The sequence below is a fragment of the Cygnus atratus genome, chromosome 5, assembly GCF_013377495.2.
Source record: "Cygnus atratus isolate AKBS03 ecotype Queensland, Australia chromosome 5, CAtr_DNAZoo_HiC_assembly, whole genome shotgun sequence".
Lineage (NCBI taxonomy): Eukaryota > Metazoa > Chordata > Aves > Anseriformes > Anatidae > Cygnus > Cygnus atratus.
In genome coordinates this window covers 50151668-50223756 of record NC_066366.1, presented here as the reverse complement: position 1 = coordinate 50223756, position 72089 = coordinate 50151668, and the positions used below count along the sequence as shown (strand labels likewise).

The following is a 72089-nucleotide window of genomic DNA, read 5'->3' as shown; positions in this document are numbered from 1 at the left end:
CATATTGAATAGTCAGGAAAAAGAAAGCATAGGGAAATACAAGGCTGAGAAGATGTAAAAAAGCATCTCCCTCTAGTCCAGTCCAAGACAGTATGTGCAACATATTTCTTTAGACCTACATTTGTAGGTACTTACTAGCTTCCTCCCAGTCTTCTGGTGCTATCCTGTGTATTGAACAACTTCCTTCTGGTGAAGGCAGAGCTGATAAACTCTAGATGCCCATATTGTTCAAATCAGCTGAGAAGCGGCTTGTGCCCAGTGTAGAACTCACAGTTTTATAGTTGAGCAAAATTCTGCCATGTCATTTTGTGAAGAGATGGACTGTAAAGTACTACACTTAAGTTTTAAACCTTCATCTCTGGGAAGAAAAAAATATTTGCTGTGCTGCCACCTAGCGTTTGAAACGTGCTGCTTCAATTTTGAGTGCATAAAGCGATATTTTTTTCTTTCTTTCTGCTTTTCAAAGTTTCCTGTGCCGTGAAAAACACTGGACATATAAAAAAGCCTTTCTATTAGTTTGAAAAATGTAAGTGAAAATTGATCTCATTATCCACTACAGGCATAATAGGAGAAATACAATCGGAAGATGATCGTGGAGGAAGATGATCAAAGACTCTTCTGCAAATGACTGTGTAGTTAATGGGGGACAATCTGTACAATCCCAAAGGAGACCTCTTGTTCTGAAGTGATGGTTTTGGTCTGTGGCTTTCTTTTCACAATTCTTCAGTCTGCTGTCTACATCTATTTAGTGAGTGAAGATACATTCTGGATATCTAAAGAAGCAAGCACAGATGTGCTCCATGACTCTTTCTTTCTTTCTTTCCTTCTTTATTTTTTTTATTTTTTATTTTATTTTAATAGCAGATACCATACAAAACAGAGCTCAAACTATTTCCCGAGGTTAAACAGAGTTGCACAGAAGAAATTATAGAAGGGATGTATAGCATATAACATACAGCAGAGTGCAGTGTTAATACAGTTTCCATTATGGTCTATTCAGTTTCCAGGCTCTTACTTTCTAGGGCTCAGGATAGGCAAACGGCATCAGAAAATGAAAAGACAGCCTGATCTGTTCCCCATCTCTTGAGTCAAATCTGCTGGGATGCCTATAAAGGGTGTATGCAGGCATCTGTGAGACCCAGAAAATCCTTCTGAACTATCTTTTTAAAATTTAACAGTGCACTAAGTCTAACTGCAGTTTACACTCCCTGGTCCCCTTCAGATCCATAAAATCTCAAGTTGTGCAAGACTGCTTCTGCCTCCCTCCTGAGAGGTCAGTAGTTGTTGCAGAAAAGAAAGGTGGGATCCTTATGTGTTGCAGGGTTTTATAATCCCTTTGCACCTGATGGGGTTGGCCCAGGTTTGGACCATGCCCTTAAGTATTGCTAAACTTTCAATGAAAATTCTTTGGAGCTGATGGGAGAACTGGTGGCTACTGCCTTTTTTTTTTTTTTTTTTTTTTTTTTCTTTTTTAAATGGGGGAATGGGCCAGTCAAACGCTGCTGCTTTGTTGGAAGGGAGCAGAGACCTGGAAGTGTACTAAAAAAAAAATAAAGTTGAAGTGTTTTATTTCTAGTGAAATCTTCAGCAATATTCTTGCTATGTCCAAAGGTTCAATAAAGATTTGAATGCATTGTCTACTCTGTTGGCAGTACACTCCTTCATTCTTTACCTGTACTTTTTTTGTATGTATTCCTTATTCATGTATTTCTGTCTGGAATTCTGATCCCATTATTTTTTTATTTTTATTTTTTTAACGTCAGTTGGAGATACATGAGAAGACCCAAGCACAGAAGACATAAGGGATAAGTTGGTACCTATACAATATTTTATTTGTATTTTTCTGTTTTCAGACAAAATTATTCAGAGAGCAAACGTCTTTGATACTTAAAAATAAAGTGTAATTTTTTATCTCCCTGTTTTGTTGTTGGTGATGGTGGTGGTTTTCTGGTCAGAAGAATGGCTTTATATAAGTGATATAATCCTGCTTGTAATGCATCCTATAGTTAGATGTTCTTATCCTATTACACTTTAAAAATTTAATAAAATTTATTTTAAATTAGGAAGGGTGGGGAGAAAGTGAAAGGCAAAACCATAAGCAAGACTTTCTCTACAGTCTCTCTGAGCAGTTTGTGCATTCTGATAATGATATGGACAGGAAAAAAATAACACAAGCAGATAATGAATTATATGACTTTAACAGTTTATTAATTGTCAATATTTTCACATTTAACTTTAAAGAGTTAAACTCCACCCTTACCCTCAGGACCTGACTTCTGCTTTATGTGAACTTTTCAAATCTAAAGGAAAGGAAACATCTGGTGTATCATCTGGCCAAAAAGGCCATACACATTGCACTGCAATAAGTCATGACAATACAACTGATGTTTTTATTGCATATATGAATAATGTATATTGCTTTGTCTATATATTTGTCATTATAATTTTCCAGCAATAATTAACCCACAAATCATGCTGCAGAAATATTTATGGATGACTGAATTAGTCAAATGTCCTGCTAATAGTTTGTCATCTGAATAAGAGAGTTGAAGAAGGTTATGTTGGGAATGTATTGTACCTTAATAGTTGTTCATATATCTCAGATGATAAATATGAATGTATCCCGTAATGTTTTTTTGCATATCACCAGTATTGTTTCTTAGGGAACTTTTACGTCTTCTTTAACATTAAAACTACCTCATCCAGTGTTACCTGTCTGGAATGTATTCTTCATAGCACAAAGGCAGATTTGCCCTTCATACAGTCTCGTGGATGAAAAATGGTACTGAAGCTTGGGAAATTGTTCGTTTCTCTTTCTAGCTTCATGGATATCCACAATAAGGCCCAACAAATTAAGTCCTCTGAGTAAAGGCTGTTCTGTGTATGCTTAATGAAATGTAGTTTCAGCTTTGAGGCACTTATGAGTGCAAAATACTGCTGTGTATGTATTTCTGTTGATGTAGCTTTGTTCTTTATGGAGACTGGAAGTCAGTTTGAATACAATGAAGCACAACTTACTAGAGTGTGGAATTCATGCACATTATGGAATAGGCCATAGTAAGCACTTCTGTTCAAATACTACTGCTACTAATAATAATAAAAGAGACAAACCTACTGAAAATATTTATGGGAATACAAAAATGTCATGAGGTCCAGCCCTTTGGGCACCTGCCCTCTATCTGAACTGGCTGGGCACTTGCATAAATACACAGCTCTTTGTTAAAGCAGTCTGCTCTAGATGGCTAGTAAAACACATTCTTTGTGGCCAGAAGGCCCACAAAGATAATTTTATAATTACTGAAAATGTAGGTGCTAGAACACTGAAGTGACAGCAAAACCTTGAAGCCATTATTACTGACACAGACAGATGCAGCCAAGTCTTTCATATCCCAAAGTCATAATTAATCATTAAAGCAGCACTGTTTAATTATATTTAATAACTTTTATTTATTTAGGATTTCCCTTGAAAGTGAAATGATACATTTTCTTTTTTTGCATTTTTGCACTATTTGACAGCCCTCTCAGAAAACAGCTACATTCAAACCCTATTTATAAGTCTTGCAGTGGTTTGTCAGATCAAGACAGCTAAAGTAAACATGACAAATGACATTTTGTAGTGCTTAATACTGTTAATCCTTAAAGCATGGGACCAAGAAACCCTTATTCGTACTGGTATTTGAAACCTGTAAGCAATATCAAGTTTCTAATTCTGATTTTCTTTTTATTCCACAAAGAAAACAGTATAAAGGCCTTTTTCCTGGAATATTACTTGAGGCTATTCAGAAAAAAAAAAGAAAAAACACACACAACAGGAAATTTGGCTCTTTAGCCCTAATAATGGTCTCTTTATTGAATGGAGGCTTGCTTTTTTTGTTAAACAGATTTTCTTATGAAAGGGTTAGAAGTGAATAAACGACAAGTTCAAGCTCATCTGATTTCTTTTGATTTATGTTGACCTTGAAAGAGAGAGAGGTCATGCTGTTGGCAGGCAATAAGAACTAATCTGTTACTAAGTGAGTAATTAAAAGTGAGGTCTTATATATTTTTGTAATGAGTTGACAGCAATTCCATCCCCCTGTCATACAGTTTCTCTAATCAACATGGTCGTTGCATTTAGTGCCAATTGAAAAGTTTACAAGAAGTCAGATGACAAACTCTGAAAAGTGCGATACTTTCAAATGTGCAGATGAATAGACTGACTATATCGTAAATGAGGAAAAAAACTCCAATAAAAATTAATGTCAAGCTGATGTGTGCAATTAGGAATATTAATTTTTTTTTCTGATGAATTGGAGTGGATGCTTATTAGCATGCTCAGATGAAAGATGTAGAGTTGTGTTTAATAAAAAAAAAATCAGAGTTTTGACAGCTGAGACACTGTAGGTTTCTCCTATTTAACTGGAATGACTTAAGACTATTCTGACATCAGACATGACAGTATTGACTTCTATGTCACCAAATAACCTATAGAACAGTCCATTTTTCAAGACATATTAGGGAGTCTGGATTTTGAGTTCAGGGTAATTTTCAAAGTTGATTCAAGGTCTGGGTACTCCTGCAAAGTACTGAATGCCTTGGCCCCAGTCCAGCAAAACATAGTGGCTATGTCTTCACTGTCTTTTAAGACTGACCTGGAGGCTGGGCTTGAGGCCAAATTCACTGTTCATCCATACTGTTTACTGATAGGAACTCACTGAAGTCAGGTTTGGAGACAACTGGGAAGAGAACAAGTTTGTTCGCTGTGTTTCCCACCTGGTCCTGAAATGATATTGCACCACTGATGTTGGGCAGGAAGGGTGTCCCAGAGACTGGATAGGACAAAGTCACAGATGAAATCTACAGTAGCAAGATTCCACCGTTTCCTGTTTAGAAATTAGGTAGGTTTTATAAGCAGCTGAAATTGTTGTAAGAACAAAACAGACTGGTGGAGCTGGGCCTTAGGATTACGTTGGGTCTCTGATCCCTGTCAGAATCAGCTATCTGAGTATGGCTGCTACCTCCTTACCTATTTTTTATAATTTACTTTTCATTTTTAAGGTAATAGAACTTCCATGCAAAATGTGCACTGAGATTTCAGATACATGCCCATATACTTTACTAAATTTGGGCAATCCTGACAAGAGTGAGTCTCCAGAATTATAGGTTTTTGTAAAAAATAATAGTTGATGGTTATCAGCATGTGCTACAGGCAGATCCTGAAAGTACCCAGCAATGGGGCTGAAAATTCATTCCTTTTTTTTGTTGTTGTTGTTTTTACAGCTATACTGTTTGGTCTAATTAAGGTATTAACTTGCTCTGCAAGTTTTACCTCACCAAAAATAGGGAAGAATGCTCTATCCCAGAGAAATGATAAAAAATATTTCACTTACTATCCCATGGATCTGTTCTAAGTTTATAAGATACCTGTCCGCTCTTGTTTGAGAAATTTCTTACAGAGAAAACTGCTGAAGACATAAATGCTAATAGTGATTAGTTATTTAGCATCACTGTTAAATCTGGAGTTGCATCTACCTGTTTCAAAGAAATAGAAACAGCAGTCTTGTAGACAGATTTCCTGTTGAGTTGGACTAAAATATGACTGTGGGTCTCATTAGGTCATTTAGCTTTGATGTATATTTCCAATGCCTCCATTAACAAGGTTCCATCCTATATGTGTATGTAATATATTTTCAGGCCCTGTGTCAATGCTTGCACAGCTCATGGTTTGTTTTCATGCTGCCTGTAACCACGTGAGATTGGAATATTCAAACTTAAAGTCTGATGTTGCTGAAGGTAAGATTAGCTGGGTATCATTGTTCATTGATCAGCAAAAGCTGAGGCCACTTTACCTAATTTCCCTACATTACTAGACAGATTATACTATAAAACACTGAAGCTGCAAGTGCCTATAAAACACTTTTCCCATTATCCACTCATTGTTCATTTTGGCTGTAAGTTCTGCTATGTGTGATAAAATCTACAGAAATATGTGGGATCAGTGTGATTGGCATTACAGTCAGGCAAAAGATATTTCCTGCAAGTGACAACAGCACAATTCTGTATCTCAGCCAGCTTTTGCCTGGGTCCGAAACTATTGTGAAACAGGTTGAAATGGTTTGCGAATGGGTGATTCTGCCTAACAGATGGTTATATGTAAAGGCAGCCAAGAGACCATGCATGAGCATCGTGTGTTTGTGGGGGCATGAATTGTAGCCAGAAATGTCTATAAAGAATCTGCTCTAAGCTTTCTGGTCCAAGATTAAGCAGATATGTCATTTCTAATCTAGTTTTGGGATAAACTTCTGAAGTAATAAAAAAAAAAGGTTTCTGCAGCTGCTTCTGCACCAAATAAATAAATAAATAAATAAATAAAAGATGTCCAAAAGAGGAATTCAGCAATTTTCTGAACTCAGCAAAATTCAGGGAGCTTGAAAGGGTTGTATTTTCAGAACTGCATTTTTGTATTTCCTAGTTAGACCCTTGGACCGAAGCCAGTTTTCTGCTGAGTAGGTTGGCAGGGTACAGGAGTTGGATACACAACAGTCTGCTGCCTTCCATGGCCTCCCCCATGTATAGTGTTCCTGCTGCATAAAGCCATTAGTGACCAAATTACAGAAAACATAGGGTTTTGTTTCATAGCTTTTATTTGTTGTTCCATTTCCTGTTTCATTCCTAGTTAACCTCTGCTCTTTCTAGTTCAGACATAGTATCGAAGTGAATTTGGAAATGAACTTCATATGGATGAGAATGAATTGTAAACTATACATGCTATATCCAATATCTTTTTTTTTTTAAGAAAAAATCCTTTTTTAAAGAATCTTATTATTTTTTAATAAACAGAATGTTTTTATTAATCGACTAAGTTTTAATAACAGTACATTTCCCCTCACTCTACTTTTTTTTTTTTTTTCCAATCAAAACCATCCTCAGAATTAATTAAGAACCACATGTTTAGTTGCAAAGTCTTTTGGGGTCCAGATGCCTTTTAATTGCTTATTTAGAAATTCTATGGATTGGGGAACTCATTTTTTGATCCTCACTTAACGTGCTTTCCTATTATAAATATATCTCAGTGTTTGGATAACTATCTGCAGCATCAGAAAGTCATCTAGGGTTAGACAGAAGGGAGCCTTTTGAGAACTGCAGTGTTGGAGAGAAATAGGCAAGAGAACACTGAACATAAGCAGAAGGAAACGCAGCTACCACTCGAGTAAAATTTTCTTTATGTGTTCCTTTTTTGCAAAGCTGAATTAAATGTCATTGTAAATTGGCATTATGGTTTTATGAATCTGTCTGTTCATGATTTTCAGAGATACCATACTGGCTCAGACATTTGCTCCAAGGGGATAGATCTGAGAGCAGTGAGTTCCAGATGTTTCAAAGAACAAGGGGAACACCCCACAGTAGGTAGAAATGGTACTGTCTGCCACATCATTGGATTTTATTTTACCTACTGGCATTTAAGAGATTGTTTAAGGCCTAAAGTGTGATATGCTCTTCATACATTTTTTAGCATCATCCTACGGAATTGTTGTTTCTGACATAAATACCTAGATAGATTTTCATATAATTTCTCAGTTTCGTTATCCTTCTGTAGGACAAAAATCCCAATGTCATTTTCTTGTTGTTTTTCTTTTTCTTTTTTTCTTTTTTCCCCTAATACTTGTTTAATTTACTGAAATGTTTATTCTTGTTACAAGACGTGACACAAAGTCCACGGGTATCTGCTACTTTACTATGTTTTTTTTTTTTTCACCTCCTTTTGAAAATAATTATAGTCTTCTCTAACTCTTTTCATGGATTTTCCAGGTCTGTGCTTATTGCTGATATTCTTTGCTGCCTTCTTTTAAATTTCCCAGCCTGTGTCTCTTTGTTCTCTTCCTTCTCACCTGTTTGTTTTGCAGGATCCTTTGAGATGAATGTTCAGTGTATATCAGATGTGACCTTGATCCTATAACGATTGTTTGCTCTGTTCCATCCCTCATGCAAAACAGCATCTGTGTTCTTGTCTGCAATTTAGCTGAATTGTATGCAGCGTGTCAAAGCGCTTTTCTCAAAAAGTCACTTTAAATTCAGAACAAAGTATAAAAAAATCACATATAAAGAATCTTTATTTTTCTTTTAGAGCATATTATTACATGTGCATATTAAAACTGAAATCTGTTATTTTACATTGCCAGAAAGCTGAGTAATTTCAAGGTAAAAGATGAATATTTTGATTTTTTTTTGCAGAAAACTGATGTAGCCAGTGAAGAGAGGGGAGGATGCATGTGATGTTTTTATGGTAGCTTGTACTGTTCATAGGATGCCTATTAGTATATTGTGCAGCTGAAGCTTCTAAAAAAAAACCCACATAGTTTCTTACCAAGTATAGAGGACTGGAAATAGAGTGAACTCATGCAACTTTGGAAGTGGTAGCTCTAATGATGAACAAACGCTTACCGATATTTGTTGTTATGCGTCTCCTGACTTGAGAAGTCCAATAATTCTGAGAGAATTACCTGGGCTGCTAGTCTTTCTCATATCTGTCTGTAATATTTCACACTGAGTTATGTATTTATTGAATCCTGAGTACCTTTACAGGAAGAGATAAAACCTCATTGTCACTAAAATGACATTTTCAGTTCCTGGTCTTGAATCCAGATTGTGTGCTATGTAGGACATAATCTGTTCAGTGATTCTGAAGATGGTCTAGGGTTAGTTCTCCTAAGAACTTGCTCAGGAATGAAAGGTTTGGACTGTCATATCAAAAAGTGTTTTCTTATTTCTTTGTCCATTAAACATTTGAAAGATCACAGAATCACAGAATCACAGAATCGTCTAGGTTGGAAGAGACCTCCAAGATCATCTAGTCCAACCTCTGTCCTAACACTAACAAGACCTCCACTAAACCATATCACTAAGGGCTACATCTAAACGTCTTTTAAAGACCTCCAGGGATGGCGACTCAACCATTTCCCTGGGCAGCCCATTCCAATGCCTAACAACCCTTTCAGTAAAGAAGTTCTTCCTAATATCCAACCTAAACCTCCCCTGGCGCAACTTGAGCCCATTCCCCCTCGTCCTGTCACCAGGCACGTGGGAGAATAGACCAACCCCCACCTCTCTACAGCCTCCTTTAAGGTACCTATAGAGAGCGATGAGGTCTCCCCTGAGCCTCCTCTTCTCCAGGCTAAACAACCCCAGCTCCCTCAGCCGCTCCTCGTAAGACTTGTTCTCCAGACCCCACACCAGCTTCATTGCCCTTCTCTGGACTCTCTCGAGCACCTCCATGTCCTTTTTGGGCCCAAAACTGAACACAGTACTCGAGGTGCGGCCTCACCAGAGCTGAGTACAGGGGGCAATCACCTCCCTAGACCTGCTGGCCACGCTGCTTCTTATACAAGCCAGGATGCTGTTGGCCTTCTTGGCCACCTGAGCACACTGCTGGCTCATATTCAGCTGCCTATCAACCAGTATTCCCAGGTCCTTCTCTGCCAGGCAGCTTTCCAACCACTCATCTCCCAGCCTGTAGCGCTGCTTGGGGTTGTTGCGCCCCAGATGCAGGACCCGGCACTTGGCCTTGTTGAACTTCATACAGTTGACCTCAGCCCATCGTTCCAGCCTATCCAGATCCTCCTGCAGAGCCTTCCTTCCCTCAAGCAGATCGACACACGCACCTAACTTGGTGTCATCTGCAAACTTACTGAGGGTGCACTCGATCCCCTCATCCAGGTCATCGATAAAGATATTAAAGAGGACTGGCCCCAGCACTGAGCCCTGGGGGACACCACTAGTAACTGGCCTCCAACTGGATTTGGCTCCATTCACCACAACTTCTTTCAAAGATGAAGGAAGGTTTTTTCTGACAGACTTGGTGACTGCTTCAAGACCTGACACACACTAGATTCCTTGCTTTGTTTTATAGGTGAGGAGAGACATGGATTTCCAGTGCTTGCTTCATGACTTCTTCATACTGCTATATTCCAATGCATAAATTGTTGTGATCCATTAGATACGTATCTTCTTGTGGGTGCCATGGGCAGACAGTTTAACTGCTACATTGGAGGCTGATGGGACGTTTTCCTTGGCTTGTGATGCAAATTAATTATATATTTTGAGAAATTCATTGTATCTTATCATGCCTGTCTCAGCTCTTGCTCTCTGCTATTACCATTTGAACGTAATTTTTTGTCTTCAGCTGTCATGCACCTATGTGGGTAATGAAGAGATAGGGAGCTTTTTGGAGTTGGGTTATGTGGTTTATACACAATAATAATGATTTACCAAATCATCAGCTCCTTGCTGTGTGTATTCTATATTTCTATCATCTAAATAGACTTAAAAGTGTCCTGCATTTTTTCACATCTGGAGTGTGTTGTTTTCCTTGAAATGAAAAAGTGATGGAGTCCATAAGTCTTTATTTGAATTAGGTTCTTATTAGGTTCTTGAATGTGTCTTACTGGCTGGGAGATCATTCCATAATGTCATCTATTAATGCAGTCTCTTCCTAGAACTGCAAGACAAATCAGAGTTTATGGCTTTGGATTTCAGTAGAATGAATCTGATGCACAGCCAAAAAAAAAAAAAAAAACTTGGAGAAAACAAAATTTGAATGCAGAATAATTCTCATCATTTGAAGAAACAACTCAACCAACTCAAAAGGCTGAAACTGAGTGAGAAAAGTGAAAAATTCTTCTTGTTGGACAGAGAAAATCCTACACAGAGAAATAATAATAAACATAGAAGAGTAGGCCACAGTAGAACAGGAGGGACCTTGGGATTATTGGTTCATTAAATTTAAGTCAAGTGTATGATGTCTTTTCATAAGAAGCAAAAGGAGTTCTGGAATAAATTTAGCAGAATGGCATATGTAAGAATAAGAAATAGTTGCTTTCTTTTGGCATTGGTGAGATCTCATCTGGAGAACTGTCCACGGCAGAGCATCACACTGTGAGAATGAGTAGTAAAAAAGCTAAGGGTGACCAGAGGTGAAAAATAAAATAAATGAAAGATCTAATCTCAGATCTTACTCTATGCAAGTCTAAGAAAGAGAACAATCAGGAAAGATGTTGCAGTTCTTATATATTATAACAAGAAGGATAACATTAAACTGATTTTGTTTTAAACAGTAAATAGTAAATCAGTTAACACTGAAAGGAAATTGAGATTAAATATTAGAAACAACTTTCTTTTTGTAGGTTATTTTAATACTGAGACAGGTAAGATTAAGATTTTGGGGATTGAGGAATCCCCATAATTAGATTTTTTTTTTTTTTAAAGAACATTGGAGTGTCAGGGATAGTCTAAAATTACTCTCGTTTTTTTTCAGAGCTGGGAATTAAAATGGATCTCCTGTGGTCCCTTCTCACCTAACATTTCTGTTGTTTGATGATCATCTCAATGTTTTAAAGGCCTATGAAAGACTGTGCTGGAGATGTAGCACTGACAAAAGCACAGATGTGAAAGACCTGCTGGGTTGGACTAGAGGTGCCTTGTGAAAGTAAGAGGGAGAGAAGTGAACTTTGGAGTTTAGACATCTGGCTTTGATAACATGTGTCTTGAACTTGCCCAGAATGACAGATCTTTCTTGAGTATCTCCGTTAAAGTATCACTGACCTCACCTTTAAATTCTTTATTTTATGTTTGTCTATAATTTAATGTGATTTTACATTAAATTTGTTTCTGTTGCTGAATAAATGAATCCAGTGGTATTTGTCTTTCATAAGGGAAACCAATCTTTTTAAATGTGATGTTTGTGGAGAAGACAGATAGCGTGTTGGGAGATGTCTTGTCCTGCCCGTGTGGGGTGGAGAGTAGATTGGTTAGTACAGGGCTTGAAATGTCATCTAGCTGGATCTCTGTGATGCAAGCTTCATTGGGTGATTTGATGCCAATGAGTCAGATGTTTCATGGTTGCAGATCTCCCATTGATTGTCATTTTTTTTTTTTTTCATCTGTTTCTTTTCTAGACTTGTTTGTTTCTTTGTTCAGAGCTGCACATAAAGTTTATCTTAATTTTCTGGGATTTTCTCTGTTTACCAAAATATTCCCTTTGCAATACTGCTTAGCTCTTTTTATGTTATCTATTTACTGTTGACATAAATATAACCATGATCTCTTCTAGTTAGCAGCTCAGGTCTTACATTAATTATAAGTAATACGTATTAAGTAACTTAGGAAAAACCCATCTCCTTAAAACCAGCAGTTTCAGATTCCAATAGCTTAATCTCAAAAGTGAAACCCTTTCTCACTAGAAGGTGGCTGATTATTCTTATGAATCTCTTATTAGAAGTTAATTCCTGTTTCTCTTAAATAACCAGTACTTTATTACTGATTTTGCAAAGCTGTGTGAAGAAATGAAAATCAGGGCAGACAGACTGGGGAGGTGGCTTATATAAGTACATCAACAAGACTTCAAGAAGACTCCTCCTGTGTAAAGTAACTATATGTCTGAATGCCTTGACTCAGTTCCAAAACTACTATAATATAGTAATACACAAACACTCATCGATATTTCAGTGACATAAAGTATATTTAGTCAGAAGCTATTAAGATCAATTAAGACGTATTTTTGAATTGATCTTCATGATTTCACATCTGTCTCTCCTCTCATTGTAACTGCATTGTTTTCATACTCTCATAGTGTTTCATAAATATCTTAGGCTGATGTAAGGCCATGCTGCTTGCAGTGTGCATGCCCACCTTTGCCCTGGCCATGTGCTCCTGCCTCTTCCTTTACATCAGATCTAGAACTCTTGAGGCTGTGGAAGAAGTTGCTCATCAGGCTGGAAGTTAACTGGAAATTGAGAAGAAGTGTTTCAAATCTGATCAGCAATATGATCTGATGTGCAATGAAACTGAATCATTGTTAGAGCTGAAACAAAGTATGAGCAAGGACTGCAATAAGATCTGCAAAAAAGGGTGGGACTGACCCTTTTGCAGTAGCCTGCAGGTAGATCAATTTAAGGTAGTTGTGAATTTATGTTTATGGTGTGCTTAGCAATTTACATAACACACTTGGTAAGTGACAAAAATTCTCTTTGAATTTCATTTCTGTGTGGGTGATATAATTGTAGATTTCTTCTGAAAGTTTTAGAATATTTTTATAATATTAATCCTACAATTTGTAAATAATCTTACTAACTCATTTTTGTCAGATAGTTACATCTCTTACCATGCTCATACTGCTACATGGAATTACTTAAGTCTCTCTTGTTTTGGATCTTACTTCCTTACTTTTTCCCCCTCATTATTTCTGTTTAATAAAGTTTATTGTCTGGGTTAACACTGGTTGTTTTTTTTTTGTTGTTGCTGTTGTCGGTTGTTTGGTTAGTTGGTTGTGTTTTTGTTTTTGTTTTCAGGTGAAAATGAAACAGCTTTTGTGAGAAATTGTCTCAAATTATTACTCATTAAGTGGAAGCCCGGCCATTTTTATTTTTCTTTTCTATTATGCCAGGCAGGATTCGTTGCTTGGTCTAGAGAGAAAATTTATCCCAGATTATGTATACTATATTGCCTTATTACGTTGTTTTCTGTACTACAAGCTAGCACCAAAACAGAGGAGTCTGAATAACAACGACTGTATCAGGTATTGGAACCTCCTGAATTCCAGTCATAGTTCTAGCAAAGCAACTTAGTCACTCAGTCAAGTCACTTTCAGTTCTCTTCTACATTATGTTAAATATTAGTAATATATTTTTTCTGCAACACCCAATGTTTCAGTGACTAAAAATGTCAATGCTATGAGATGCTTTAAAGATGAAGAATGAAGTTGTTACCACAACTTTTTAAAGATTTGCTTTTTAAGGATTTAAAGATCTATAATCGTTGATTTAAAGTTGTTTTTTTTTTTTTTTTTTTTTTTTTTTCCCTCAACATTCCATTCGTGTGCCTCCTTTAATTCTTCTTTCCAGCTTAGTCCAAAAGAAAAGGTGTAAACAGAAAGTTAAGTCCCGCCAGTATCAGTACTACTAGAGCAGGTGTGTAAGTGCATTGCTGGGAAGCCTCTTTGCTCGGTTTTTGCAATTCAGCCATATGAGCACTTTGAGGGAGAAAGTCACTTTGGTGTGGGTCTGGGAAACATCACAGTGTATTCTTTAGCCAGGCTATTGAGTCAACCTAGAATGCTCGGAATGAGAACAGCATGTTTAACAGAATACAAAGTTGCATTTCATAGATCTGGTTATTTTAATTCAGAATGAGGTCATCAGTGTGAATGTTTCCTTCAGTATGATGATGACTAGAAACCATTGCCTATTGTACTGCAACTGGCCTCTATCATTTGTCGTTTTAACAAAATTCCAATGTTGTATGTCTGTCCTCTTTTATACCAAATATTAGAGCAGAAGTATTTTAGTGGTAATATCTGCTCACTTAGAATAAGAAAGGCCCTGGAAATTTTGAGAGGAAAAATATGGGCTCATTTTCATATCTATTTTCCAAACTTCAGCAAGTTTAATATAGCATGATGACTATTAGGTATATAATTGAACTAAGGCATATTCTGGTATCCATTTAGCACCTTATTTCATGGTAATCATTTAAAATAACTCATAACAGAAATCAGCTGAAATGAAGCTAGTTTTTAAAATGACATCCAAGCTTAAGGCCAGGAACCCCACGAATCTCGACTGTTATGCTCGTTTTTAAGTGAGAACACTAGTGAAGATGAATGACAAAAATTTTGTTATTTGGAAGTATTATTATGTTCTTGGACTTATCCTTGTGCATTTCCTGGAACATTTGCTCATGGCCCTCTTTGAGAGTGTTCTTCAGCAACTTCTGAGTGAAGACTTGGCACTCTACCTGAGTACAGTCGAAAGAACCAGGAAAGAATATTCAGGACTCTTTTGAGATGACTTCCAGAACCCAGTAATCTATTCTGAAGGAATTTCTTTTCAAAAGGTAAAAGAGACTTCAGCTTTTTCCAACAGGAAGGGGGTAGCTGAGACCTGGAAGTCATGTCTGGAACATTTTGCAAGAAAAATAGGTACTGTTTATTGAATGTCATGAATGAATAATTTGTTTTGGAGACAGGTTTTGGAGATTGATGTTCCTGAGATGGGAACCTGAAGTGACTGTTTCCTCTTAGTAATAGTGGAAGTTGTTCTGCCTAGGCAGAGAAATTACCGTATTCTAGTGTTTCAGAATGGAAGGGATCTTGACAAGTGTAAGAAATAGAATATCCTGTTAGATTTTCAATTTGCTTTGCTTGTGAGACCAAGCCAAAAAGACTTTTCCTGTTAAGTTCATTTGAAAATATTGTATATGCACCTCATATATGTGGTTAATTTTTTCCCCCAGTGATCTAATCTACAATCTTCTGTTCTTACGTCTAAATGACCCATGTTTCATTATATGCATCTCAAGGATTTTAAGTCTAGAGCAATATCTGTTTCATGTGATTCCAAGTAAACCTCTTTATCCAGGGAACAGTTTTCAAGTCTTTGTCATTTTGTCTCAAGCTATTGTGTTGTGTCTTTGGAAATTATTTTGGTTACTTTTATTTCCATCATGTTAGGGAATGTGAACAGAGAAGCTGATACAAGGATATCAACCATATCAGCTGTGCAGACAGTTCTTTTAAACAGTACCAAAGGAATAAAATTGAGGGATGTTCTTGGTATTTCAGACTTAGGTTGTTTCAAATTATTGCATAGTTTCGAAGATTATGTATATAGCTTTGAGAAAGAAAACTTCCAAGTAGCTAGAATTAACTCCTCATCCCAATCTGATATAATAAAAAAGCATTTATCTCTCCATGGCTGGAACTCCCACTGTCATCTGTGCTCTGGCAGCCCCTGCACTAAGAATGAGATGTAGAACCCGTGGTGACTACCATGTGCCCACGTCTGAAGCCAGGCTTGCATCTGTGGCAGCCCACAACAACCAGAGGCTCCAAGTCTGAGTTATTGGTCAGTATCTTCTCCAGATACCAGGGGAGAGGCTATTCTGATCCTGTATGATTACATGTCCCTATCGCTATTTGCAAGTTCCCAACTGAAACATGTTTCTCAAAAGAAGGAGGATTTGGCACTGCTGTGTCACATAGCTTTTTGGCCTGTGTTCCGGTTTGCTCTATAAATCTCAGTTCATCTGCTTGGGTGTTACCCTGATAGCGCTTAAGCTACAGACCCAGGTAGGTGCATGCAGATGAAATGCAGGGCTTCTGATAGCCTGCATTCACATTCTTGTTTTTAAATATATTCATGCTAATTGTGGTCAATGAAAAGTGTGCAGTTTAGCTAGTCTATCTTGCTCCCTGAATGGCAGACTCAGACATGTATGCCAAGCTCAGTCATGAAAGATTTTTTCCAGCAACAGCACATGGCTCTCTTTGGCAAGCTCCCACCTACCATATTGTTCGCAGATACTAAGTTCCCTCTTGATTTCTAATGCAGGAAGGCTGCTGATGGGTTTCTGATCTGATTCTTTTGACCTACCTTTCAGTTCTGCATATGCTCATTTACTTTATGTTTTTCTATTTGTTTCCAAACCCCACATATGTCTCTAAATGCATATAGATCCATTTGCAATTGAAAGAACAATTTCCCATGCCAGAAATTCATGCTGTCCTTTGTCCTTGTATTTTTTACTCGTACACCATCTTTTTACTGTCTAAAAATTTTGTGATCTCCAGAATTCGTGTCCTGGGCCCCTTTCTCTCTTGGTTAGTGTGGTGGTTTTATTTTGAAATTTTGAAAATGATGGACTAGATTCTGGCTGCTTCTGCATACTGTCTTGAGGGCTCAGTATGATCCTTCACCTTTTCTTGTACTTCTACAATGGTGAGCCAGATGTTCCCCATGACTATTAGCATAGCTATTGATGACTAGAGAAGGTGGAACCAGAGTCAACAAGAGATTTTCTTTCTGTCTTGGCCGGTGTTAACAGGATTAAGCCTGATGGCACTGCACCTGTCTAGCAAGATGTGAGTTGTTGCATATCATACCCTTTTTCAGGAGACACTTTGTCCTTCCCTTCTTGGCATAGGGAATGCAAACACAAAGCTAACTGCCCAGCTCTTTTAAGTGCCGACATTTGTGCAAGTCTGTCAACTTGCATTTACTTTTGGCAGCCACTGCTCTGCTCTGTGCTTTTGTCATTGCACAAAACATTCTCTCCATGGCTGTCTGCTCCTGCAGACGTGAATTAAACCTGAAAATACTTCTGTGACTTAATGGAAACAACTCTAAGTTACATATAAGGGAAGATGGAAGTGCTATGGAGGCACAAAATATGTATCAGGCAGGAGTTTCTGACTGGGCAGAAATAAGTTTCTCTCTGTACAGAACAGTGTTCCCTCTGTGTTGTGTGTCGCCCCCCCCCACCCCCCCCCATTAAATGAGGCTGACAGGTAACAATTCTCACAGTCTCTGTTGACCACAGCATAGTGATAAACGCTCTCATCAAAAAGCGATAAACGCTCTCATCAAAAAGCTGCTATGCTGTGTCTTCCACCACAGCAGGTACTTTCTGTGTCATTAGTTTTAACAACTGTACCATAAAAGTTCTTCCACAAACCATAAGAAGGTCTTGAATACTGAGGAAAGGAGTTTCCCCAAATAGTGTCAGAGCTAACCTGTGGACTAAAGTTTGCTCTGAGTTATACTTCCATTAACTGAAGGTAGAAGTAGCTTCTTGGGTGAAACTGAGTGGACTTTTCCCCCAAATCCCATCCAGTATTGTGAGATTTAACATGTCAATTGCAATAAATGGTATTATGTTGATAAATGGTTTTGAATAAATTGTTTCAATTTTGTCCATATATTGTAAAAAGGGATCATGTGTGGTCTTAGATTGTATGTGCATATAGAAGAAAATGGGAAATAAATGGAAAAAAGCAACAACATTTTTTAAAATCAGGTATTTGGGTGGAAATTACTGCATCTTTCAAACATAGGTTTCAAGGTGAGTGAAGGCAAATAATGCTATCCCAGCATTTTTACAATTCATATATTCCTGCTGTTGACTTTTCATATGCATATAGGAGAAAAAAAATATAGTTTTCCATTGGATTTTTGTGAGCTTCAGGCATGTTGCAGGCAAAAAGCAGATCTGTCACATTTCCATCCATCAACACACTACTTCAGACCTGTCATTGTGTAAAATGTTGTTGTTTAACATGATGCTGTCAATAAAATCCCTCCATTTGAAGCAGTTAGTTACCATATAGACTTTGGATTCTCATTTTATCTTCCCTATCACCACTTTTTTTGCTGGCCTGAATGAAAATATCCACATTATCATTAAAGTATTTTTACTCAAATTGAGTATAGTTTTGTGAGGTGTAAATTTTGTTTCTTATGATGCAGCAGAAGTGTGGTTTTCTGCAGTGGTGAACAAGCTGAAGAGAACCTAGTCAGAACCTAGTCATCAAGCTCCCAGCTGTATCCGTTTTTGCAGCCTGCCTAGATGGGAGTGCTGTGCACCCTTATGTGCTTCAAACTGGTGATTGCAAACACTATTCAGACATTGTGGCTACAGGGGGAGGCGGCTGCAACTTAGCACGCCAGTCTAAATAGCACATTACAGTACAAGTGCTTTATACTTTGGTGTTGACTGAACATCATGTAAATATGCAGTGCCTGTGTAAAAGCACTTTCTTTGGGTAATTAGGAATCTTATCTGTCAAACCCCCCATGCCAATGAATTTCTGCTGCTCGTGTATTTGGCTGGAGATCAGAAGTAGAAGCTAACCAAATTACTTGAAATTAATTATCTGGAGCCTGATCCAGAAGTTTTGACTGTCTCTTCAATAGTAATACTCAACCAGACATGATTATTTGAACCAATATGAATTTCAAAGTGAGGGTCTTGCTTTGTAAAGTTCTGTAGCTCCATGCGGTGAACTGCATTACCACACGTTCATACTCCAGCTGGGTTTCTGACCATTTAAATCATGGCCTGAGAACATGTGCAACTACAGAATTTTATAACTTTCAGGTCCATATTAATTTTGCATGTAGAATTTGCCGTCAAGCAAACGTCTCATTGAGAGGAATCCCCTGACTTCCACTTACTCCAATCACTGTTGCTTCACATACAAATAATATAAATGCTTCATGCACTTTATAAGTACATACTGCCCAGCTAGATGGAATAAGTTAAAGGGAACTTTTAACCTATGTCTGTGGAGCTGTTATAGTGCTTTTTTATAGTTTTTTTTTTAATATGGTTTTATCTCTCTGCAGGCAGAAATATTCTTACTTTGTCAAAGGTGAATAAATACTAAGAGTGGTTTGCCTAAGAAACAATCCCCAAAGTACCCTGCTCATGTCAGGAGTACTGACATTATGCAGTGAATATTTATTACTGTTCATATGTACATTTTCATCTACACAGTGTTCAGAGTCAGGGAAGCAAAACATTTTTTTCTTCCTGAAAAATCATTGTGGGTGCATTCAATGGTTATAGTGGCAAAGGGTCAGAATATATACCATCTGAAGGGGTGGCTTCCTTTGCATTAAGAAGTTTGTGTCTACTGGAAAAAGAGGGTGTCCTGTGTAGGCATTTTCTGCTGCTAAACAGTTTGGAGTGGTTTTATCATTGCAACATTCTCCTTACAGTCTCTCTTCTCCTTTTGTGATTTTCCAGAATCTGTGATTTGTTTCATTTTTGATACAAAGAGCTGCAAAAGCAAGTATCCAGAACTGTTGCTGATGAGCTAGCATGTGTTTTCTTATATACATAAAGGGCTAGAAGCACAAGATGAGGTAGCATAGCTGAGATGATGAGTGGTAAATTGTTAAACTGGGGTAATTCGGTTGGTTTTGTTCCTTTGCTCACACCCCAAGATTACAGGGCCTTAATATCTGAAGTGAAAAACAATGTTATTGAATTAATGGTAAACACTAATTTAGGAGTGGAATAAAGAAATGGAAAGTTATCATCTGAGACGTTAGAAAACTATCTGTACCATGCAACTTCTTGAGTTTCTTTCACAACAAAAAAGAAAAATACCACACAATTGCCAGTTTTTGCAACTCTGTGGAAGTAAAAAAAGCACGCAAGCTATAAAGTGGAAAGCTGCTGTTACTGTGATCACAGTGTGGGAGTGAAACTAATGGTTTAAATATGTATTAACTAGCAATTACCCTGGCTTAAGTTAAAATTATTGCATGTACCATATAGGAAGATCACAGCTGTATGTTTCTTTTATTGATTTTGCAAATCATAAGATCTACATGCAAGCAAACATCCATGGCACAACCCATTTTGCAAAGGGAACAATCAGTCTTCTAGGTCACTGTAGTATTAAAGACCAAGAAAACTACCCTTGATCAGCAACATCTTATCTGAGGAAGAAAAATCAAATGAAGTTGGGAATGATGTCATAAACTGTTTGCATGCTAATGCAAAAAACAAACAAACAAACAAACAAAAACTCTAACAATATAAAAAGTACAATGAAATAGGTGAATTATTTTCCAGAATCTCATCCCCAAATGAATTTTCAGTAGGAAAAAAAAAAATGATGCTATGGAGTGTTTAGTAGAAAAAGAAACAGTTTCTGAAGGAGGAAAAAGAAGAGAATCAGTGATTAGGCAAGTGAGAAAGGGCACATGGTTCCGTATTGGGAATCTGACATCTTATGTTTAAAATCTGGAACCTCTTGAAGGAAGTGGCATAACTTCTGCTGTTACTGGAAAGACTGGAATCTTAGCCACGTGGCTTATTAGGCTCAGTCTTGCAAACGGTTCCAAATGAATGTGTATTTAAATGTGAGCATACTGCAGCATGGTCTCTTTTTGACACCTTGCTGCTTATTTTTTAAGAGCAAGTAGAGGGCTGGAAGGGGAAAGGAACAAGTTGGAAAAAAGATTTTATTCATTCTTAAATAAAGGATTTTTTGGAGGAATCTGTAGACCCTTGACAGAAGTTGGTCTGATAACAATTAAAAAAACAACCAAACAAACAACAACAAGAAAAGCTAAAGTTCAGATTGATATCAGTCAGCCAGCCAAACTAATGTCAGTGGAGTGGCTATCTGAAGAAACAGTACATCATTAGAAATTTTTACTTGATGTTTAGACGATGTTATATCCTAATGCAAAAAGTTTAGATTTTGTCTGAGAACATACATAATCAACAGCTGTAGGGTAATGGCATATTGTACACCTGCATTAGTGGAGGAAAACAGGCAGAGTTGCAGAACCGTTTTGAAAACCCCTTTGGGAGCACTCTTACAACCTGGTTGTTGCCTACATTATATTTCCCAATGGCACCTTTTTGTTGAGTCTGAAGGCTGAAAGTAGAAACCCAACAGGAAGATACGCTGATATATTGAAGCTTTTTGCAGTTCATATAATGGAGGAAGGAATTAATTCATCAAAAAGAGAAAGATATATCTACTTTGTTTCCCAGGGTTGTTCTTCAGAGGCTAGGACCAGGCTGTCTTTAATGTGTTCAATCCTTTTGCTGCCCTGGGGCAGCAGTGGGGAAGGCACTCACCTTTGGTTAAAAAGGTAAATATTATAATGTATATTCTGCCTGTAGTACTTTTCCCACTGTGCTCAATGGCAATTTCTTGACCTCACTCACTTTAGTCATGTAAGAAGTTAGTCTACATAGCCATATAATAGAGATATTGGCAGAGGACATCCTCTACAGCTGGTTTTATATAGTTCCTCTTCTTTCCCAAATGATTCAACTCTGTATGGAAAGTACAGCCAGGCACACCAGAGGAATGCCAGAGGAATGTTTTTTGAGACGTCTGATTGATTGTTCTTTCAGTGTATTCTGGCTGTAGAATAGAGTCCAACCAGGCTAAACATTTCCAAACAGCAAATCCTTCCAAAACAGGGAAGATCAGCTAAATGCAATTTGAAATTGTATGAGGTCCTGGCTTTCTTGTATTTCCATTTTTTTAGAATTAAATATGATTCACTTGGACATCTGAATGAAGCAGTTCAAGAACTTTGACATTTTCCTACTTCAGGAAAGTAAAATGAAATGGTTCTCAGAGGATCCTCATAAAAACCTTGTGCAGTGTTCTTAATCGTAGGCAGCAGGAGGTGCAGAATTCCAGCAGTGCCTGGGGAGTTGCACATGTTGTGTTTTCTCTGCCCTTTATACACTGACTCACAAGCATGCACACTTCCATATCGCTTCCTGAGCACTACACTGCTACTTTATTATACTCAAATTATCTCAGCAACAGCTGGAGAGGGTAAAACAGCAACCAGAGAGAGAAAGGTAGAGGACTGTTTTTAACGGTATCAGCTGATAACCTTAATTTTATGTTTACTTTAGAACTGAATTTTCAAAAAGGACTTACACTTTTTACAGCTCAGTTTGAGACATTTAGGACTTTTTTATCTTGTTTGCTGTTTGTATTAATTTACAGCTGAAAATTTGGGGGCTCAATATTTTTAAACAGCATGTCATTGGTGCTTAACAGTAACTAACCAGTGTCTGCAGATACTGAGTCATGTATTAGCCTTTTTAATGTCTCATGTATTGAAGAATACCCCAAATTTAAAGCAATGTGAAGGCATTTTAAAATTTAATCATCATTCTTTACTATGTTATTTACACTGCAAATCATATTTACAGTGACTTCCCCCCCACCCGCCCCCATTTTTTTTTTTTGTGTGTTATGGTGATTTTGTTAAACATATCTGTTGAACAGATAATTACATCTTACTTGATCCCTTGGCTATTGTACTTAAAAGTGGTTGGTTTTGCTTAATTCACTTTTAATGTACCAGTTGCCTGCAGCCTACAATAAAAATGAATGCAAACTATGTTTAAAAGCTTTAGAAGGCAGATCTGACAAATGCAACACAGGATTTAGAGACAAAAGGCAATTGGCCACTCCTACCAAATCATATCCCAACTAATGAGAGGGTTTGAGATCGACAGAACTCTTTGGTAATTTGGAGTCTCCTGACAGGCAGCTAAATCTGCTCCTGTCAGAAACTGGGCACCATGTTGAAGTCAAAGAGGAACATTCTGGGGAATGTGGGAACAGAGGACTAGAAAGGGTTGCCTGGGTCATTAAATCTAGTTTCCTACTGCTGTAGATGTCCATGTTTCGTAATCCCTTTCATTAAGTTACCAAGATCTATCTTAAAACTAGTTTGCCCCCACAGCTCCCCTTGGCTGGCTGTCACAGAACCTCTTTCTTCTGATGGTTTGAAGCCTTCTAATTTCCAACCTAAATATATTCATGGCGAGCTGACGCCCATTTATTCTTTTGCCAACACTGTCCTGAAGCTGAAAAAAGCTCTCCTTCACTTCAACCCCTTGATGCAGGAGATAGCATGTCCCATCTATTCATTCTGCTGCACTGTACAAGCTAAGTTCTTTGGGGTTTTCTCTTGTAAGGGCGTCTCCACTCTCCAGAGACTCCCTTCCCTGAACGAGCTGGTCACAGTTTGAGTTCTGCCTTTTTGACTATGAATAGCCAGGTCTGACCACGGTGTTTCAGTGTGAGGTCTTACGAGTGCCTTGTACAAAAGGAGCAGCACACCCTTTGATTTGTTGTAAACAGAGTAAGGGTTCCATGTTAAACAGGTAATTCAGATGTGAAAGAGCGTGCTTGCAGATGTGACAAAATGAACATTATATTTCATAACCAGAAAGACACTGCAAGCTAAGACATAAGTTTTACCGTGCACCCAAAACTTTCAGGCTTACTATATGAAAGTTTTAGTTTAAAAAATGTGCCTTTGAGATTTTTTAGTAAAATCACAATAAAATCATCACTCTAATTAAAGCTGCTGATGGATTAATTTGTCCTATATAATGCTGCTGATCATCCTCTGACAATGTAAATGGGGTCTTCTTTATCAGACAGATCATATATAGGATTGCATGCAATGAAATAATATTTGTGTAGGGTGAATAATAAACTGTTTTTAAACAAATTGTATCTCTGTAGTAGATATAAAGTATTTAGGATTCAGAAAACCTTTCTTTACCAGTAGATGGCACAAATCAGCTTGATTTGGTTTCAGAACATGTACGAAGAATACATTGAATAAACACTGAATCGAAATTGTATTAAAGTTCTTCTATTTATGTTGACTGGATGACAGACAAAAATTATGATCAGGAAAGCAACATTGATATTTTTCATTATGTTGCCCTGGTGGCTTTTTGGTTAAAATAATTTATCCACCAATGCTCTATACTCTTACTCAGGGATTTTTACTTGATCTTGGCCTATTCAGACCTAAGCAGAAATGCCAAGGCAGTCAGTGGGTTTGGATCTGGTCTTGATTTCATGAGTATGAACCCTTTTCATTTCTCTAAACACTTTGTCTGAACAGAGTTGCAGATTTTGGTTTGCTTATTTTGTTGGTAGGGTAGTTTGTTTTTTCTTCTGAAGGAGAATACACTCTTACACTAAATCTTTCATTCTAGCCATTTAAATACCAGTTTGTAAAGTGTTTCATCTATTAAATTGCCAACTCTTTTAATTGGGCTGATTTTAGCTCAGGGCATTTGGTACTTGGAGGACGGCTCCGTGGAAGGCACATCCTACACTGAGATGTGGAGGAGCGATTCCAACAAAACTCTTGCCTCATCCTCCACCCCTCCCTTGCCAGACATTTGGCCACGTTTTCCATGGGGAATTCCAGCCCTGGTGACTGGACAAATTGACTCCTTGCTTTATAAAACAGGGACATATTACAGAGCAACAAGGCAGTCACAGATCTGCCGGCAGCCTCCCTGTCCTCCCAGGTGTTGCCTCCACCCTGCTAGCAACCAGGAGAATCATGGTCCATTTTCTCTCTGTCTCTGTCCCTCTTTTTTCTTCTACCAGGTCTCTTCACTGTTGATGTGCATCACGGCACATTTGCCTCAGGTTCTGTAAGGATGGTAGATTCTTTCTTAAAAGGCCGCAGTCTCCTTATGACTTAGCTGAAGCCATTTCTTGCAGTAGGAGAGAATGTAAGAAATTTAAAAAATCGATATGTTAATTGCCTTTATTTGAAAGTTGATTTTGCCAGGCTTATGAGATTAATTTGATTTGCTTATTCAGCACAAAAAGAATTCCAGTTCAGCCTAGCTTTCTGTTAGAGATCATCAATATTTTGATGAAAAAAAGCTGTTTTGGGAGAAAGACTTGGAACAACAACATAGGATCTTGAAACAATTTTATATTTTATTAACTGAAGGGCTGATCAATAGCTAATTATTCTCGGGGTTAAAAAAAAAAAAAAAAAGTCACTTTCTTCCCTCATAAATAAAATTACAAAAAAACTCCTTTGAACTGTAGTGAGTCAATATAACTTGGAGAGACATTTACCCAGTTATGAGCTATTAAATAAGGAAGTTTTCTTACCGGGGAAAATGGCACATGATGTTGAATAACAGAAAAAAAATGTTTATCTTTTATTCTCTAACTTCATTTTATGTAATGAATGTATTATACCTTGGCCAAGGAATTCCTGGTGGGAAGGACCTGGGGGTGTTGTTAGATGTGAAACTCAACATGAGCCAGCAATGTGTGCTTGCAGTCCAGAAAGCCATCCGTATCCTGGGCTGCATCAAAAGAATTGTGACCAGCAGGTTGAGAGAAATGATTCTCCTCATCTGCTCTGTGCTCATGAGACCCTACCTGGAGTGCCGTGTCCAGCTCTGGGACCCCCAGCATAAGAAGGACATGGAAGTAAGAGGAGGGGCACAAAGATGATCAAGGGTCATCTTTCCTACACCTTTCCTATGAAGACAAGCTGAGGGAGTTGGGGTTGTTCAGTCCTGGGGAGAAGAGAAGGCTCCAGGGAGACCTCGCTGTGGCCTTACAGTACCTAAAGGGGGCTACGGGAAAGCTGGGGAGGGACTCTTTCTCAGGAAGTGGAGTAATAGGACAAGGGGGAATGGGTTTAAACTGAAAGAGGGGAGAGTTGGATTAGATTCTAGGAAGTAATTCTTCACTCAGAGGGTGGAGAGGCACTGGCACTGGTTGCCCAGAGAAGCTGTGGGTGCCCCATCCCTGGAGGTGTTCAAGGCCAGGCTGGATGGGGCTTTGGGCAATCTGGTCTGGTGGGAGGTGTTCCTGCCCATGGAAGGGGGTTGGAATTAAATGATCTTTAAGGTCCCTTACAAACCAAACCATTCTATGATTCTGTGATTTTATGAAGTCAGTGGGGAAAGCAGGATTTAGCCAACAGCACGTGAAAGTAGGGTTTGAGGTATGCTAACTTGAAAGTTCTTTTACTCTGAAGTCCTAGAGGTAGCTGTTAGCCAGTTTGTGTCTGTCAGTTGTGAAACACCGTCCTGGAGGAGGTTAGGTGCCAATGGAGAGGTGTTCAAGACCTGTGTTCATCCCACGGTGACTCAAAAATCCCCCAAAGAGGTAACACAAGCATGAGAATGCTGCTGAGAGCAATAACCTGCAGCAGCATGGATCTTCCATAGCTCTTGGAAGACCACTCAGGCTTGTCTCAGCTTTTGAGAACTGGACTTTGAATTAAAAAGAGATTTGAAATGAAAGAGAAAGGCAGGATGTGTTGTAGGAGCTACAAAAACAATGGGGTGAAAAAACTTGTCATCACTGATGTGGGTATCTCAGGTGGCTGCTAGATGGCACTAGAAGATGGTTGAGTTGCAGAGGTGATAGGACTCTACAGAAGGATTTCTTCTGGGAATCCTACCTGGCTTGTTCTGAAAGCACAAGGAAACCTGTTACATATATACAGAGATAGGCTTCCTCACTCATCAGTGTTTTTGTGAAAGGATTTTAAGGATGGGAAAATGGCTTTTCCTTTATGCAAACTATAGCCTGTATATTCATGTTTTGAAACTTCAAAGGTTCTTTCTGATTCTTTATAGGTAAATAATTTTGTTCAAATTTAATTACTATTGTGACATTGCATAGAGTCTACATATGCACTGCAAGAAATCCTGCATGGGTGAGATTGAGCTTGCACATGAGAAAAGCCCTTCTGTGTACAGCTTTGGATATTTTTATCAATGAGATTATTTTTTAAGTGCTGATAGGAAGCAGAGAAAATGAAATTCAGTTGTATGAGACTTACTATGTTAATGAAGAGAGAAAACAGACAAAAAACTATCTGGATGATCATCAAAGCTTGGTAATTATTTTTATTAGTTGTGTAGCTCCACTTCTGATTGCATTGGCAGGCTCAGTAAAAGGCGGTGTGTATTTTAGAAGGGATTAAGATGAAAAGAGGGTGTCTGCCTTTCCCTGTCCATGAGCTAGAATGAGTTTCATGTACAAGGAGCAGCTGGGAAGTGGAGGCAGAGGGAGTTACCAAGGAAGCAGTAATGCCAGAGGCACTAGATTAATAATGGAAATGAAGAATAAGAGGAATTAGGAGTGGGGGTGTAGGCAGGGATGGACTTGTGCAGGGTCTGGAAGATTCCATCTTGCCTCTCATGTTTTCCAGGCTAATGCATACTCATTTAACTTTGGCTATGGAGTATGAACATCACTCTTAACATTTCTGGCTGTGTCTGAAAATACTGCCTTCATTCTCCTTCCACAGGACTGAAAATCCAGACTAGGTTATGCAGACTGGATACTGACTTCCTTTCAAATCTGCTTCTGAGCACTGAAACCATTTTTACACACAGCTTACAAACATGCACACCTTACACATGAAAGGGGAACCCATGGTACACATGGCATCTTCGTCTCTAATGTGCTCACAACACCTTTTCTGCAGTGTTATGTTCATGAGATTAATTCAGATATTAGCTGTCTAGTTAATACAAGGGTATTTATTTAAAGGAGTGAATGCATTTACATTGATGATGAACTCAACCCTGGTCTTTCCCAGAAAATGATATGGCAACCAGTTTTGGAGGGCGGTTTTGGAAGGGGAGTAAGATACCCTCTGGGGAGATTTCACCTTTGACATTTCAGTGAAAAAATAAATAAATAAATAAAAAAGAAAAAAGAACTTCCTGAGAGTTCAAATAACATTTAGAAAACTCTTAGAAGTCACCAAACAATTTGTCTTGCAAAGGTAATGCTGTCTCAGCTATACTTTAATGCCTCTGAATACTTGCCATCCAGTCTTCTGCCACAGGGCAAATCTGGAGAAGCAGGATATCTTATAGCAGTGCTAGATTTGTAGCTCAAGGCTGACTGCATGTTTTTGGGTCAGGTTTATTGTAGTTGTAAATAACAACCTTGGTGAACATACTTTAGGGATCAAGGTGTGGGTTATCTAATCATGGTAGGATGGATTTCTGTCCTTTTACAAACTGAGTGCTTTTAACAGAGAATTGATACGGGATTTGTAGTGAAGTAATTTTGATGCTGTTATTGTCTCAATATCAATCAAAGAGTAAACACCATTTTCTTCATCCAGGATGGAATATCTGGTCTGAAATTCTCCATACCCAAGTAGCCAGCTAGCTAATACTAACCAGAGAAGCTCTACCAGAGCCCTTCCTGGGAACAGAGAAAGCTGGAACTTGGTAAATCACTTCCCAGGACCCCCTGACAGCAGCCACCCCAAGCCTGTTTGTTCGTGGTCATTTGTTTTAACCCAGACTGTACCAGGGCTTGTTACATTCAAGTACTGTTTTCCATACATTTTATCTCTCTGTCATCTCCTATCAAAATGAGAGTCTTATATGGAATAGCACTTGGCTAGAAAAGAGTTGTCTCCATTCACCTTGTATGAAAGGCCAGGGGACATAAGACACAGAATTTTGAGACATTGTTAGGAGGTTATTTATGGATATATGTGGTATATATATATGTGATCTATATGGATATATGGAGTTATTTATGGATATATGTGGTCAATTTTTTTTTTTTTGGGGGGGGGAATATATATAAATTTAGAAGACGGTTCTCTCAGAATGGTTGATAAAGGAAAGTGTGTAGATTTTTTTCACAAAATGTGCTTTCCAGATAGTTTGAGTTTTTTCAGTTTTGATATCTTGTTTTCTTCATATTTTCCTTTCTGTCATTTAGTAAGTTGAGTATTGTCAAAAGTATGTGAGTTTATTTTGCATCCTTTCCCTTTTTTCCTTTTCCTTTTTTCCCCTTTATTCCTCTCTTCATTTTTGTTTTCTTCTTCCAGAACATTCTAAAGCGTTCAAGAATTATTTAAAAGCTTTTCTGATTTAAGAGAAGATACAGAGAGAGTAGTAATTTTATAACATTCATTATATAACTTTTTGTAATTCTTATATATTTTTAAACCTCTGGAAGAGCAGAATTAGTTTCTCTTTCCCTGAAGGTTTTACAGTTTTTTCTTTGGATGTTTCTGACCTGAGAAAGTATTAAAAATCCATCAGGCTAAAAAAAAAAAAAGCAAGAGCAAGGATGAATCCCAAAACTCATTTATTGCATCCCATGAAAAAAAGAAAAAAACTGGGGATGGAGAAAATAAATTTAAAGTTAACAATCTTTAAAAAAAATTAAAAAATCTGAAGACTTTTTAGAAAGATAATTGGTTTCACAAATACAATATTTTCTTGAAATTACAAAATAAAACAAAAACAAAAAAAGTTATGTAGTTTGTTCATTTTTATGATCTCTAACACTCTAGAAAAAAAAAAAAAAAAAAAAAAAAGGTAAGGCCTAATCTATACATAGCATTTGCAGGGCTATGCTAGTTGTAAAAATAATTTAAAATAAATAATAGTAAAATTTGAACTGGCATATTCCAAGTCAGATTTTGCTTACAGTAACACAAAAATATACTTCATCTATACAATCTATTACACAATTATGCCTAATCAAGATGCATTGCATTGAAAGGCTGTACTGGTACATTTAAGTCTACACCAGTTTATTTTGTGAAACTATTTTTGTGTTAGATATGCTCTGAATGTTCCCATGGTATGAGCACACAAAATCCTCCTGCATAGATTAGATGTTAGGTACACACCTGGTCTGTTATTGAAGTCTAATCTCCATAAATAATTTTGTCTAATTATCACTTAATCGTAATCTATCCAATCTTAAATTGTATTTTATTTTTAACCCACTTTTCTATTTATTATTTTTAAACTCTGTTTCTTATATCATAGTCTTTTTTGGAAGACCTGTGGATTGATTAAGGTAGAAAATTTCCATGTTTTGTAGTATATTGTAGTGATTGTCTATAAATATTATGTGCTGATACTTAAATGTCACTATGTTTAACCAGCGGAGAATAATAATATATCTCATTGTGCAATAATTTTAAATTCACACAGGTATTACATATAGTATACATAAAAAAGTAGTGTACAATGATTTTTACGTATTCTAATAGTCCAGGATTATGTGCTAGACTAACCATTTGATATACTCCATCTAGTACTAACCGCAGCACAACTGACATGATGTATTGCTACTTGTTTATTTGTTTTGTCCACCTGTCATCTTCCATATGCTTGTTTCTAAGCTCTGATGAGGAAATCTCATCAATGTACTTAAATATATGAAGGATGGCTCTAAAGAAGACAGATACTTTGGAGCTGTTCAAGGTGATCCTGACTGAGTCTGGGGATTGGACCAGATGACCTCCAGAGGTCCCTTCCAACCTCAGCCATTCTGTGATGCTGTGATTCTGAGAAGAGGAAAAGTGCATGAGGATTTGTTGAGGAAGCTTAGGATATGGCAGAAAACTGAAGCAAGGTAAGAGGCAATCTTGGAGAGCAGGAATGTGAAAAGTCAGAAGTGCAGAAAGCACTCTTGGAATTTTATGGTCACTTTAGTCTCTCAGTAGCAAAACCAAGCATGTTTGTCATTGTGTCTATCAGACACAATTCTGTATCCCAGGAGCATTGTTCTTGCCTTCCCTGGCAATTGTTCTTGCTCCAGAGCATATATCCAGGGAGCAAGGAAGCAATACATTAGCTCCTAGTGCCCCTGAAGTGGTGAAGTAAGGTCAAACAGTGCTTGACTTTCTGGTTAGAAGGGTTGTGCAGGAGAACACTGAGGAGCCAGCAGTGGCTTGTATGTAAGTCATCCTTAGATGAGCAATGCCAGAGTTTAGGAATAGCAGTGATAAAGCCTTGTAGATAACCAGTGATGGGACTACGCCTAAAGAAGAAGAGAAAACAGGAGGTACAGCTGCCAACAGTATTGCTCCACCCAAAGGTTCCAGTTGAACGGGATATCCACGAGTCTTTTCTACGCTGTATGCAACAAAAGGGTTTGCAGAAGAGAGTAAGAAGGAGAATGTCACACAAATAGCAGAACTCATAGGAAGTGCTGTACAAAGATTGTACATATATATGTATATGTGTATGTACACACACATATAGTATAGGGCATGGCAGATACCATGAGATCTTAAGCAAAACTGAACAATGGGTCATATGGGCATGTTTGTGTACCAGGGTTCATTGCAAGACAGGAGAACATCCAAAACATAATTTTCACTGTGGGCACCATAAAGCAAGATATTACAGTAAATAGATCTGCATAGATATTCTGCAGTGCCCCATGTATCCCTTCTCTATTGAAATTCAAAATATTAGATTTGCAGTTATCTGGCAATGATGGTAATTACTCCTTCCCAGTAGGCTGCTAGGAGCAGGCTGAAGAGACTTATTGGTAACATGCAAGAATCCTCATGTAATGCCCGTCTCTAATTAGTTCATTCATATTGTGATGGTGTGGTTATCCAAATGGCAATCAAACTACACGTGCATGATCAGCATCTCCATTAGTCTCTGCACTTGTGCTGTGGTCTAAACTCTCATGCCAGATCAGATACAGGTTTTGCAAAGAACTATGTATCAAGCATTGAATGAGTGCTGAGAGAGGAGCCTACTTCTTGTCCTTAGTGTCCCTTTAAAAGTCTACTCTTTTGTGGGACTGCTTGCTGAGCTTCTGTTTGTTAAGGCCATCTTATTCACTAGACTGCTGCAGTACAACTTCCTTTCTTATTGTTTGATGTTCATGCATCAAATGGTTATAGGGAACCTCTTTCTAACTAATGAAGACTCCAATGTAGCTCTCTTCTTCTTATCATAGTAGTCTAGCTGATTGAGCTGCTGTAACTGAGTATCATCCTTTCACCTGGTAGTGGTTGGATGTAGCTGCATGTCCTTTTATCCTTTGGGAAGAAAAAGGACCTTCAGAAAGTGATAGGAAGTTTGTAAAAGTGGCCAGATCCCTTTTCTTACTGAAAGAAACAGCTGGGAGCAAGGAAAAAGGCAAGTGTTTCCACTGAAACTGCCTTACAGACTATTTTCCTCCCTGCTGTCTCCCAACACAGCTCTTTCACACAGCAGTCCATGGAAAATGACTGGCACCAAGATAAGCCGATTTTCTTCCACTTCTACAGCTGAAGAAGTAGTGAAGCAGTATGATAAACAGTGAGCCAACACACAGGGAGGAGAATATATTAAAAACAACAGATAGATTACTCTTCGGTTGTTTTCATGCACAAATAAATCTCTGGTGCATGGTGTTTATATTTGGTCAGTTCATTTTCTTTGGCAGACAGGTGATATTGAGTAGATACTTTTTCAGCAGGTGTATGCAAAATATTTGACTTAATTCTGTGCTTGGTAGTTAGCTCAGGAGGTCTGGTTGCTTAGATGTTTTTGTGTGCCCAGGATAAACATCAGTTGGTGATAGCAGTGATATGGTGTTTTGATAACTGTATGGGCATAGCTTTTATCACCAGACTTGACTTGTTTCATGGCTTTTGATGATATTATCAACAAAGGGGATGCTGAGAATTGCAAGGTTTTCCAAGAGGTATTCTCCCCTCACCCCCAATATTTATGACATATTCTGAAGTGAATCTGTAAAGCACTAAACATAACAGCTTAATTTCTTAATTTTTTTTTTTTTTTGGAAGCCAGTGACAGAAAGCCTTTGCCTTTTGCTTAAATGTTTGAATATTTTTGCTATTTGAAAGATCTGAATGATAGATCAAATTACAGAACTAGAAGTGATATGTATGGATTCTCAAAAAACTGCATCCCCAAGGATATTTCTTTATATTAGAAGCAGCCTGGAGATGGCACACATTGCTTGTTTGCAGTTTCCAGCTCACCACTCTCTGGGAGATGAGAAAAGAAAGATCAGGGAAAGCAAAAGACAGGGAGACATCTGGTTGATGTTTTTTCTGAGACCATGGTAAATTAGAACAGCCTTAGGACTCCTAACCATCCCAGAGGATCACTCTAGCTGCAGTAGGTTCAGGTCATTTTTCCTTAACTCCTGCAGTCTAAGGCATAGCACAGAATTTAGCCCTCTGCTCTTAATCACAATGCTATTCCTTGGAATTCAGCAGGTTTACATGTATATGCCTGTGGTGGGTGAATTAGGAAATAGGGCATGTTAGCAACTTGTGCACACATGACTACCTTCACCAGGCAGACGTGGAGCTCTTGTGCCTTACACGTCATAGTTTGGGAGAAAGTTGGTATAACTGGGCAGTTTTCACATAGCTGACAGTGCATGGGCAGTCATGAGGTAGTTTTTCTGTGACACTGATCAAAAATCTCAAGAGAGTAAATTTATTTATTTATTTATTTATTTATTTATTTTGTAGCGTAGTAGCATGGCCTTCCTTGTCCCCTGTGTAATCATGCATTGCTGAGCATGAGGATAGTGCATAAAGTGATGACTGAAGACAGCATGCTGTTTCATTTGGTTAGTGAGAAATCAGAGACCGAATCACTCTTTTTCTCTCTTGACTTTTGCAGTATTCCTTATTTTGCAGATTTTATGCCCCACGTATGATTGGCTATTGACTCACTTCAGGAGACAGCAGTAGACTATACACATTCTTGTCATGGAGAACATTGCTTCTGGAGGCCTTGATGGCCTATATAGATGATTCATTTAGCTTCTATCTGATTTACTTCAGGTAGAGGCTTCGATGAAACCAGTTTTGTAACTAAAGAGCCTGTTTTCTTAAAAGTGATTAGACACACCATCTTGTTGGTTGTTTTACATCTAACTGCTTAAGATAAAAGGTATATGGAAAAGAAGGGACTTTCCTGGCATTGTTGCTCATCGGTAGGCTGTGGTTAACAGAGTGGCAGTAACTCATCTTTTTTCTGTAAGTTTCCAAGTACAGGGTAGAGCTGATGTATAGTTCCTTATTGACTTTAAATCTGTAACTCATACTATGTGTATTCCAACAGTTGATCTGTAGACCCCAGTGTGCTGTCCCTAAGTTTGTGACTTAGGGACTTGTGTTCAGATACTGTTTCTATAGATCCTGTATAGTGGTTGCCTGCTATTGAGTGAAGCTGCAAGCTCCTTCTGTTCGTTTCCCATGTTTGTTACAATTCTGTACAGACTTGGTGCTGTCATAAGACTCTGATCATTCTGTGCATGCACAGTGTTTTAGTTTCGTACAGTAAGATGACAACAGGTACCTTCCTGGAATCATGAATGCCTTCATTATGTTAGTAGCCCCATCACTGTTAAGAACACCCTGGGCTAGGCTAATTATGACATTGTCATTCACCCTTAATTAATTAACTAATGTATTTGCAGGTGGGGGGTGGGGGAAAGGGAGGGGAAAAACCACATAAATGCTGACTGTTACTTTCTGAGGGCATAGCACCTGCAGCATCGTTTAATTTTCATTTATTTATGTTATGGTGGTGATTGATGTTTACCATTTCCACAGAATGGCAAGAAACACAGAGCACTTGACCAAAGTGCAAATTACCTGACCCAGTAAATTTGCAATCCAATTTAAGGCAGGTGCCACAGTGAATTAGAAAAAAAAAAAAAAAAAAAAAAAAAGGTCTGTGTGATGTTTTGAAGAAGCTTTGCCATGTGTGCTTCCTTCTCCCAGTTTACTTTGATAACATGGAAAAAATTGGGCTGTAGAGAGGATCTAACTGAGCAAACAGTACTGTGTTGAAAAAGAATTACAATGATATTGCATTAACATGTACAATATGAAAAACAGTAAGATTATAATATAGGAAACAACAAAATAATTAGCAGACCACAGTGGAGAAGAAAGTGCACAAGACTCAGGGTTGTCTTGGTGATCTGCTGCAGCAGTGTAAGAACTTGTCAGGTTCCTGTGTCCTTTGGCTGTCCTGCACTCGCTGTCACGCCTTGGTGAGGATGGAATTCTTACAGATGTTTGTTGAAGAAGGTGATAATCACAATAGCTACCTGTAATAGTCTTTATCAACAGACAGGTAGGAATGAATCACAAAGATGCTTGCTCATCTGAATGTTGTTGCTGCTTTCGAGTGTTTAAAGATGCCATCTAGCAATATTGGTATCAGTTAATTTCCCTTTCTATCTGCAGTGAATCAGACAGGGTTCTTGTGCCATATATGTTTAGTGTACTTACATAAATCAGTTGCTTCTAGTGCATTATATGTAGTAGTATCTCATAACTATTGTGGTTTTGACTTTGTTAATCACAAACACATACACACAAGAATGTTCATCTTAGTCAGACAAGAGAGGAAAGGTGAATGTATACAGGCTGATGAGTAGCAGTGCCAGCAACGAGATCCTACTGCCTAGTATGATTTAGAGTTTTCACTCAAAATCATAACCGTATGAACAGTGTAATCGCTCTTCTATACCTTAGAAGCACCGTAACAAAGGAATGCATAAGGAAGATTTAACGAAGAATGCCTAAATGTTTGCTGTGTTTGATAATTACAGGGAACTCCCTCAAAACATTAGTGTCAAGATGGGAGATTATATGAAAGTGCTTGTTTGAAAATTTAATGTGGGAGTGACGGGGAGGTGCACAAGGGCTTGTCAGGGACAGAATTTGTCCTCTTGACACTGAATGACAGATTTTGGGAGCAGAAAGACTGTGAAAGGCTCTGAAAGAGAAGATGAACATTTTATATTTGGTATAATTAAAAGAAAGAGAGTGAAGAGATGCATAGAGAACAATGGTGTTACTCTTTGGAAAAAAAAATCTTATGGGAGTGCATTTCTAAGGAACAGAGAAAAGGAGTTGGTGGTATACCTGAGTAAAATTAGCTGTGTGCACGGACAACAATGGCAACATTATGTTTAAAAAAAAAAAAAAAAAGAGAGAGAGAGAGAGAGATCTCCAGGACTTAAACTGCACTGCTTGTGAAAGCCCTAGGGAGATCAGAGGAAAAGAAGCGGATTATAAGTCTTACTAGCAAACAAGAATTAGATTATAATGGTGCCCAGGCACATATTTCCTGGGAGGAAAGACTATGGCAGTTTTAATCTCCACAGTAGTTTTAGCCGGTGAGGTGTGTGCTTCCATGTCTCCCAGTAGAGCCTTGTCTTCATGGCTGTGCAGACATTTAAGACTATAGCTGTCCCTGCCCTGGTATGTTCATGGTAGGCAGTAGTAGAAATTCCTTTCGAGAAACATTCTAGAGTATTTTGTTGTTGTTGTTGCTCTGGGCTTGATGTGGAGTCTAGACAATAAGTCAGAGAGACAAGGTTAGATTCCAGATTGACTGAAAAGAGCAGATCTCACATTGAGTAGTAGTGTATCTACTATTATTTGTGGATGAAATATCCCATGAAAAGGCACAGAAGAGAAGGAAAATTAAAGCTGTTATTCTATAAAATCCATATTAGAAATTGGAAGGGTGATAGTATCACAGACAAGTTCGTCAAGATAAAGTGTTTCCTTTATATCATGAACTCCCTGTATTCATAACTGAGATTAAAAGTTTTATTTTTAGCTAAGTGGTGATCATGATCTTCCTGTCTTTTCTCTGAATTCTTATGGGGCTCAAGTTCTTAGGAGTGATGGCACAAACACAGTAACAGAGGATGATTAGACAGAGTTAATATTAACACTCTTCCTGCACAGTGAAACAAATCCACTGAATTAGTTTCTCAAGAGAGCAGCCTTCCTGACAACAAATTTACTTAAAAATGCTGTAGGAAAGATTTTAGAACACTGAGTCATTTGGAAGATGTGGAACAAATGGGGAAAATGAGTGAGAATATCACCACACCTTCATCCAAATACAATCGTAGACTTTAAAGGGTTTTTTGTAGGTTTTTGGGAGGATCCAGGAAAGTGAGCACTATCAAGTATAAATTTTATACCAAGCAAGTTATTAGAAACTATAAGAAAGGATAAAATTAGCTGATATAGAAATAATTGGGATGTTTTGTGGAAGAAGCAGTGTGGTTTATTTAAAAGTGAATCGTGTTTCACAGATTAAAACATCTGGTTGATATACTGCATTTGAACTTCTAAAATGTATGTGACAGTCTCTCAGTAAAGACATTCAATTTCTTTAAGCTATTGTCAATTAAGAGATATAGGTAAGGTCTTTCATGGTTCAGGTCTTTCATGCAGAACCTTACACAACGAATGAAGGGAAAGGCTCAAATAGCTGGGAGGACAGGCAGGAGTGTAATTTGGGAGCCATCCCATTCCCTCCACTCAAATTTCTCAGAATATCTTTTCCTTTGTATTTTCTCTACTACAAGAACTAAAGGGAACCCAATTAAATTACTAGGTGCCAGGTTTACAATCAAAAGGAAATAGTTCCTCAGACAACACGGAATTAAATTGTGAACTTCCTTGTGACAGGAAGCCAGAAGTGTAAATGGGTTCAGAAATTCTTTGAAAAAATTCAGATGCTTTTCTTCTGCCAAGGACTAGTCAACTCTGGAGGCAACCCCTGACTCAGGAAATCCTTAAAATACTGATTGCCACAAGGTGGGAGGATAAACCAGGAAGTGTCAGCATTTATTTGACCTCATTCTTATGTTGTATCTCTAAAGAGCCAATGCTAATCATAGTAAGAGAAAGAGTAGTGAGTTGCCTTTGATCTTACAAGCAGTCAGCTGTATATTCTTATGAGAAAGCAAATTCAAGAACAGTTTGAAAAAAAAGAATTCATGAAAACAAATGGAGCTGTGTTTGTTCTCTCTCTCTCTCTCTCTCTCTCCCTCCCTCCCTCTCTCTCTCTCTCTCTCTCTCTCTCTCTCTCTCTCTCTCTCTCTCTCTCTCTCCCTCTCTCCCCCTCCCTCCCTCCCTCCCTCTCTCCTTCTCTTTTTTCAAGAACTGCTCAGGTGTTCACTGCAGGATAAAAGAGCTTTGGTGAGCACAGATGGACTTTCTGGAGTTTCTGAAAGACAAGGAGAATTAGCAGAAGAGTCACTGTGTTTAGTAAGTTTTTCTTAGGATTTGTAACCTTTGGGTGTCTCCTGCTAAGCAAAACAATGATGTATAAAAGCTTACTGAAACACTTTTATCTTTTCTGTCTTTTGTTTGGAGTAAAACTGCAAACATAAATGCTTGTACTGCCAGTAGGAATCTGTAAAATGGTACCCTTATCCTTGTGTCATAGAATAATTTTAAAGGCATGTACCTTTGGGACAGGCTAATGAACTGTAATGCATCGACTAGATTCCTCAGGAATTTGTTAAGCCAAAGATCTAGCGTTTGTGACTACAAACATCAATATAGTGAGTAGCCAAAAGCAAATGTGCAGCTAGATTTTGTTGTAGGATGCCTTTGAGGGACATAGTGAAGGAGTGTTCAAGGAGGTAGGAAGAGAACTGGGGGAAACTCAGAGAAGTCCAAAGAGAAGATTATCTTTTGCTCTCAAGCTGTTCTGACTTAGCTAAGTTTCTGCAGCTACATGGAACCCACCACCCCTGCCAAGTTCCCTGCTCATTACTAATGTCAATCTATCCAGCCTCTAAGTCTGATTTCCTTCCTTGAAGGCCTGATTTCTTTTGTTCTCCTCCTGGGGATTTTCCACTCTGTATTTCATGCAGAGTAGTTATTCAGCTGATTTCTTTAGACTTCATCCAACTAATTGTCCTAGGGTTCTTTGAATAGGTTATCATTAAGGTTATAACAACCCATTATTGTGCTTTGTCTGGGAGGGATGTGATACAGCCTTTGTAAACAAATGGTGGATTCCCTATTTAATGAGGCCTTCCATGATTCAAGAGTTTCATAACAACTTTATAGCATCAAGTATAAGGTACACAGATTCCCACCACCCCCTTCCCACAAATCACAGGTTACTGATGTACCTCTTGACTACAGAAGTATTATCAAATATTCTGGTAAAAACAACTTCAGTTGCAGAAGGAAGGAATGACACAAGGAGAGAAACCCCCAAGTAGAACCAATAAATGTTTTGTTCTAAGAGCTGCAAAACAAACAAAAAATATGAAGTGATAGTGATGAAACAAGCTGGCTTTAAGTGGGATGTTTTTATAATGGGAGTGACCAAAGCAAGCTCATGTGAGGAAATGATTGGAAGGAGAGTGAGAAGTTACATGTGATAAATGGGAAGTGATGAGGAAGAATTTGATGGGGATCACAGAAGACCATACTATAAAAGCAGGCAGAGATAGGAGCATACAGGAAGAGGGAGCACTGGTTCCCCAGCAGTTTTCTTGTTCAAGCTGACCTGGACAGTTTTGTTTTCTCTGCTTTTGGAGTAGTACCTTTGTCTCTCCAGGCATACATCAGTCTCCACCAGAGTCTTGTTGGTTTGGAGTTATCACTTATGAGAACCATGAAGTCCTTTATTAGGGAACATACAGACTACTTTGCTGTTACCGTAATACCAACAAGCAAGCTATGGTCATTTACTGCATCAGATGATGTCTTTGTGCCTGATGTTGTTGGTGCCTTACATTGCTTTATCTCATTTGAAGTTGATAGTGGCTTGTATTTTTACCATTTGTTTCTATTACAGGCTTTATCTTGTGGCTTGACCTCTTTTCATTTTCCTTGGGCTGTGCCTTCACCCATGACAAGTGTGTGGGCAGGCCTGTTAACTTGTGCCATAAACACATTCCTTCCTTCAGGGTGGTACTGAGAATGAGGCAAGAGTTTAATAGGAACTTCTTCAAATAGCTATTGAGGTTTGTCTGTCGGGATGCATACTGTGCTGTTGCACTTATCCTGCTGTACTGGCCCTGCATGCCTCACTTAAGTAAATCTCTCTCCAGTCATTGATGTTGGGTGTGTCTCTCTCACTCCTGCATCAGGAGGGAGTTATAGCTGATCCTTTTGTCTGTATGTAGGGATTGCCTGTCTAACTGTAGAACTTGAACTTGGCTCTGAGCTTGTTGCTTTATACCCTTGAATTGACACAAAGCAGATGATTGTAGCTTTGTTGATGTCATGGCAGGTTTTGCTCTCTTTGGCCTTCCATACTATGGATCTCCATATAGTTCAAAGTAGTTGTTGTGTTTAGTACTATTGCATCATGAAATTTCCTGAATGACCAGACATTTATTTGCCTTTCAAGCTACAAAATTCCAGCTCAAAAAGAGAGAGTTCTTGGAACACACAAAACTAATCCTCATGGAAAAAAGTAAAGTTAACAAGTGAATGCCATGATGTACTTAGTCAGACAGTTTAAGACTGCGTGGGCTGGAAGATTCAGGTATTCAAATAAACGCTCTTTTACTTTTCTGCTAATCCTTCTCTGCTCCATCTTACTTTTATTTTTCCTGACTTCACCAGTTAGCTACTAATTGGTGTAATACTCTGCAGAGCATGCCTTTGATCTGAGATTTATGTTGAGGAAGGAGTAGATAAAACACAGTAACACATCATTCCAAAACTATATGGAGTGGTCTCTTTCTGTGGTTCTACTGTCTTTTCTACCTAAAAATATTCATTACAATTCCTGCAAATCTTACGTAGCTGAAGTAGTTGCTTTCTCAAGAGTTAAAACTATCTAAAGAACTACACACTGTTAAAAGACTGATCATGGGAGTTTGATTTTTAATGGGAAAATGATCTTAGAACTAAATTTCAGCAGAATAAAACTTAAGCTAGGTATATCAACAAGACACATACATGGATAGTTTAATTGCAGAGTGAACATAAAACACAGAAAAATGAACACATACACTCATTTCATACATGCAGTGTTGATTTGGAATGCTCTGCTTACAAATTAAACTTTGTTTGAAAATTAGAGTCTCTTTTAGCTTAATAAAGTTTAGTTTAAAAAAAAAAAAAAGAAAGAAAGAAAAGGTGAATCAAAACAGTCCCAAAACACAAAAACACCCTCTCAGATCTTTCTCTTTGGCTCATTTATGTGATGAAATATATACACAAATCATAAGAAAAAAATGAAAACTATATAGTTTGCATAGTTAACGGAGTTCCAGAATTCCAAACTCTATTTACACTAGGTTTCACTACATAGAGTAGCTCCAGGTCATTCAGGTAAAGACTTTGTTTCATTTTTTGAGAGGTCAGTCCTGAGGTCCTTGCTCATCTCAGCTCTATTTTATACAATGGAGTTCTGAGTTCAAAACTATTTTAAAATCAGACCTTTACTTTTGAAAATCAGACCATGGATTTCTATTAGAAGAATTTAAAATCAGCACTCAATTTTAACAGAATAGAAAATAATCTATTGTTTCAAATAACTCTGCTTATAGCTAAAATTTTCAAATATTGTTTCTAACCTTTCAATTATTTGCAATAATGGATTATCTTGCACTTTATATAAACATTTTATTTTGTCTTTTACCAGGCACAGTTTCCTTGTTTCCTTTAGAGAAGGAAAGGATATCCATCTCCAGACAACCAGAGGAATACCTGCGTGGATAAATTACCATGAGGCAAGTTGGGGTGTGGATTTACAGCACGTTATGTACTCCACCCAATGGCTTCTCTTTAAGGTACATGTAAGGTCTTTGCCACCCATCCATTGAGGTGCAAACTACATTTCACTCAATGGGGGTAAGATTACATGGGCATTCAAGCAGTTGATGTTAATGTGCCATAATTTCACAATCCGTGTTATCTCTTAGCAACTTGTTTGTGTAGTATACATTTACCGTAGCAAAAGGTTGTATAAACAGCAAGGGAACTTAGAAGGGTATTACTTACAACCCAGTACTCAGTATCATCTTAATAAGAGGCAAAGTGTTAGTGTATTTTTTTATTGTGAAACTCCTTTGTGTCATGAAATGTCCACCAGGAGTATTTGGAGAAGAATGTTTTAGGCAAATAATATTTTGTGTTGACTTTTTACTGAAACGTTTTTCTGCACTTAAGTTGGAGGCATCATTGATTTATTCAGTTAGTACAGGAAGGCAAAGGAAGTAGTTGATATTATACTTCATGAATTACTGAGAGATTCAGAGGCAATTCTGCCTCTAAAACAGAAAGTGACCTTTAATTTTATTTTTATCCCCTTTTACAGAGTTCAGCACTGGATTTTTTTTAACAAAGTAACATCGCTATGAATAGTTTGACGTTATTCTGTATAGACAGAAAGTTGACTGTTTGTAACTAGGTTAATGTATTTAACTTCATTTTGAAAAGCTCGTTGTCTCCTCTTTGTCTCCCCTCCTTTTAACTTTTTCCTTCTTTTTCTGTTATTCACTCTAACTTGCTATTGCTCACTTTTTCTGGTAGTTCCATTTTGTTTTCATCTGAAATGTTTATATACCACTTGCCTAACGTTGTTTGGTTCATCAGGCAGGAAAACTGAGATTTTTGTTGTTAGTGCTGATATATCTGTATCTGTATCTTTTTAATTATTAAACCCTACATACTGTGGGTATCTAATTGCTAGAACAGTATTTATAACTTCAGTTTTTCTTTTTTTATTATGTTTTTGTTTTCCTTTACTTTTGATAGACACAGTAATGTCTCAATAAAATATTTTAATATTTCAATATTCAATTCTTTAAAACATTGGAACTACAGTTGTCAAGGAAAAGATTTTTGAAAATATTAATGGATGTAAAAATAACTATCTTTTTCTAAAGTACTCAAATTGTCTACTAGCCTGCATATACACTGCTGAAAACTCAAATGTCTTTGTTTTATTTGCTGTCTAAATACCTTTGAAAATGAGTATCCTTAGAACTTCATTCACTTTTAAATATGGGACTTTGATTCTGAAAACATTTTGGCTTTTCTGAAAATATTGCCTTATGCCTTCCTATCAAAATTTATCATGTTGAGCCAAACTGCAGAAAATTACATTGAAGGGACTGCTGACAATGGTTGCTCTATCTGGAGAGTGTGTACCTTGGCAAGCACAGGTCTTCTTTTAGCAAAGTACAAAAATTGGAATGGTATTTTTAGAAGAGTTATGAAGAGAATCCCATTAAACTTCCAAACCCATCGGATACATACGTTAAAACTCACTGGAGTAAAGAATAAAATGTGTCTTTTAGAGCTCACAGCTAGTTGAAATTTAAATTAATCATGATGTGATGTAAAAAAATTGCTGTAAAAAAAATAAATAATAATAATAGCGCTACCATAGCTTTTTATGTGTGAATGTACAACCCGTTTTCTTCAGGAGTCAGTAAAAACAAAACCAGTATCTCCAGAACTGATCTCACCACAAAAGCAGGAGCTGGTGCCTGCTTTTTCTCTGTGTTGTATTGTTTGCCTTGCAATTTGAGAGCCGCCTCATTGGACACTATCCAACATATATTCACTTGAGTGCCCACTGTTACCCTGCAATAAGTGAAAGGTAACCTGCTCCTACATGAAAGAGAAGTAAATTAGTGCATTTTTATCGGAGGATTTGAGCATACATGTAGGGATTTACAGGAAAGTATCCAGCACACACAAACTTGCATCCTTGCTTATCTTGCAGTAACCTGTTCTAATTCCCATAAGTTCAGAAAACCATAGCAATAGGTAAATTTATAAAGAGAGCTTGTGAAATATGAAGGAAACTCCAAGCCATTGGAGCTTGATTCCCTTTATGAGCTTGAAAAAGCAACAACTGGAGTTTTCTTTGCTGACTTCATTTGTGTTTAGATTAGGCCCTTTCTTTTGTCCTTCAGTAACAAAAGTAGGCTATGGCAATCTTGCAGGAACTTAGAGATAATGTCATGAGATTGCATCAGGTGATACAAACTGAGGCAAACATAAAGTTTTGGCATCATTTTGCCATTGCACGAACAGTTTGTGAGCCTGCAGTTTGTCCTGCAGATGGTGAGGAAGAGTGGTGGGGTGTGGTGGGCACTGCAGCAGGGACCTGATCCAGATCCCACTGAAACTGGGGAGGAAGGCTCCTGTTGTCATTAGCTTGCTTGGATGAAGCTCTTTCCAGGAAGCAGCAGCCAGTATGAGACCAATCCAGAATGTGAGTTCATTTGTATTTTTTGTGTTCCATGGTTGCCAAAGCTTTTCCTGCTTTAGTAGCTGTTACAAAGTGTCTCCTCAATTAAGAGCTCTTGAGCAACTGTTAATTTTTTCTTTCCTTTCATGCCACAGCCCATTATTAAGCAACTTTAAAAATGCATACATACACACACACACACACACACATATATATAATATATACACGTCTTCAACGACTGGCTTGTAGATTGATTGAAGAGGTAGAAGGGACACATGTCTGTAGGAGGTCTCGGTCTGGTTATGACCTGAGAAAAACAAAGCTACTTGCTGTTTTCTTTCTCTAGAAAGTATGTCTTTTCCCCTTATGGTGCTGTTTTGTTGTTGTTTTGTTTTGTTTTTTTCATAGCAAATCAACATTTCTGGTATCCACATGTGTTAGTCTTCTACAGGGAGAGAAGATTCATCCTGAATGTCACTCCACCAGAGATGTGCCACATGGTGGGCTGTTCTGTATCATGCTTGTCAGATAGAGGAGCTGAATGCTAAAGGTGCCACGTGCCCAGCTTGGTGATGCAGTATGTATGCGTGCAGGATCTGACAAAGGGCATGCTGTTTGTGGAGCAATGGCCTTAAGTGAGGATACTGAATCCTCGTTCCAGCACTGAAGTGAGAAGCACAGTGTCTGCACTGTGCCACTGGTGTGCCATCATGTCTCCACAGAACATCTTCAGCCAACTTACATTCTCATGTCCAGTGTTGACACACTTACAATCTCTCTGCTTCCCAAAAGGTTTAAAGGAATATTTAGCTTTTGAAGGTTTTCATAGATTACTGTAAAAAAAAAAAAATAGAAATAAAAAATTGTGTAACAATTGAGCTGAATCATTTGGAGCATATACCATCTAATGTGTGTTATGTGGCCATTAAGGTGAAGGCAATTCCCTTTTCTTTTATTGCCACAAGTGGTAGCTCACACTGATTCTCCAGTGATACACCCCATACTATCTGTGTCTACAGAGCTGAACCCTTATGGGTACAATTTTCAGCACCTTTTATCCCCACCTCAAATATATTAGCCATGCAGTGATGTTGTAGATAGCTCCAGTCACCCAGAAGCAGTTTAGCAGTTAAATGGACTGACCAAGTTCAGTAAATCTCTGATGTGCTTTGCCTTCTGGACCTATAGCTCCCTCTTCCAGTACCAGGACTATTGATTCTTGTTGTTTATTGTCTTAGAGCTCATTTTCTTTGGACTGTGGTCAACATTGCCTAACAGAAGCCTTTTCAGGAAAAGATGCAAATCCTATGTACCTTGTTTGTCTTCCTTTCAGAATTTGAAGGTGTTTAATCCTCAGCATAAAAGTCCATGCTTGGATGATGATTTCCTTAGCTCACTGAACACATGTTCATTATGATCATTTTATAACTGTGATTTTCATCATGAGTGTGAAGTGATGGACACAGCCAGGATCCCAAATAAACAATTTAATTTCTTTAGAATTGTGCAGGCCTACAGCTCCCTTGACTGTAGCTTAAAGACATTAAAGGCATTTTTACTGTCTGTTTTCTGCTAAATTAAATATTGCATATGACAAACCCTGATTTGCTCTTTCAAAATGGAGATAATGGAGTTTAGCCTTCTGAATACAACTGCAAATATTTGCAGTAGCGTAGCTGGAAATTGTGTGTCTGCTGAACAATGGGCCCAGTGCAATGCACCAATAGAACAACTACCTGTGCAGCTGCAGTATTTCACCCAAAGACTATTTTGCAGAAGTGAAAAATAATCATTTGAAAAAACAAAACAAAACAATCTTCACCTGCATCTTCCCAGAAGGGAACAAAGTGCTTGCTGAAGTATGAAGTGTGTCCTGTTAAGAAGTATGTTTATTTAAGTCTGAAGTATGTCTGGTTGAGAGGTCACTTCTCAGATCTAATCTGTATTCCAGTGAGAGCTCTGTTCTAGGAGACACAATGAATTTTTTTTTCTCAGTTGTTCTGTCCTATTTCCCTTTCCAGTTCACTTCATTTATGAGACCAAGGGTATGATACGTTTTTACAGATTCTACTTTCAGGAAAGAATACATTATTTCTCCTCCATTTATTTATCTATACCTCTAATTCACACAATTTGTGTGTACACCAGCTTGTTGGTGTAAAGTTTGAATTTTACCTCTTCGATTTCCACTATGCATAGCTTTTTCTTTAGTTGTAATTTCAGAGTTTTAATCTCCACGTGGGTCTGTGCACCAGGATCCAATTTAAAATGAGCGATGACCTCTGTCTTCTAATTATCAGTAATTCATCTTATGGTGCAATGTTGCCTAGTGAAAAGACATTTCTGAATTACTCTGAAAGAACGAGGATCTTACTGTACTATACAGCTGCTGTGGTTTGTAAATTCTTCCAAAGCATTGTATTGATTACATTTTTGTTTCTTTTTCATTTATTTATCTATTTATTGTATAATAACATCTGTATTGCTTTGGGCTCGTGGTCACAAGATGCATCATGTGCTACTCTTAGCAGAGTTGCTTACTTCCCAGAACTTGCCTACACTGTGCAAAGCAGCTGTTCACAGATGTGTCTAAGGAAATCCTGGATGGGGTAGGTCAGATATCAGAAACAGTGGAATCATGCTGCTTGGCACTCTGATGCATGCTGCTTCCCAGGATGTGTCTTTCTAGTTGGACCTCACTTTTTTGTTAACACTCTGGATTCTCAGGCATGTCAGAAACAGAGTATGCAAGGTACCGTTTGTGTTTTCCAGCTTAATTCTGGACCATGCAACTTCCTTTAGTGCAATGCTGGAACTGCTGCCTATGGCTAATTCTCAGCTCTCTGAGCTTTTTGTGCATATTGAACTCCACTCAGAGTTGTGGGTGTTTTGTGCTGCTTTTGATGAGAGAGTTGGTGTTAGTGATCAGTTTGTGCAATGTTAAGTCATGCTAGACACCTAAGTTTGTTCTGAATAAACTGGCATGAGTGTATGGCATACCAATATGCTGTGCAGAGCTGAGTTGTCATGTCTGAACAGTAGCACAACAGCAGCATAATTAGCTTGACTTCTAGAAGTCTTCACCACTTCAGCATTGTGTTGTCTGCCTCACTTATCTTGCTTTCAGTTCTGGTGCCATCAGGTAATCTGTTGCACAGCATAGCAATCTCTAGGACTAGCTCCCAAAATGGAAAAGTTTGCTTTTCAACCCTATTTTCTCACAGCTCTATTTTCTTTTTTTAGTTTTGTCTTCCCTTTGATCCCACAATGAAAATTCTCCTTTCCATGTTTCAGTCATACATGAAGGATAGTGGTACTTACTTTCTGAGACTGCTTAGTTGCCCTCCTCAGTTTACAACCTCTGATGTCTTACTGCATGTCTAGCTGGAAAACCTTGAGAATGTATGCTGTAGTTTATGTTAATCTCTTATGTTCTCCTCCCAGCCGTCATAAGAATTAACTAAATTGTTACACCTGCTGTCTGAATATTTAGGTAACTGGTAGTCAGCAGTATTTAGATAGCCCAGCGTTTAGCCAAATGAACCTGAACTTGATTTTGTCCAAAAAAAAAATCCATAAAACAAACAATATCTGTTCCGACAACTGTCCTGTCATCCTCTTTCCTGGTTTCTGTTGTTTGTACTGACAACAAACATGCTGCTGGTTACATGTTCTCTACAAAACAGATGTTGATGTACCTTTGACAATATGAAGCATGTTGAAATTTATTGATGAAAATGTGTTAGTGTCTGGTGCCAGAGTAAACATTCTTTTTTCTTCATGTACATGTTTCTAGAGTAGTACAGCTTGGATTGTCGTTAATCTCTCTATCTGTGTAGGACATAAAATTCTTTAGTTTTGTGTATTTTGAGACATAATGCCTTGCAGAAAGGAGATCAGTCCAGGGAGGAGGAAGTGAAAAACAAGACTGAAGACATTATTGGGATGGTTGTCTATGTTTATGGTTTGTTAATTTAACATTGACTTTTTTTTCTTTGTGCTGAGCTGTGAATCTCATTTTAATATAGAATGATTTTCTTCTCTATAGTGTTTCTGCCTCCTCTTTTAATTAAAATTTTAAGAGCTGGTGGTAAGGACTGACCACAGAAAGTCAATAACCTTGATGTCTGATATTCAAGGTGTTAGTGTTTTGAGACAATTAGATGGCTGAAACTAAGAGAAAAACTGAATTATGCCAATTTTCTCAGCAGGCAGAAACCTAAAAGCAGTATAATTTCATAAAAGACAGATCAAAGAAAATTTGTAAGGGCAAGCCATATAAATTGCAAAAGTTATGAAGTGTAAGACAGACTGCATAGGAGGAGAAAAAGGAAAGGAATTTTCCTTGGTAGCAGGAAACTCATAAATAGCTGAAGAACCTGCTGAGGTAGATGGGAACTAATTCAGAAGAAGAAACAATTCCCTGGCTTTGAAGAGAAGCCATGAACAGTAAATAAACACCAGAGTTCTTCAGAGTGATGGTTCTTCAGCTTTCTTGAGACAAACTGCTATTTACTTCTTGTCCTCACCTCTTTGTCTCCTCTTTTCCTCTCCTGTAGCCTCTTTGGTGCTAAAGGAGATGCTGGAGGCGAGGGCAAGAGGTGTTAGTGGAGCTGAAGGGGACTTGGAAGGAAGTCATTTGAGGAGGTGGTGACTGGAAAGGTGTTGTGTGGAGGGCTTGTGATATGGCGTGAGACGTTTGAAGGGGCACAAGAAAAGAGGGCTGAAAGTTCACTGAATTTCAGGGTAAGGCTGAGTGTGAGAGACTGCCCTCTAACTCAGGAGGAGAGGTGTTGCACTGAGGAGGCCTGTCCTGTCCAACATTTTTGCCTTACTCTTCTTGCTAGCTTTTCTGGAGCCCGTACTTCAGGCTAGGAAAGCAAGAACGGCTAAAAGAGTAGAGTAGGCTCAGGAGTACAGTATGGCTCTGTTGAGTCAGAACGTTTGAACCCTCAGCAGAAGGGATGTCAGGAGAAGCTGAGTGGGATCCTTCCCTCCTTCCTCTCCAGGGAAAGAGAGAGGTGGGGAGCGAGGCAGGAGGGAGAAGAGCTACCAAACCACAGCCACTTCTATCCTTTTCCTGAAAGGTGTTCCCATTTCTGAAGAAACACTGCTAGGTTTGAGGATAGCAACCTAATTCAAGAAAAGCTATTATTATGAGACTTACATACATCCATGCATTCACAGTGATAGGTTAGGTAATAGTAAGTATATTTAAGGAATGCTGAAGAATAAAGTGGGTCTACTTATTTGTGATTAGATAGGCCCTTGGAGAGTAAATGAGGACAGCATGTGACGTTGAATCTGGGGCTCTGGAGAAGAGGGGCTCTAGAGGGGAAGGAGATTGAAAGCTGAGATATTGACCAGGATCCTGAGGACATACGTGGGTTGCTGTCTGTTCCATTGCAGATGAGAGAGAGGGAAAGACTGAGCAAGATCTTTGGAAATATAATTAAGATGTTGAAAGGAGAGAACAATTCAGCCTCTATTTATTTAATTAGTTTATTTGTTTTGTTTATTGCTTGTTTTTTATTTCCCTTTCATTTTTTAAAGGCAGCTTAGTGTATGCAAATCCATTCTACTGTACTCAAACACTGAATGCTGGTGAGACTAGCCCAAATGATGCTGTCCAGCCTGTGATAGAGATCTGCCATAGCTTTCTGACATTTCAAGATATTTATGGTTAATTTATGGTTAAATGTTTTCTTCCAGATAGACAAACACTTCAGATGATTTTGGGACCAGCAACAGTATAGCTGTATGCTTTCTGGAATTGCCAGCCCACTCCAAGTTATTCCAGTCTTGGTGAATTCCTCATCCTGTTTGTTGTAATGGTAGGAACAGTGCAATGGTAGGAACTAAAAGGATTGTTGAAAATCCCAAAACTAAACAGAGATGCCTTGGAATGATTTCTATCTCTGTAGGTCATCACTAACAGTGCTCTACCTCCTGAGCAATCATTTTTGAGAAATCCTACAAGCTCTGAACCACTTTTAAAAGGCAGTATTTTTGCTGTTGCAGGGAACTAGGTGTACTAAATTAGGTGTAACCATACAGATTATGCAGGCTGTATACTCTCAATCTGTTAAATTTTCTGGAGAAAGTACTGACAGTTCCAGAAAAGTACAACTTAATATGAATCTGTTTTCCAGTCCCTGTTGCCTCCCTTTTTAATTATGGTGCTTTAGTTTCAATGGGACAACAAATTAAGAGATTCCTCTGTCCCTTTGAAAGTATATACACACCTGGTATCTGTGGTTTAGCACAGGCTAAATGGAGGCTTTGGGGCTTTGTTTATGAAGTAGAATTCCCTACTCATGCTACCAGTGGTTGCTGGGTATAGCAGAGAAGACCTTTGCATAAATAAACCTCTTGATTTCAATATCTTTGTTTCAAATAGATGTATTTACACTAAATTTTACCAGCAGGTGCTTAATCACATATGAACAATTCAGTGCTAGCTGTGTTAGGAAATGTGGGCACTTTTTAAAAAGTTCCAAGTATAGATGAGGCAATTTCCTCTTTCACTATCAATATCACATCTTCAACACATTCATCATTACTCTGGAATACCCCAGTCTTTGAAATTGAACTAAATGGCTGAATTCTTTTTAAACCAGTGTTCTGTTTATTATAAAGATATAAATAATTGTTTGTGGTTGCAGTTTTTTCATCAAATACAGAAATTATACAGTTGGGTTAGAAACTGTTCCTTTATATGAAGTTCTCTGAGAGCTTGACACTAGAAAGATGTGATAAACAGATTTGGACCTTCTTTAGTACTAGTGTCAAAAGATTCACATTCTTCATATATATATGTCGATCCTGTATCAGTTTTCTTTGCTTTCTTTCCAATTGTAGGACAGGATTTTCCATGTCCACTAGCAGGCTTTCTCCTACAAGTGTCCTGAGGTGTGGTCTAGGTGTGTTCAAATCTAGCTTAGTCATTCATCTGTCACCTTGTCATTAGCATGGCGTCTGTATTTAATTGGGCTTCCTTCCTTTCTTCATCAGAAATCAGTTTTCAAACACTGTGAAAGCTGCAGCCCATTATTAAAAGTTAGTTCTAGGTGAGATTCTTGACTCTACTAGAAACATTGAAAATAATATATTAAGTACTCTTTCACATGAGTATTACACCTAAAGAATAAAAAGAATAAATTATATGACAGTTCAGTATACAACTGCAAAGCCTTCTATTTCTCAGAGTTTACTTTATACACAACCTGTTTAAGAGGTGTTTTTTTTTTTCTTCTCCAATCTACAAGTTGCTTGATAAATGGTAATCATCAACGACTTTCACTGGTTGCATCTTTCCTCCCAGAAAATGTTACTGAGTTATTGTTGTGGTTAGTATTTTAATGGTGTTTAGAAACACCATTGAGATCAGCACTCAATCTATTTTGTGTGTAGTAAAGGTTAATCCCTGCCCTGAAATGCTTGCTTCATTATGAAGATCATCACCAACAGCTCACGACTGGCAATGCTTCCCCTCTGCTTGTGCACACATTTGAAATGCTGTGACCAGTGCTGGGCTCCCTAGTACAGGAAGGACGTGGACATACTGGAGTGATTCCAGTAATGGTCAAGAAAGGTGATCTGACATATGAGGAGAGTCTGAGAGTTCTGGAACTGTTTAGCTCAGAGAAGAAAAGGCCTGGGGGGATCTCACCTAATAAATACCTGATTGGTGATGGGAGGAGTATAGAAAGAGCCAGCCTCTTCTCCGTGGCATCCAGTGACAGGACAAGCTTCAATGAGCATAGATTAAGATAGAAAAAAATCTATTTAAATATGTGAGAAAACCTATCTTATTGTCAGTGTACTCAAACACTGAAACATTATGCCCAGAGAGATTGTGGAGTCTCCGTCGTTGGAGACAATCAAAACCCTACTGGACACAGTCCTGAGCAAACTGCTGTACCTCCCTGCAAGCATCAATCCCCCTGCCTTGAGCAATGGGTTGTACTACATGATCTCCAGAGGTTCCTCCTTCAACACTGCTGTCACTGTGCTCCCACTGGCTTGCCACAGCAGTCACAGATTACTGTAGTGAGTAGGGCTGAGCTCAGGATACCAGGCTGTCTGATCTGACCCAGCTGAACTTGGCACATGATCAGAGGGGCCTGCTCCCCACATGCCAGATCACAAGATAGTAAGCTGGTCTAAAGGCTTGTGCTATTCAACACCCACGTTCCCAGGCTTCCACCCCCTGTCCCTAGGCCATACTTGTAACTGGGATCACCTGCATACAATGGCATCCTGGCTGCATTCCTTTTCACCTGGGCACACGGCTGTGCAAGTGGCCCCGGAGCTGCTATAGCAGCTCACACTGCTAGCAGTTTCTCCATGTGGGAGTGGATAGTGAGGTACATTTATGGCTGCATTTGCTAATGTAGCAAAACAGTGTTTTAAGCCCTGCAACTATTAGAACCATCACTGAGATCATCTGGAGACAATCATGCCCAGGCATGGATATGCAGGAGACAAACAGGCTAGTTCACACACACACAAGAGATTGTTCTCTTGCCTTGCCTTAGTGGCAGAAATGCTATAGTCATTGGAAGTTGTGTTCATGATCTATCACTCTGATTACTATTTCTGGTGACTCTCTTGTTCATAGAAAAAATAGATTTTGGCAATTGAGCTGTGTATGAGTGTTTGATATTAACAAGCAGCAGGTTCAGTTTGAAGAAAATTGGTTTGAATCTAACCAGGGCGATCAGATATTCATGAATAATAAAATGTCACATGAGACATATATTCAGCAAAGTTAGGTGTCCAGTAAAACTAGTTTCAACGTTGTTTGCTCTGCCTAATCTCTAAAATTATAATGTGTGAGTCACAGCCCTTAGATGATCTTAACCTTTACTAGAGGATACCCTGCTTTGTGTTCAGCAGCATAAACAACTGAGCAAGGACCTGTGCAGACCTGGCGAACACAACAGGAGACCCTTTTGACTGTACCGTAAGTCATGCATTTTTTTTGCTGTGGAATTACTGTCAACTGTTACAACTGTTTCTAAATAATCAGTTGATAAATTGTATTTTCTTATTCAAAATGCATTTTAAAGCTTTTTGCATTTTTTATTACTTTATTTTTTTAATATAAAAGATATGTCCTCTGTAAGGGCACATTCATATAGCATAATCCTCTTTTGGAAAACATGTTGAAATGTTTGAGGGAGTTAAATGAAGTAAGGGCGTGATAAATAACAAATATGGTGCATGAAATGAAGCAGAAGTGGGGATTTAAGTATTACTTTCTAAAGATTCTAGAGATCTCAGGAAAAAAAATGGATAAAGTGAAAGGCTAAAAGAATTAGAATAAGAGTGACAGTGGAGCAGGTCACAAACAAATCAGTGTACAGTTTTAACCATGTAGATATAAAAACAAACTTTCTGAAAGTGGTTCGGCAAGGGGTTCAGGTTGGAACAGATGCTCTTCCTAGCAATAGTAGTATTGTTATAACCATGATATTCAAAGAGTTTCAATATATAAAAGCAGAGATCTGTATTCTGAATTCACTGAATTTTGGAGAACCAAGACATAGGAAAGTAGAGAATGCAAATGCAGAGTCATGGTGGGAGCTGGTAAAGATTCAACAAGTCAATATGATTTTACAAGGCATGAGAGTCTAAATATCATTTCACATTGCAAATCAGACAGATGTCTGATTTGGAAACCTAGCTTAGGTTTTCCATTTCAAAATCCTTTTATTTTACTGTAGGGAGTATTTTATTTTATTAAAGACTATGTAGGTAAAGCAATATACTACAGGAGGATGTTCTGGATTTCTAGGTATGTTCCACATATTTACTTTCTTCTGTCTGTTGACAAAAGTTGTTGAACTAATTATGGTACCATTAATACTAATTTCTAGAGTTAAAGGTATTGCTACAGATGTGAATGGATTATTTTCTTGCTACTTTGGAAAAGGCTTTCCTGTTCTGTGGGTATCTTTTAGTATTGTTCCTCTAGATTTCACTCATTCATCTTCACATTGTGCCATTGCAGCCTTCTATCCTAAAATCACCTCTCACTGGATTTGTGATGATAAAAGCATGATTGGTCAGGTGTTTCCTCTGTTTATTTTGTTTGTTTTGTTTTATTGATTATTTTCAATCACAAACCTGAAACTTTGCATGCAGCAGGCACACTTGATTCCATTTGTTCTTCTGCATACTTAACTCATTTTCCCTTTTTTAATAAACAATATTGTCTTTCAATGGTCTTGATGATTTACTAATTGCTCAAAGCAGATTTCTCTCTTTCATTAGTTACATGGAAGTTTATTTGGGTGCTTGTTTTTAAATAGTGCTTATTTGTTCAAGCTTTATGGAATTACTGTAAATTTTCATCACTTCCTCATTAAGAAGTGCATTTACTTTCTCTCTGGTGCCTGCCTATATGTTTACCCATAGCCTACCTAAAAATGTGTGTAATATTTTGATTGTAACAATGGAGGAATACTGTGTGTTTCTTTCACTTTATTTATTTATTTATTTATTTATTTTCATCTTGCTAAATTTAACTGACTAGGCTTGAATGGCTCCCTTACCCTCTGTTCTATAGACCTCTACTTTTGACTTACAGGTTTTTTTTATCACTTAAAACCACATTAAAAACAGAACTCTGGGGAGAGAAAAAGAAAAAAAAAAAAACAGTTTCAAAGAAAATGTAGCCTAACCGTAATGAGGGTGCTTTTCATATTACTTCACTTTTCTTTGATTTTAATTTTTATTCTTTCATAATTTGTTCAGTAGATTGAGTAATATTCAAAAGCCTGCTTCCTTGAAATGGAAAGCTGGTATCTCTGAACTCAAATGGCTTGGAATCACTGGTACTAAGCCAACTCTGTACAGTGAAGGGGCTGACTTATTGGAAAACATGAGGTAAAAAGATCTGTAAGCCAAGTGTTATTTTTCTTTTCTTCTTTTACAGATTTATACAAACATGAAGCTGTTGTTTTTCCTGTGCCTTTTAATTGTTGGGATTCATTCCAACAGTTATCTCTATGAGCCTAATCGCCAAGGTGTAAGAAACCAAAATCAAAGAGGCCAAGAAAATCAATATATGCTGCAGCAGACTGTAGGGAACAGCGTTTGTCAGTTTGCATGCTGTTTCTACAAGGAGATTTCTTCTCGTGAAAACAGTGGGAATATTTTCTTTTCTCCCTTGAGCATCTCTACTGCCTTTGCAATGCTGACTCTCGGTGCCAGATCTGACACTCTGACACAGATTCTTAGGGTCCTTAGTTTTAACCCACGTGAAATTTCTGAAAACCAAATACATGAAGGTTATCGTCAACTCATGCAAATGGTAAACAGAAAGAATGAGGCATTACAGCTGAATATGGGAAATGTCCTGTTTGTGCTTGACCAGTTGAAACCACAAGATAAATTTTTAAATAATCTCAGAAACTTCTATGAAGGAGAAGCTTATCCTATGAACTTCAAGAGGGCTAATCAAGCCCAGATGAAGATCAATGAATATGTAGCAGGAAGAACCAATGGGAAAATCAGGGACCTCATAAATAACCTTGATCCACTTACTGAAATTCTCCTCATTAGTTATATTTATTTTAACGGTAAGATATACATATCTTATTCTCTTACTTCATGTATTATTTCCTCAGGTCAGTCTTGGACTTCATCACCTTTTTTTGCAATATGTTTTCTCACAGGGAATCATATCTTGTTTTCCTTTTGGTCCTCATTCATGCTTAATTATAAACAAAGCTACTGGAAATTATTTTCTGCTTAATGCTGATGATAATTTTTAGCAAAATTTAAGGCATATTTTCCTTATATATTTTAATGTATACATTTCTTTCCCGATAAAAAGTGAAATGTACTTTCAGGAAGGCATTTCTATGCAGTAAGGTATGTAGTCCTTTACAATCTAGTAAGATTTATTCTTCTAGTAAGGCATTTTTCTTCTCCACTTTGGGTTTTTGGTTTAACAACTTCGGAGATAAATTCAAAGAACACTGTTAAAGTAAAACAAGATGTTACCTAAAAGCAAAGCCTTGCATTTACTCAATATTTCTGCAGTTACTAAGTATAGTTATGTATCCAAAGCTAAATGTGTAAAAATAGTTTTAGTTTCACACTGATGTTCTGTTTTCACTATGCCTTCAAGAATAGTGTGGATGTAGTGCTGATGTGTCTAAAGGCATAGGTCTTCAACCTTTTTTTTTTTTTTTGATTTACAGATCCTAATATTTTCCAGTGAAGAAATGGATTCCCCCCTCCCCCCCAGTATCAAATACAAGCTTTCTGATAATAAGCTTGTTTTTCTTAATTAACTTATGCAGTCTGCTTAGATACAGTCTACAGATCTTCCCAGAGCTTTTCAGTCTGCTGCTCTAATGAGAAGAAGAGAAGCAAGGTTGTAAGGCTTAATCAGTTATCTAATAACAGATACTGTGTCTTCTTTTTAGGAGCACATCTGAAATGCTTATATCTCAACGCGTGCAGTATGAGGAACAAAGGAAATGAACTGGAAGCTTTGGTCCTCTCCTAGAGCTGTGATATCATTGGTATTAGTGAGACTTGCTGGGACGAGTCCCACAGTTGGAGTGCTGGGATGGAGTGCTGTTCAGGAGGGATAGGCAGGGTAGGCGAGAAGGAGGCGTTGCGCTGTACGCAAGAAAGAGATCAGAGTGTATAGCCCTTGTAGTTAGGGATAATCATAGAATCATTAAGTTTGGAAAAAAACCTTCAAGATCAACTACTCTTTCTGAGAAGAAATTTTTCCTAATTTCCAACCTGAAATTAGGTTGGAATAATGTGGTAGAGAGCTTCTGGGTGAGGTTTTATAGGGATGGATAGCAAAGCAGATGTCTTTTTGGGTGTCTACTATCAACCACCCACCCAGGATAATAGCACTGATATCATATTCGCTGATTCTGTAGGCCTTGGGGGAGATGTGATGGTATGTGGCTGTCTTGACCACGGTGATCATGAAATAGTTGAGTTCAAAATTTTTGGTGTCATGGGAAAAAAAGGTCAGCAGATTTGCCATCCTGGACTTGAAGAGAGTAGACTTTAAGCTTCATAACCGGTGGTCTTTCCATTTGTGGTCACCAAAATTGCAAGGGACATGTTCTATCAGCTGAATGTTCATAAGTTTGTGGGGCCTAAAGTGCACCCCAGTGTACTGAAAGAGCACTGAAGAAGTTAGTGGATGTTATAGCTGGACCCCTCTCAACAATTTACCAAAGGTCTTGGGAGTTTGGAGAGGTCTCTGCTGACTGGCCATTATACCATTCTACAAGATGGGCATGAGAGAAGCCCCAGGAAATGATAGACATCAGTGCCTGGAAAAGTCATGGAGAGGATTGTCCTGAGTGTTATTGAAAGTCATTTAAAGAACAAAGCTGTTAGCAGGCGTAGTCACCATGGTTCATGAAGGGAAAATCCTGCCTTAGTAGTTTGATAAGGTCACCCACTTAGCAGATGAAGGGAAGGCAGTGGATGTAATCTTCCTGTATTTCAGTAGGGTCTTTGATACTGTCCCTCACAGTATCCTTCTGAAGGTATTGTCCAACTGTGAGATAAACAGGTTCATGCTACACTGGGTGATGAACTGGTTCAATGGTGGAGCTCAAAGTGTTGTAATGAATGGGGCTAGCAGGTGGTCACTATTCTGCCATATTTATCACTGGTCTTGCCTCTTCTTGAATATTGTGTGCAGTTCTGAGCTCCACAATATAAAAAGGATGCTAAGGTACTTGAATGTATCCAAAGGAAGACAAAAAAGCTGGTAGAAGGGACGGAAGACAGGTTGTATGGGGAGAGGTTGAGGACACTTGAGATGTTTGATCTGGAGAAGAGGAGGCTCAGAGGTGATCTCATTGCTCTTTACAACTTCCTGAGAAGAGGAAGGGCTGATCTCTTCATCTTAGTTACCAACGACAGAATGTGAGGGAACTGCACAAAGTTGCACCTGGGTAGGTTCAGACTAGATATAAGGAAAAATTTCTGTACCATGAGGGTTGTCAAACACTGGAACAGGCTTCCTAGAAAGAGGGTTGATGTCCCATGCCCATAAGTGTTCAGGGGGCATTTGGACAATGCACTCAATAATATGCTTGAACTTTTGGTTAGCCCTGAAGTAGTCAGAAAATTGGACTTGACAATCTTTACAGGTCCTTTCCAACTGAACTATTCTAATTCTATTCTAGTTCTTTCAAACCTCTCTCTTACGCATTTTATCACATTCTGAAAACAAAGCAATTACACTCAGAAAAATAATATTATGCAATTTATCTGCTAAAAATATTGTTAAGCTTTTAAACTGAAATGGAGAAGGCATGCATTAGGAATTATATTCTCTTAAAACTATTAACTTAGGTGTTTCCATTTCTGTCCTCAGTATGACAATTTCCCCCAAAGTAACTCATAATCAGATTTTTATTTTTTTACTTTTCATCTGTGCTCCTGTTCCTTGTGTTAATCTCTGAAGGTTTGGCCAGCATTAAATGAAGCTGTTTAGAATCTAGATGACTAGTGTTTCTTAATTCTCTTGAATAATTACTAGTTTGTCTGAAATAATGTTTTCAAGAGAGGTTTTTAAGTACCATATGTCACGTCTTTCAAAACTAGGGGAAAAAAAAAAAAGACAATTTTTTCCGCTGAAAGATGTTTGCAGACAGAGCAATAGATTTAGTAAAACCTCAAATGTTCTAAGAGGGAAAGTTTGATACACAATGGGGAAAAAAGCCAGAGAAACTTCATATTATCAATGTTCTTTTGGAGTCTTGTTCTCTCTATATACATTACAGCTTTCCTTGCTCAGTACTGGTGACTGTCCTCTCTGTTTTTTGTGGTGTAACTTAGTTTAGAAGTCCTTCCCTAAGGACAGAAGTCTGGAAACGTTTTCCTGGTTCTCAGCCAGTGGACATGCTATTCTACCACAGTACACCGGTCCCTTATCATTCCCTAGTTGAGCTGATCACCACAAAGTATCATACAGTGAGGTTAATTTTTCCACTTGAACTCTGTAAAGCATTTGAGAAAGGTGCCATCCTAGAAGGTAACCTCATAAGAAAGAGGAGAGTGTAAGGAATGAGAGTTCCTATGAAAGAGGAGGAGAGGATTACTGCATATCATCTCTCTCAAACCTGTGTGTTAAATTCTAACATTCTCCACGGTTTTTAATCAAGCAAAGCTCTTTTTGAAATCAGTGGATGTTTTCCCTAAATTGAGCATTGTGTAAAGGTTGTTGGAGTGTTTCAGGACTTGTGTCATTCACATTTCTTTGATACATTTTTTTTTTTCCTTAAACCTTATCAAGGCAGAAGTCCTGCCTGTTACATATTTGATGAAAGAAGTCTTCATTTTGGGGGGAAGTTTTCAGAGCAAGTCAGCCAATAACTTCAGAGCTGTGTTATTGTGGTCACTACTAATGAAGAAACATGAAAGCAGTAAATTGTCTTGTCTTAAGAGTAATGATGGTTGTCAATTTATATTTTTGTAGCCCAAGACATGCACTAATTAAATCTCATTTCACTTTTTCAAAGTAGGATATAAGTGCTGTTCATGTCTATTCCACAGATGGTAGAGACAGCACGTGATAAGTTCATTCATACTAAGCTGCTTAGTAATCATTGTTCAAACACAAATCAAAAATAATAGCATCTTGTTTCATGATTTTCTTAATGGCACTTGATTTAATATTGTGATTCTGCTTTTGCCCACTAAACTTGATCAAAGGTGACCTTTGTTATTCAAAGCAAAATTTACTACAGAGAAATGCCTCTTTCTTTAAAAATGAAACAAAAAGCAAGCAAACAAACAAACCAAACAAGCACCATAAAAAAAAACAAAAACCTTCTTCCTCCTTTTTTTATATCTAGCTCAGCCTCTGAAATGGATGAGGTGGGTATCTAGAATTCAGTTCAGAAATTTCTCCCCAATAATAATCCTTTAGAGTTTCAATGTAGACAGTTTGTTTCACTATGACTAAGTGAAGAGCATTTGGAAATTTAATGTTTGTAGTTTATTTATTTATTTATTTATTTTATTTTTTACCCCAGCAGTTTCATATGAATAGGTTCTTCATGATTTTAATGGCAATCAGGTAAAGTGCCATATGAAACCCTTCATTCTGGAAGTAACCTGAATCTCTTTATTTCTCTAGAGAATTTAACCCTCATTTCTCCCTTCACAAGTCCCTTTGGTGGGAACAAACAAAAGGGAGAATCTTTCTTCTTAGCTCCTGTTTAAAGGCTGCATCATATGAGGGCTTTATAGGCACCTTAAAACTGTTGTTTTGAAGGAAAAGTGCACACATCCCTTTATATATTAGAATATTTGGTGACAAATTTAAATTAAGTACATTCCACCCTGCTGAAAGAAATGAGGGGGTTTTGTACATCACAGTCTCCTTGCTATTGAACTATTATGAGTATTCAGTAAGACCAAGTGCTTGTTGCAAACTGGTTTATCTTTCAAGCTGATCCAGGTGTAACAGTTTCTACCTCTATGAATGTGTCCTATGGTTTAATGTGCTCAAAATATCCTATAACTCTGTCTCTTATGTTTCAAGCTGAATGGGAAAAACCATTTGACCCAAAGTACACTAAAAAGGATAAATTCTTTGTGGATGGGAACAAGGCTGTTGAAGTCCCAATGATGTTTGGAATGGGCCTGTTCAAGCATGGCTATGATGAACAGCTGTCTTCCACAGTTGTGCAAATGGATTATAAAGGAGGTGCTTCAGCATTTTTTGTTCTGCCTGATCAAGGAAGAATGAGGAAGCTGGAGAGAAAATTGTCTTGTGAACGTATGTCAAGATGGAGGACATTAGTCTCAAAAAGGTAAAATTCTGCAGTTCTTGGGTCAGAGAGTAGGCAAGGAAGCCCATCAGTTGGGCTATGATACAGATCAGGATATTATTTTTAATTTTATTTTAATCTGTGGAAGAATTCCCACTGACCAAAGCTGAAATTTGGCTCCCTGCTGCTCCTGTGGTTTTAAATTTAGTACTGCATGAAGTGGAAACTTTCACTGCTATGGGACTTTTCTGATCCTGCATTTTATTTCCTATTTTCAACTATAGCCCCCAATTTTCTGTCTTAATACCTCTTCTACCTTTTTTTTTTTCTCTCCTGTCATCTTCTTCTGTCTTCTGTTTACAACTACTACCATTTTCCTTCAGCTTTTTTATTGGCTTTTTCTTCCTTTCTCTCCGTACATTTTTTGGTAATCACACATTAAATGCTGAAATGGCACCTTCCATTTGCCCATTGTGGGGATAAAACTAAGTGATAAGTGTATAGAGCATCTGACTTTGCGGAGCCAATGTATTCATGCTCTCTGAAGACATAAGAAGGTGATATTGTATTAATACATATTTGTTTCAAGGTAACTTTGAGAGTAGAAGACAGAAAGTTCATATGCTTTAAATATATATATATATATGTAAAATTTAGATTCCTGCTTCATTAGTTTCACATGTAGAAGTAGCCTTTGATAGGACAAAATATGTGTACGAGCGTAGGCAAAACTTTTATAAAATTAAGCCACTGTGTTCCTCAGACTTATGAATATGTCATGTAAGAGACCTTCACACATTCACATTTGAAAATGGTGTTTTAAATTATCAGTTTTCAAGTTGCAAATGACATCCTAATATGTCAAACTGTGTCATACTCTTAACCCTGATTCACAGTCAAAACTTTTCAAAGAATTCTGAACTATTTTCCAGAGGGAGGAAAAAAAAAAAAAAAAGAAGAATAATGTGTGATTCTCAGTGCAGCTTCACAGTTTTTAATTTCCTGGGAACAGCTATGTGGTTGGTCACTAAAATCACTGTAGGACAAATCAGAAGCTGAATCAAGTTACTTATGAATCATTTCTGCCAAAGAAACACAATTTGCTTTTAAAACTAGCAAAAAATTTGCTAAATACAAATGAGAGTTTTTATGTTTCCCCTCCCAGTCCTTCCCCCCCCCACCCCAACTGAAATAGATGAATAGGCGCACAACTTATATTATAAAAAAGACAACTCTACCAAAGACCTTGAGCTTCTTTCACACAGGTCCCCATTTTTCATCATGATAGCTCTCTCCCGCAAACTGAGACAGACTTCTCCTTTTTCCTGTAGTTTTCAAAGCAACTGATGGCAGTTTTTCTATCCTTTGGAGTCTGTGGGATGTCTCAATAAATGGGTTTGATGGTAGGATGTGGAATGATGTAACAGTTTGTGGCAAGTTATTTTTGTCCCTGTTTCTCTACCTGCAAACTGACGTTGACACAATTCGCAGAAGTATTGTGAGGAGCATTGTTCATTATTGTTGAGTTCCAAATGTGCCAAGGTATTGACACAGCTGAGTACAGACAGCTTAGATCTATTTAATGGTTGAACTGTGGAGAAAATATCCCTTTCTCTTCTGGAAAGTATATCCCGGTGCTTCCTGTCCAGTCACATTGTTGCTATATGCCTACAGCTTTCCCTTTCCTGCATGATGAAAGCAAGTGGGGGCTTTTAAATGAGTGTCTTTATGTAATAGATAGACAGATGATGCAATGATTGTTGCGTCCTCACTTGAGACAGCAATCAGTGCCATCACAAATTAAGCAGAAGAGATCAGCAAGCCGTTATCAATCCACTAGCACTCTCATTTTTGACTACCAGCCAGACTTTGCATTAGATTTGTGGAGATGCTGTGCTGTGAAAGTATGAGCCCTTCACTTTCCACCTGCCCACTGGATGACTTGCTCTTTGGCAAATTTCATTAACTGTTCCACATTCTCCTTGCCCTGGAATCCTGGACAGTTTTCCTGGTTTCTGACCAGAAAACAGTACCTACAATCAACATTGTCATCACTGTCTCTAACTCAAGTGCTGCTTCTAGCTGTAGATGTTCCTTTTAACCTTAGAAAATAAATTGTTAGATCCTTACTGAAAGATCAAGGAAGAAATTAGTCAGAAATATGGGGTTCTTATTAATTTATTGAAAGCATCAAACTAGTCACTTTCCAAAATAAAATAAAATAGCATTGAGTAACTCAGCAGACTTGACACAGATAAATAATTATCTATTTAGTAGCTGGACTCTGTCAAAGTGCTTTTGTTTGTTATTTTGTCATCTGTACAATCACAGCCACATATTGTCCTTCTCTGCTGTATCTTCTCTGTCCTTGATTTTATATGATAAACTTACAAGGCCGACGTTTCTTTCAAAAGTGATCAGTGAACTTGGATGTGCTGGATTTTCTGTGTCCAGCCTGGAACACCTGAAAGAATATCTTTTTCACAAGGTGAAACCTCTGCATCCTCCAGTAATGGGGCATGTTTAAGATCTTTCCAGCAGAATGCACAATGCATCACTAACGTTTGAAAATGTCAGATGAAGAACATTAAAGAGGTACATATGTACAGTTGTGTTGGCTCACTCTGCAGACTAGAGACCTTAGCCTCTCAACTAGTCTTGCAACATTGTTATAAACCTTTTCTTCTCCCCTAATTAATGCCACTCATGACCTCATGATGTTCAATATGGTCAAATGCCAGGCCCTGCACCTGGGTCAAGGCAATCCCAAACATGAATACAGGCTGGATGATAAGTGGATTGAGCAGCCCTGTGGAGAGGGACCTTGGGGTGTTGGTTGATGAGAAGCTTGACATGAGCCAGCAATGTGCACCTGCAGCACAGAAAGCCAACCATATCATAGGCTGCATCAAAAGTAGCATGGCCAGCGTGTCAAGAGAGGTGATTCTCCCCCTCTACTCTGTGCTCATGTGCCCCACCTGGAGTGCTGCATTCAGCTCTGGGGCACCCAGCACAAGGAGGACATAGAAGTATTAGAATGAATCTAGAGGAGAGCCACAAAGATGATCAAGGGTCTGGAGCACCTCATCTATGAAGACAAGCTGAGGGAGTTGGGGTTGTTCAGCCCTGGAGAGAAGAGAGGGCTCCAGGGAGACCTTATGGAAGTGGCCTTCCAGTACCTAAAGGGGGCTACAGGAAAGCTGGGGGGTAGAGGGGGGTAAGCTTTTGTCAGGGCATGTAGTGGTAGGACAAGAGGGAATGGATTTAAACTAAAAGAGGGTAGATTTGGATTATATATTAAGAAGAAATTGTTTACTATAAGGGTGGAACATGTTGTCTAGAGAAGTTGTGGATGCCCCATCCCTAGATGTTCATCATCAGGTTGGATGGGGCTTTGGGCAACTTGGTCTGGTGGGAGGTGTCCTTGCCCATGGCAGGGGGGTTGGAACTAGGTAATCTTTAAGATCCCTTCCAACCCAAACCATTCTACGGTTCTATAATCTCCCACCTAGGCTAGAGAAAGCCTGCAAGCAAAATGAGTTGTGTCTCAGGACTCTGTTAAACTGAGATATCTGACCAAAAGCTTCATCATATTCTTGTGCTTCTTTTCTGGCAGCTCAGCAAATTTTTATCTTCCGAAATTCACTCTTTATGGGAGGTATAACCTAAAAAATATGCTATATAGAATGGGCATCATGGATGTATTCACTGATAAGGCTGATCTCTCTGGGATCACTGGACAGCCCCAGCACAGAATTTCCCAGGTAAGTCATACTGCTTTTTGTTTTATGGGCCCATGGTTACTGATGCTCACATCACTTTCTTTTTAAACACTCATGATGCAAAACTCACATAAGAAGGATTCACTTCACATGAAAAGGCAGAATTTGACATACGGAGTATTTCACCTGTGTTACTTGGGCTGTCATTCACATTGCAATGGAGCAGGTAACAAGTCCATAACTTTTTAATCCAGGAGTCATTTTTCTTCTGCTGGTACCGCCTTATAAAACAGAAAAGACCAAGTTATCATCTCCCCACATCTTGGTGCCCTCATGCAGTGTGTTGTTACGGTTCTATGTCTACCTTCTTTTGCCTGTCTGGGGGTAAAAAGGGACTGTAGGATGTATCATTTCTTGTGTTTTATGGTAGGAAGGGGAGAGGAAAAACAATGCTTGCTTTTAAACATTTTGGGAGAAAGGAAAATGCAGTTCCTGAAAACAGTTGGCTTCAAGCCTGTGAGCAATGAGTTCCATTAGTGTCAGTCTCAGGCAAAAGCTACAGATAAGTTATACTTCAAGATACAGACAGTTTAAAGTTGACAGTCAGTGCTAACAGGCAGTGCCAATTTCATTGTCTAATATGAGAAAAACAACAAACTGCAGGTGGAAGTCAATGAATTAGGATTTGTGAATGCCTTGATTTTGGAAACTAAAACTTAGACATTCCTCTGTAAGTTTCAATTTGCAAAATCAAGACATTCAGAGATCCTAATTCATTGTCTTCCATTTCTAGCCCCCTCTTTTATTCCCTTTTTTTTTTTCAAAGACATTAAGGAACATGGGAAAAAATATAATTTCAGGGTGCTATTCATTGTGTTATACTGCATGTTAATTCTTCAACTATACAAACTTGTCAAAGACAATTAAATGTGATTTTGCTCTCTTTTAAGTTTTATTCTAGCTCCAAGGATCTGCATTAGAGACAACAGGAAATGGGAAAAGAAACAAAGCAAAAGTTTTTGTGAGCAGAGAGATGTTCTTACCTCAGAGTTGAGCTTTTTCTCTCTAGGGCTAAGAAAACCATGCTTTCTAATGATAATTTCTTACTAACATCTTCACAGACTTTTAGCTCAAGTTCTTGTTTAGGTAACTAGTTTTGTACCCCATTGACTTGTAACATGTCTGTTTCTTCACAGGCTATACATCAGGCTGTGGTGAAGGTGGATGAGACTGGCACCGAAGCAGCAGCTGCCACAGGCATGGAAATTGTGCCTATGTCTGTTCCAGTTACTATTAAATTGAACAGGCCCTTCCTAATGGTCATAACTTTGGAGAACAATATACTTTTCATGGGAAAAATTGTGAACCCTCTGAAAAAAGATTAAGTTGATGTACATATTAGGTACGCAGTTATCAACACTGTTAAATCCAACGTTTCACCTGATGAGCATAGCATGGCTACAGAGGGCTCTCCACCTCTTAACTATGTTATTCACTGTTTTTTTGTAGATGAGACACTTCAACAATTTGTCATAGTTGCATGTTTGTTTGGGCCTTTTTTTTTTTTTTTTTTTTTTAAAGAAGGTTACATTCAGGCAAAACTGTCATTAGATCTGGAACAAAGTAGGCCTGTGTAATACCGACAGCATATATACATTTTCTAGCAGGGAAGATGAGGAGCATATGAGCATGTGGGTGGAGAGGACTGTGTAAGCCTGCTTCTTCCCTCATGGCTGCCTTCTCACCACTTTTTTTTTTTTTTTCATTGACTGACAAATGGGTACAAGTTATTGCACTTTACTACTTGTCCCCATTTTCCTACCAACATGAAGTTCAAATTTAGAATAGATTTTAACATACATAGTGCTTACTACCTTGCATAATACCATTGTTCAGTGAGTCTGTTACCTCCTTGCCTTTCAGCTGTTCTGGCATCTAAGCTGCTGCAAAGGGGGTCACAGAGAAGGTGTGTTTTTCCCTTGCAGATATATACTTGTCTATCCACTGTTTCTGTAAGAGTTCCCAATCCAAACTCATCCCAGAGCAGATGTGTCAGAATTGGGTCTAAGAAAAGAAGACATAGATCAAATCTCTACAGCTTCCTGGATCAGACCTTTGTAAATCTGATATACAGCTTAGAGCAGCCAGAGTATCTTCTGGCCTGTGCCTTCACCTAAACCAGCTACTAGAGGAAACATAAGCCATCTCCTTGTGGTGCCAGTGCCTGTAGCATTACCATCTGGCCCTGGGAGATTACCCATGGTAGTAAGCACCATTGCAGTATTGTTTGTAGGACTGAGCACCCTACCAGTAGCACCTTATACCCCATTGGTGACTTTTACCATGTCTTGATATAACCCCTTCTGTTCCCGGACTGTCCAGTAACACAACATTGGTATTCTATTTATCATCTACTTCATAGTTAGTATAGCAGCAATGTTATAGGATCTGTTTTCACTATTAGGATACACAATACCAAAAGTCACATTCATAATGCACATGCTTATTTATTTTTTCTTAAGTTTACTTTCCTATCTATTTTTACTTCTTGTTTCAGAACATCTATCAGTATTTTATTTCTGTGCTCATGTTCAAGGTATATATCTGATTTCTGGTTGCAGGAGGGGTAAATTATTGACTAAAATGGGTTAGTCTGTTAATGGGTGTTAAGCATTAACAACAGTCTTTGTACAGTCTTGAAATACACAGTCAAATGTACTATGGTAGAAGAACAACAATGAATAAATATGACATTAAAAGTTTCTAATTTTGCTATTTTTTTCTGTAATTCAGAGTTAAGAATTAAGAAGCATGGTTCCAGCATTTTTTTTCACCAGTATCAACAAACATTTATATATTGCTCATATGCCAGCATATATTGCTCAGCATGATAATGCCAGTAACAAACTTCAGAAAGCCCTCTCTCTTTGGCCTGAGCACTAAATCTCATTCAGCACATAACAGGTTATTTCTGTTAGGAGGAGCAGTTACTGGGAAGGTTGGGCATTTCTTTGACACATCAGTGTTTATTTGAAAGGCTATACACAACATATTGCTTCTACTTTATTTAATGTATAGATTCATATGTGTCCCTCGTCATCTCTGTTCTGGAAAGGTCTCACTTGACTCTGTCTGATTGTTATGTTACCAGTCTTGACATGTGTTTTTTGCTGCAGTTCTTCTTCCTTCAGCTACTTTATTCCATAAACAAAATGTTTGCTCCTAAATTCTATACTGAGTGATAGAGTGATATTCAGTCAGCCACCTAGATCATACTCTTTTTTTTTTCTTTAATAGATTATGACAGAAAAATGAAAGAAATACATAGAATCTATGAGCTTTTTGTAAAGGAACTTATTTTCAAATAATATCACAGGTATACAACAGAGAAGAAAAACTCATCTGTGTGACATTTAAATTGGGCAATAAGGAAGAATAAGCTCATTATCTCACAAATTAAAAGTTAGATATAATCAAGTTGTTTTCATTTGTCTTTGACTACATCACTGCATCTACAGCAAACCTTAACAGAGGACATTTTTCTACAGGTTCTTGCAGACCTTTGTATTCTAATATAAAATATTCTAATTCAGAAATTTGTATTCTAATGTAAAATATTATTCTAATTTTGTATTCTAATCTCATAATATTTATATTCTAATATAGAATACAAAGAAGAGAAGGCTCTGGGGAGACCTCATTGCAGCCTTTCAGTTCCTAAACAAGGAAACTGCCTACAAGGAAGCAGAAGAGGTACTCTTTGTTAGGGAGTGTAGTGATAAGACAAGAAGTAATGGTTTTAAACTGAAAAAGGATAGATTTAGATTGGATATTTGAAGAAATTCTTCACTATGAGGGTGGTGAGACACTAGAAGAGGTTGCCCATCCCTGGAAGTGTTCAGGACAGGTTGAATGGGGCTTTGAGCAGCCTGGTCTAGTGGAATGTGTCCCTGCCCGTGGCAGGGGAGTTGGAACTAGATGGTCCTTAAGGTCCCTTCCAACCCAAACCATTCTGTGATTCTATATTTATCTACAGACACTGCAGACCAGGTCACAGTGTTATGACATAACCAGATCTTCCAGCTTGCTTTCCTTAAAAATATGTAGTAGGAATGGATGTACATCCAAAAAAATCTGACTTAAAAATGAATGGCAAAAAAAGGGAAAAAAAAAAAAAGGAAGAAAATTTTGGCATGTTCACATGACAAAGTAAATGAGAATTATGAAGAAAAACTTCAGAAAATGGAATACCAAATCATTAAATAGAAAGCTGCAGTAAGACAGGACAAAGACTACTTTGAGAAAAAAATAAACTGCATAAGTTTATTAGCTGCCATAGGAGCTAAATAATACATTCATTTTCAAAGACATCAGAAACCTGCCAGAGAGCCTGAGGGGTCAACTGATGTTCAAAGTGTAAAAGGAGTGCTCAAGGGGAGTAATGCTGAAAAAAGCATTCCACAGCATAGTGGAAAAGCTCAATCCATTGCACAAGTACTTCTTTTGCAGTGGTTGAGCCTGAGGAACTATTTCAAGTTGAAGTAACAGTAGAAGAGATTTTAGGAAAAAAAAAAAAGACCAAGAAACAACAAAGCATCAGGGCTGTTTAGTATTCAAGCAAGAGCTCTGAGCTGTCGCAAGAAGAAAAACGTTAAACCTTTCACTCTGATGCATCACTTAGACTGGTCACTGTATTAGAGTAATAAGAAGTTACAAATGTGACACAACTAAAAAAAAAAAAAGATGCAAGTAATCATGCAATGAATTGAAAATCACTTAGTCCAACCTTGGAATTTTGGAAACTGTAGAATTTTTAGTCATATGGATACACATGACAAAATATTCAAGAACTAATATGGCTTTGCTGAAGAATTCCTTGAAAGTGCTGTGGAGTGTGTAAGAGGATTAAAATTTGATTCATATATAACACAGAGAAAAAACAAACAAGCAACAACAACAACAACAAAGACAAGAAATCTTCCATGAAGGATCTTTAAAAAACACACAAACTAGCAGAAGAGGGAAACCCTTTAGATGGGTTTATAAGCAATAAATTCAGGCATGTGTCCTTCAGAGAATTCAGATGATTTGGGAATGTAATGTATTGTGAGGTCATATATTTTTCTGATAGTCCCACCTTGTTCATGGGTTTTAAAAAATGAACTGTGTAAGGACCTCACTGTACTAAGTGACTGACTGATACAATGGCAGTGGAAAATGGCTGTCAATAAATAGAAAGAAAGAATATGAGGAAATAAGCCCCTGTTTTATATGGCATGGTGGTCTCTTAAGTTAGGCATTGCCACATATTGTGTGTATGTACTCAACTCAGAGCCAAGACTAAGTGTTTATTTCCTTTTGCTGTGCCTGAGGGTGTCCAAGACAACAGCAACACTTCTAATCAGATCAGTGATTCAGTAGGAAATAAAAATCAAAGCTGACTTACATGACTGCAGAATTTTTGGTAGTTTACATGGGTCTTTTCATCACTTTTGTTGAATAATTGAAGTAGGTGAACTTTCATTTGTATGTTGTTTTGTTATTTTTGTCTTTTTACAACCATTGGCTCCTTACAATCCCATGAATGATGGCCTTGCTATTTACCAGCGTATGCTCACAAAGAGAGTCTAACCAGTCCATCACATCTCTTAATGTTTCTGGGTTTAATTATTTTATTTATCTATCAAAAATTAATTTTTTTTTGATGGGAAGATTTCATTACCAGCCTGCCCCCTCAGATTCACACCAAATTTCCTTGTTTAAAAATTATTTTTTAATGTGAATTAACTGTCAATGTACTAGTTCTAAACTTTTCCCTCTACACCCTTGTTTTTACAGTATATGACAAATCTACATTTAAGTCATTTTAAAAAGGCAAATGAAAATAAAATGTTGAGTGCCAAAATGATGTCTTCCTCATTGTTCAGGTCCACTACAACTGTTGCAGAAGATTTTCAATCCTGACTTGAAATAAATTCTTGATCTAAACTGTACTAAGAACAATGGCTGTCTCTCCAGTCAGTTTTTTTTCTACAGCAGTGTATGGATAATGATCATAGTACCATGTTTGTATTATATTTATTTCTAATAAACAATGTTTCTAGCCCAAGAGAAATTCCAAGATGTTAATTTTTCCAAAGATGGGGCAAAAATTTGAAGTCTCAACAGTTCTCCTAAAAATTGTTTTGAAACTGTCTTCTTCCATTTTTTTGATAAATGGTAGAAAGGTTTTTTACTCGGTAGCATCTTACCAAATAAGTCGGTGAGGAACATTTTCATAATCTCTGTTTGAAAATGCTGACAAAGCCAACACATTCCTGAAAATGTTCTGACTTCTCCGAGTCTGCTTTCTTAAATAAACATTGCATTGCTCCCTCAGACAACTTCCAAGTTTTTTCTGAGAAAGGACTATTAAAGGAACTATAATGGGCAATAAGGGCTACAGGCACACTGAAGACTCTGTGTGCTTGCATAATCCCTTAAAGTATCTCAGATGCAGAAGAAGTTGAAGTTTGTGACACATTTTGTATTCAGTGAGTAATTTTAAGATCATAAATTTGTACCTCAGTTATAAGCCTACTACCATAAACAAGGAGGGACCAGTATCCCCAGGACTGATGGACTTGTTAGCTTTGACTTTGCACTGTGCACCCATAGATTAATAGTAGAAATAACTGGTTTTATAGTAAACTATGAAGGGAAGTGTGTTTAGAACATGCCAGTAAAATTTGCCTCCTTTGGAGACAGCGAATCCTCTAAGGTTTATTCCTGGCTTCCAGGATTCAGTTTCTGGTAAGCAGATCCTACCTGTTGTGCTTCACAAGTTACCTCAGCAGGAATCTCAATCGTTCAGAGATCTCTGAAGAGCAAGGGATGCCAAGTGTCATCTGTGCTGTAATATTTGGGTGTTGGGTTTGAAGTTATAGTAATTATGAGTGTGGAGGCGAATTAGAAAAACAAACGTGTTTGTTAAGAGATTAATTCAATCATCATTAGTAGGAGAGCTGGAGCATTCACAAAGGCTGGAGACCAGTTCAAACTGGTTTTCATAATCCCCACCCACCTAAGCTCAACCAAAGGCATTAATTTAAAAGAATTGCATCATCCAGGAAAAAAAAAAAAAAAATCAAGGCAAAACTCTCACTGCCTGATCAATGAACCTGAGAGCAGGACATTGTCACCTAGTTCTTGTGACCTGATTAACCTTTTTGCTCTTTATGGCTGGGCCCCATTCTTGCTTACACCAGCCCTAAGACTGCTGTAATGCTCTGTTTCTCTGTGGAAGATGATACTTGTTTGTTTGTTTGTTTGTTTGTTTTTGGTGAAAATCATTCTGGGCTTTTCCTGGTCCCCAAAGGTTTGCTTTTGATGAAGGATCTTGCTGTGATTCCTTTGGGAATGCTTCCTGTTTTGATTCTTCAACTGGCTCTATTCGCCATTTCTGTTTAAGGTGTTGGAGGGAATGGAGAAGAGAGGCCTGGTGTGCCAAGGAGATGAGAGTGGTTTGCTGATGAGAGTGACTCTGGATGATGTGAGAAAGGCAGAAAAAGAACGTCAGAACAGATATCAATATGTAAGAACCAACACCAGATAAGGTATTGACTAGTTTTTTGTAGGGAAATTTGGTATCTGTACCAGAGTAGTCACAATTCAATGAGTTTTCTTTTACAATTAACCAATCTGAGAT

At 37.9% G+C, this 72089-nt stretch overlaps 1 protein-coding gene across 2 annotated transcripts; it reads left to right on the top strand.

The window, feature by feature from the left end:
* Nucleotides 1-37957: 37957 nt before the first annotated feature.
* LOC118244484 (serpin A3-4-like) lies at nucleotides 37958-67944 on the top strand. Of its 2 annotated transcripts, XM_035539506.2 has the most exons (8): nucleotides 37958-37976; nucleotides 40087-40224; nucleotides 41332-41479; nucleotides 52792-52861; nucleotides 54839-55484; nucleotides 60452-60722; nucleotides 64297-64444; nucleotides 65599-67944. In XM_035539506.2, the coding sequence occupies exons 5-8, from the start codon at nucleotides 54851-54853 to the stop codon at nucleotides 65785-65787; spliced, it is 1242 nt and encodes a 413-aa protein (XP_035395399.1). In that variant the 5' UTR covers nucleotides 37958-37976; nucleotides 40087-40224; nucleotides 41332-41479; nucleotides 52792-52861; nucleotides 54839-54850; the 3' UTR covers nucleotides 65788-67944. The 2 variants fall into 2 exon arrangements, with proteins under 2 accessions (XP_035395399.1, XP_035395400.1); XM_035539507.2 differs by lacking the exons at nucleotides 37958-37976; nucleotides 40087-40224; nucleotides 41332-41479 and adding exons at nucleotides 49681-49698; nucleotides 50755-50816 and having other exon boundaries at nucleotides 52795-52861.
* The last annotated feature ends 4145 nt before the right edge of the window (nucleotides 67945-72089 follow it).

Excerpts from the sequence above, each read along its gene's own strand:
- LOC118244484 (XM_035539506.2), top strand. The coding sequence starts at position 54,851 with ATGAAGCTGTTGTTTTTCCTGTGCCTTTTAATTGTTGGGATTCATTCC. Across the intron at positions 60,723-64,296 it reads AGGACATTAGTCTCAAAAAG|CTCAGCAAATTTTTATCTTC; the intron begins GTAAAATTCTGC and ends CTTTTCTGGCAG. Across the intron at positions 64,445-65,598 it reads CCCAGCACAGAATTTCCCAG|GCTATACATCAGGCTGTGGT; the intron begins GTAAGTCATACT and ends GTTTCTTCACAG.